The 72,089-nt window shown below is 29.2% G+C and overlaps 2 protein-coding genes and 1 long non-coding RNA gene across 4 annotated transcripts; 2 read left to right on the forward strand and 1 right to left on the reverse strand.

Annotated features, from left to right (window-relative positions):
* Window positions 1–22,292: 22,292 nt before the first annotated feature.
* On the reverse strand, window positions 22,293–33,850 carry LOC100210160 (tetraspanin-6). Its single transcript, XM_065788737.1, has 7 exons — window positions 33,675–33,850; window positions 28,236–28,427; window positions 24,154–24,228; window positions 23,610–23,678; window positions 23,154–23,531; window positions 22,984–23,067; window positions 22,293–22,851 (listed from the first exon to the last, which is right to left on the reverse strand). Exons 1-7 carry the CDS (start codon window positions 33,735–33,737, stop codon window positions 22,780–22,782), a joined length of 933 nt encoding a protein of 310 aa, XP_065644809.1. The 5' UTR covers window positions 33,738–33,850; the 3' UTR covers window positions 22,293–22,779.
* Window positions 33,851–39,973: 6,123 nt separating this feature from the next.
* Window positions 39,974–41,377, forward strand: LOC136074568 (uncharacterized). Its single transcript, XM_065786901.1, has 3 exons — window positions 39,974–40,177; window positions 40,284–40,696; window positions 40,759–41,377. The coding sequence occupies exons 1-3, from the start codon at window positions 39,974–39,976 to the stop codon at window positions 41,375–41,377; spliced, it is 1,236 nt and encodes a 411-aa protein (XP_065642973.1).
* A 131-nt stretch (window positions 41,378–41,508) lies between these two features.
* Window positions 41,509–44,782, forward strand: LOC136075460 (uncharacterized). Of its 2 annotated transcripts, none has more exons than XR_010635959.1 (6): window positions 41,509–42,649; window positions 42,753–42,985; window positions 43,073–43,274; window positions 43,408–43,554; window positions 43,709–43,833; window positions 44,383–44,782. It is a non-coding gene; the product is annotated as an uncharacterized LOC136075460 (long non-coding RNA). The 2 variants fall into 2 exon arrangements; XR_010635960.1 differs by having other exon boundaries at window positions 42,378–42,649; window positions 42,786–42,985.
* The last annotated feature ends 27,307 nt before the right edge of the window (window positions 44,783–72,089 follow it).

Here is a 72,089-nt window from a genome sequence, read left to right on the forward strand (position 1 = left end):
GTAGTTCTAAACGAAATCCTTGTCGCGTAACTTCATTATTTTCAAGATTAACATAACTTACACAATTTGAGCAACAAGCTATTTATTTTACTAAAGATTTTTTATTATATATATATATTTTATAGCTATTTCTTTTAATAAAGGTTTAATAAACCATAATTAATTATAATGTTATAATAATCTTTGTCTACAGAAATTAAAGAGTCGATTTTTATTTTTCCTGAACTTGTTTTACTAGTTGAAGGTAAAGAATCAGATGCTAACTTTTGTTAAAGTGTTGGGTTATCTACTTTTTGTGTGTACCGATTGCAAGCAAACATTTTATTTTTTGTCATCGAACGAGTTATTTGGCCAAGTGAATAAAATAAGCATCTGCTTTTACTCAGTAATTGGTCAGCTTCACGTAAATAAAATCTTTAGCAGTTTTCCTAAAATTTTTATTCACATAAAGTTGAGCAATTAACTCAGTAATTGTTCAGCTTTACGTGAATAAAAATTAAGGCAAAATTCGTTAAGCTTTTATTTACGTAAAGCTGACCAGTTACTGAGTAAAAGCAATTGCTCGTTTTTATTCACCTGGCCTATTGGCGTATTATTCAATAAAACTTCTAAATTGAAACTATGTTGCTACAAAAAGTGCTATAATCACGTATAAACATTAGGGTTATGACTTTTTGACTTTTTAAAAAAAAAAAAATTACTGTGTCATAAATCGATGAACTTTTGTTAGAAAACATTGAAAACATGCTCAATTCCTCTAGGTTGTCAAAAAAGGTCACCCCGCGATTAAAATTACGAATCGTCATTTATTTAATCTTGTTACTACTACTACTAATACGTGTGGCTTTGCTGAAAATCGTTTAAAACTTGTATAGATTAGAAGTGCTTAGAACTTTAGAACATTTTGGAAAATTCCAGAATATTTTAGACGACTTTAGTAAATTCTGAAACAATTTAGAACATTCTGGAACAAGTAAAAATATTCTGAAACAATTAAAAATATTCTAGAACAATTTAGAATACTCTAGAACAATTTAGAACATTCTGGAACAGTTTAGAACATTCTGGAACAATTAAGAATATTCTAGCACATTTTAGAATATTCTAGAACAATTTAGACTGTGTATATATAGCAGCTTATCTAATTTTATAGTTGTAACAGAAGCAACACATAGCGACGTACCAGCCTAGCGGTAGGAGCATCCAGAAAAACAAGGATGTCTGGATCAATAATCTGTTAAAATTTAAAGACTCTCATAAAAGAAGAAGAATGATACCTATGGAAGAATATTCAATTGAAGAAAAGTGCAGAATGCCTCTCCAAAAGCAAATTATTGGACGCTACCATTTTCTTTGACCAAAAATCAAAGAAAGAAAGGAGCAAATAGCTTAAATTTTCAAAGTCACCAAATTGTGAAAGAATAAAATAAATTTTCCTCATGTATCTGATCAAGTTATACGAGCAAATCTTGATAAAATACTGAAATGTTATGATGAATGTGTCAAGCGGGGAAGCTACAAACCCCTTAATGAAATTTTTGATATTACTAGTGGATGGAATGTGGTTATCTTACGAGGACAAACGATTATACCATCTCCAAGTGAAAAGTGAATGAACAGTGGGATACTCTACAAGTGGCCCGTAAAGAAACAATCCATTCCTCTAAAAGACAAATATTGGATTCAATGCAGATGATTGTTGCAGATACCACCAGCGTTAACGCTGGAAAAAAGAGCGGTGCTGTTGTAATATTGCAATGAATGTTCGCAGAGAAACGCATCAATAAACCTCAGTTTATCAGTTGTCAACACCATGTATTAGATAGAACCCTCCGTTTGGTGATGGATGAATAACTTGGAAGTAAAACACGATCGCCGAATATCGAATATTCATTTGTATCTTAACTGTTGAAGGAGTACAAACAACTAAAAACACAGTTTGATAACGAAATAGAAGTAATTTTCGAAACATCAGGCTGGAGAGATAAAATTTTTCACTATTTATGTTATAAATATTAAAAAGATAGTTTTAAAAATGTGTTTCCTCATAAAATTTTACATCAATAAGCATTAAATGTATTTGTACAATAAGATGATGTAAAAAAAGATTACAATGTAACATCTTCACTTTTACAGACCTGCAAAATATTTTTTAGGGATCGAAGATCGGAAAGGTCCTTTAATGAGACTTTTGTTGGTGCAAAAGAATTAGCCGATTAAATTGACATTTATTCTTATTTTGAATCAACAATTCCACGACACCACATTAAAAGAAAAAAGGACCAACTTCTCATTTGAAGCACGAGTTGAATCAAATATCAATTTCTTATAGGAAGCACGAGTTGAATCAAAGATCCTAAAGAAAATTATCCAAAATATTTTATGTTACAATTGATCAAGTACAAGTAAAGAAGTTTCTGCTAATTTTGCGCTTTTGGAAAAAAAAAAAGCGTAAACGAAGTGCTCAAATGAATAACAAGATAAAACTTGCTCTAAATCTTAGAGTTTTATTTCTATATAAGGATATACACTGCAAGCCAGATGTTTATTTTTAGCTATTGTAAACATCCTACTAGAGTTATATTTTTAATTTTATATTTCACTGGGCAGCAATTTGTTTTTTTTTTAATCCTGGGTAGCAAAAAAGCTAGAGCAAGCGCTGATTAATTATAGATATATTTGCTCTGGTAAAATAATTTGCTTTTCATAAAATTTCAAATTTAAATTTAAAATAAAAAAATAATTTTGCTTTCTGAGAAACGTTTTGTCATTTTTCGTGTAAAGTGCTCCTGAAAAGTGAGAAGTAAAAAATGTGGAATATTAGGAACTCATAAGTTTAGATTATCGGTATGGAAAATTTCAAAAATTTAAAAACTTCAACTTTATTTTTCAGCTTATTGATATATAGATACTACGTTTGATTTATAAATATATTACTACATTTGATATATAAATACTACATAGATATATATAGTACTATTTGAATGAAGTGCGCTCAAGAAATCTTTATCTAGAGAAGGCTAAAAATACTCTATTATGGCAAAAAAATGTCACTTCCTAATTAGCATCTTTTGACTGGGTGAGAAAATATGACTGTCTAAAACTAAAAATTTCCTTCATAAAGGGTACCAAGATAGAGTCCAGGATGGAAACAATTCCATCAAAATCTTGGATAAAATAGATAAAACAGTAGCATTATAGATTCCTTAACTTAAATCTATTGCTCAATAATATACAACACACAACAATAATGTTCAATTTATTTTTTAAATATTGAAAGACTTTAAAATATTATATTATTTGATTTTTCCATAATTTTAAAATATTTAGACTTTAAAATATTATACAGACTTTAAAATTTTATAAAATATTATTTAGACTTAAAATATTATACAGACTTTAAAATATTATAGTCATTGATTTTTCCATAGTTGTTGAGATCAAACAAATGAAATGATTGTTCATATTAAACTCTTAAGTTGCAGCATAAGTTTGCATTTGCTGAATTCAATACTCTAAGCTCTAGCTCTTTTATAGGTTCTGACGGAAAATCTCTTAATACTATATTTTACATTTTATTATTTTATATTCAGCCCTGTGTTGAACAGTAAATGACTTTAATTTAAATCTACATCGAGCATATATAAATGTGTAAAAAAGAATTCTCAACATGGAGTGCAACTGCTATCCTCTGCTAGTAATTTTAGTTGAAGAAGATTTTATTTCAGGCTTAACTTTTAGATGCTATAGAAACAAAAAGAAGTCAACTAGTCATTGACTATAAAATTGTCAAAATACCTAATTTTGTCAAAACTTTTTTAAAATACATCACAAATAGCTTATTACGCAAATTTTCAAGAAACTTTAAATGACAAAAATAAGTTTCGTTATAGGGATAAACTTTTTTATAATCTGCACAAGGTTATGGCAAAAGTAAAGAGAACCATCTATGTTAAAGAAGAAAAAAATACGCAGCACATTTTAGTTGCCCATCCGAATATTAATTATTTAACCATGAGTACACACACTTGGAATTATTGCTTGATAATAAAGTCTACCTTGGATCAAATTGTAAATTAAATTTACCTCAAAAATCAATCATGGTCTAAAATTATCTTTTTTTTTTAAAACTGTTATTGAAAACTAAAAAAAGTGACAACGGTTTAGTTTAATCAAAGTTCTAGGATTGCATATTTAAACGCCACATATTTTGCGCTATTGTTATACCAAATTACAATTTAAACATATGATAACGACAGTTTTATTAAATGTCTTCAATAGCCATAGATTTGCTCTAAAAATAGAAACAAGTAGTTTTTTTATAAGGTGCTCCTAGAAGTTTTCAAAATATTGTCACGCACTTGTTTAAGCCTCCTTTCTTACCAGTATGGTTAGAGCAAGCATTGAACATTTTAATTTTTTAAGCAAGCACTCTAACTACTGCGTTACTGCTGCTTTCTAACTTTATCCGACAAACTTTTAAACTTTACCACACATTTTAAGCTCAGAAAAACATATTCTTTTGCTTGCTTAAAAAGATTTTAATATCACTTTTAGCATTAAAAGACAATCTTCATTTTCTGGCCATCTCCATAAGATAATCTTCATTATCCATCTCCATAAGTTTTTAAATTAATCCAATGCAATTTATTCAAGCTCAATCAAAGCTTACATGAATATCTTGTACTCTCACTCATAATTTATTTTGAAAAATTCTTCTTTAAAAGAAAGCTACCGATTATTAAAAATTTTAATTCCTAAAATATCTTTAAAGAGTTTATTTCTTGCATTTCTAGAGTTATACTTGTATTAGTTTTTTCATTGCTTTCATGAAAAAGAGCTTGTTTTTTTAAAAGTTGCTACAGCAAATTTATTTACACGTGCTGTTTTATTTACAGAATTTCCAATGACTTTTGTCTCTCCAATGACTTTTATTTTTCCAATGACTTTGGTCCAAAAGCGCAGCTTCTTTATTTTCTATTGTAAAGTCAATCCAAAAAGTCGATCTTAAGGAATCGTTGACCGTAGGTAGGTTTAATGATCTTATGTTTTGAAAAGGAGCGTTCACAAGATTTAATAGTCACTGGAAGTGATACAATGAAAACAAATGCAGTTGCTACTTCTGACATTGAAGCAACTAGTTTCAATTTGATTAGATGTTGCAAAATATTTCAAACGGTCTCCATTTTGCACAAGTATTTCTGAAATTCTTACTGGTATGAGCGAATTTCATGTAAACACTCATCATTCACATCATTATGTGATGATTTTATAAATTTAGTTGCAGCAAGTTCCATTTTAGTAAGCAACAAACTCTTGAGATGAAGAGGATGCAAAAGTTTGAACAAATCATTAACATGTTTGTGGCACTGAAAGCGTGACTGAAGTTTATAAATTGAGGTGTCAGTAATAGGATAAAAAACATTCACTTTAAACAAAAGTTCGCTATCTTGAATCCTATGATCTTGTTGTAAGTTATCATTAAATAATCTGGCATTTCTCTTACAAATATTTGCGAAAGTGTTAGTGGGTTCCAGTTTCCTGCTAATGCTTTTGAAGTTAAAATTATGCTCTCCCATGAAATGTAGGTAAATTGAAGTTCTGTATGGACCATTGAGAGTAAAATAGTTGCACAAAAAGATCAATTTATTTGCTCTGGAGCTCGGCAAAAGCTTTATTATTTGCACAAAGTAATCTTTCCCAAACAACAATAAATAAACTTTCCAAGAGCATTCCGAAGACCGATGGCGTTTTCCTTTTCCGTCTTAGTTAGACTTTCATGGCAAATTCGTGTAAGTACTTTTAGAATGCCAACATACTTATTTTTTACAGCACGGGTTACATCTACTGAAGAAGACCACCTTGTTGTGCAAAGTCTTTTCAACTTAAATGCCATTATATGCTGTGATGAGAAAGCCAGCTCTGATCACCTTTTCAAACTGGATCTAAAAAAATTGAAAATCGGACTTGTTCCAAAAAAATTTATGGCAATTATATAAGCTTCAATCGCATCATTGGTAACCAAGCTTAGATTATGAGAAGAACAATCTATCTATGGCACAGGTGCCTTAGATACATAGGTACGGTTGTAATCAAATCTCCAAACATTTTTAAACTATACCTTTCTTTCCACTTATTACACTGTCGCCATCATTATCTTGTCCTTGTATCTTTTCTAAGTTGAAACTTTGCTTAGTTAGCCAATCACTTACCCGTTCTGTTAATCTTACTGCAGTTGCATCTGTGACATTAAGAAATCCGAGAAGAGATTTATTTATGTCGCATTTAAATTTACCCAACGTATGACCATGGAAATATGATCAAATCGGCTAATATCGCTTGTAGTATAAATTATGATTGATTTTTGTGATCAAATAACATTTTGCTGCTTTGACATATCGGAAATAATTTCATTTTGAATTTTAGGGCTGAGATACCCAGTGGATCAAGATGATACCCGTTTGATCTTATTGCGTAATATTGAGTCAAATTTACAAAATAATCCAAACCCAAAAAAGTTTCTCCTTCACATTTAAACGCTGATATTATTTTGCGGTGTCCTCGAAAAGGCCGGCAAAACTTTTCAAATGTCAAAATAATGTTAATGACTCGCTCAAGAACCATTCTCCAAAAATTCGACTTTTTTTTTATTACATTTTCATGATCCTTGTCTAAACGGTTTTCAGATTTCCATCCATGTTTAAGGAAAAGCAGAGCTAATTGCGGTCAACTTTCAAGTTTCCAGAAGGGTAAATGAGTAAAATGATTCGCTAAATACTGGTCGCTCATCTTTGCCCTTTTCAAATGGCGCTACTGGCTTACATAATCCATGCTGCAGAATTGTTTCTATCAAATTTGTACAATTTATTGTTTAAGGAAAGTTACCACGACCAGTTGGAAATTGAGCTGACGAAACAAATTAATTCATTTGTATATCGTTCTGATACACGTATTCACATAATGCTTCATATAATGAATTTCTATTTATAGAATCAATTTTTTATTTGCGCATGTATGATTGTATCAGCACAATAGTTGATTTAAAGTCAGGAAGAGAAACATTGTGTTTAGCAAATTGACTTTCTTAAATGGGTGATTCTGGAGATTGTGAAAGAAATTGGTCAAACCGTTTGCATTTTACAACAGCAACTTCGGCGGGTTTTTTTTGTTTTTTTTTTGTTTTTCAGTCCCTGATCAATTTGATGATCAACCCTTTTCATCTATTTTTAGATTGAAAATGGTTGATCGATTTGATGATTAACCCTTTTCATCTAAAATCCAAAAAGAAAAAGTTGTTAAAGCATTTGATCATCGCATATATACAACTACAACGTATGGGATTTAAATTTTAATATATTAAATTTACCACAAGGTATTATTCTGCATAAATTAAAAAAATTAAATTATTTACTTTATGCAAAATTCCCTAACAAAACATTTTTCCAATAAATTAAAAAGCAATACCAAAGAATCAAAGATCAATTTGTTTACTTCTAATTATATTTTAAACGTGATTTCATTACTTTGAAAATAAACTAAAACTTTTTTTTGTTTGTTTGTTATTTATTAGGGTAGATTAGGGCAATATTACTTTGTGCGGCTGTGGCGCGGTGGTTAAAGCGCTTGCTCTAACAAAATTAAAGAAATTAAAAATATGAGCACCTTGAGCGAAAATTGGAATATTTTTAAAAATAAATATGTTGGATCCAATATTTTGCGAATAAATAATTTTTAGGGATTCCTACTCATGATCCACATAGATATTTGGGCACCCGAAATTTTTTCTTAAAAACACAGAGGTTTTAAAAAAGTAACAAAAGTGCTCATATTACCACGACCACTTGGCAATATGAGCACTTTAAATTAGGTCAAAAAAAATAATATTAATTAAGTAAAAATATACCAATCTGATAATAAGAACTAATTTTTGGAATATGATGATTCGTTATTAATAAAACATATCATCAAAAGATCAAATTTTAAATCACTTTTTGTTTAAAAAAATACTATGTTTTCTTCACAAAACTTTTTTTTTTTAAAAAAGTTCGTAATTTTTTTTAATTTTATTAACTCAAGCCTTTGAACGATAAAAAAAACGATAAAAATCGAAATTTTTTGAATTTAAATCATATAAAAATATTTAGTATTGTTAAAATTTAAAATTTTTTTATTAAGTTTTGTTTTTATTCAAAAAGAAATTAAAACCACTGCTATTTTAGTTTTTTAAACTCGGTAATTTCAATGAAAAACACTGGGTAATTTGAACATGTTCTTTAAGCCACTGTCATGTATGAAATATCACTTGGCTCAGTGTGCAGTTTATGTATTGTATATAAATTAATTAACTGCCGTAAAAAAAAATTTTATTTAAATCTTGTCACTTTTTGGGAAAAACAAAAGAAAAACTTGGAATTTTCATAGTGGAGTTACTTAAGGTCTGTAAATAAAAACACTTTCAGATCGTTTAAAAGTTATTATATTGAAAAATTTAAAGTAAACATTTGCGCTTTATGGTTTATAAAAAATTATCTATCAAATTTGATAAACATTATAAAATAATTTTTTTAACTATCGTGTAGCTGTTATTAGGGTTTCTTATTTCCCGTAATTTTAGCATCCCTGGATTCCCAGTGTGTATATAATAACAAGCGGTTTGATTTGTCACTTAATCGAAAACAAATTTTTTCCCATAAATAGACCTGCGGCAGATAAAGCTCTTTCTGATTCAATTGATGTCGGCTTGATGGTCATTAATGTGGAGTACATTCTTTCTAAACTTTCGCTACGCTTTCCAGTTGCCTCAAAAAGTTTGATTTCTCTTGCGAGGATTTTAAATTGCTAATGTCTTCTAGAGTTGCTTTTTCTACTTGTTTGACATTACAAATAGTCGCATCCAATTTTTGTTCAAGTGTCAAAATATTTTTGTCTAATAAATTTGGAGCAACAGATTGAGGTGTTGGCGGGTCAGAAACCATGCTTATTTTATTACAACTTACTTCAACTATTTCAATATTTGATGAATTCGTCCTAGCATCCTCTATGTACAACCAGATATAAACTTTTTTTGCTGCTTTTAATGCATTTTTAACGGTAAGAGTAGTTTGGAGATGATATTTAGTTCCTGATTATAACTAATTGGGTTGTTTAAAAATTTTATTAGTCCAATTAAATTGGCATTTCTGCGTTCTTCAATTCTCTGCTGCACAGATTGAAGCAGTTTATTAGATATCAAATTTTTTTTTCTCCGCCAAATTGTCTATGATCAATATCATTACACCTTCTGCGTCAAGTAGAGTAGTATTACTTCTACCAAGTCTTTCTATTCCAACTTTTATCGGTTGCCGAGATATTGTTATGGCGTTCATAATTGCATATTCATCTTCGGAGATATTCAGAACTTCTTTTAAATCGATCATTGCTTTTAGTATACATGTTTTTAGTTTAAAGAATCTTTCTAGCATTGCAACAAGTCTATTCCACCTTATTTTGACATCTAATATCAGCTTCAGTACTTTATGAAACATAGATTTTACATAGATTTGTAAAACGTCATTTTTAAGAGGTGATTTGCCGAACATTCGTACCACTTTTCGAACCATCTGAACTGTTAAGGCTATATTGACGCTATTTTGTAAATCATCAATAAACGTAACACCTGTTGAGCTGTATGACTCATCATTACAGTCAAATACATCATCAAACTAATCGTAAACTGCGATTCAAATTCAATATATTTTGCTGAAGAGTCTGACTTTTTGTAAAGCATATCACATATTGCCAAATGAAGTTCGTGGGCATAACACAGCTGATGTTCAATACCACTTAGCCGTTCAAGTTTTTTTATTACGGATGCTCCGTCAGTGACACTAGCTATGATGTGCTTTTTAATTGATAAATTGAAATCTGACAGTTTATTTTCAACCAGATCAACAATACCTTCTGCAGGAATTGATCCAGCATCGGAGTCAATCCCAGGTTCCAAAACTTTGTTAATGTTTCAATAATTCAATAAAAAAGTTTAACTTTTCAATAATTTAGAAGTTTAAAAATCAAACTTACTGTTTTTGTTGCTAGAAATCTTTTTTTTTTTTTCCTCATTTTTTATAATAACGAGAAAAAAGATAACACTGCATTACAAATTGCAATGCATTCCTTGAATTAGATAGTTTAAGACAGTTTCAATAACATTTCTTGTTGTGCTAGGTTTTAATATAAGATATGAACACATAAAACACATCTAAATGCTATAATATTTTTCTTATTTTTGGTCAAATTAGTTCAAACAGTTATCATACGTAAAGTTAAAAAAAAATTATGTTCCGGGATGTAAGAGTGATATCCCGGGAAATCCCGCTGCCACTTTTATCCCCGGGATCCCAGGATCCCATTTAAGAAACCCTAGCTATTATGTACTAAACAACATTAATAGTTGTATCATGTTTTTCATTTGATAAATGAAGTTATTATTTGCTTATATCATGCTTTAGCATGGTAGCTAGTTAATAATTAGTCTACTAACTCAATAATACATTATGAGTTGTTTATATAATGTTTTTATGTGGAATTATAACATTATTATTTATTTATAACATGTTTAAACTTCCAAATACATTTTACTTAAATAAATATAAACTAAATGAAAGATTCTTACTTTATCTTTTAATAAAAATAAAAATTAAAGGGTAAACTCATATTGTGATATCAACATGAGATCAAAAAAGCTTAGAGGACCTTCAAAGGCTTTAGTTAAAAGAATATTTAGTAGAAAAGATTTAGTAGAAAACCCTATAGTTTATACGTGAGCGATTCGCCAATTTGCAAACAGCTCATTCAATATGGTTACAAGTTTGAGAAAGATTTGTTTTAAGGGCAGAAATTAACTTTGAACTTGAAAATTGACGTGGCAAAAGTCAGTTTTTTTAACCATTGATAAATGATAACCAATTGAAAAAGAAAATTTCCAGAACATTTCAAGCAGTGTCCATATACCCAGTATAAGTTGGTTAGAAAAGAATTAGAAATGTTATTTGATTTGTCTGCTTGTCAGTTTGATATTCCAATTATTAATAATTGTAAAGATAGGTGAATATAATTTAAAACAATTTTTTTGAATGTTAAGTGATAAAAATTTTATATGTGTATTAGAAATCCAGTACTCTATTCAAACCTTAAAAAAAAAACACAACAAATTTAACTTTACTGCTACATCAAAATAATCTTTAAGTATGCTAATTTACCAAGGTGCTCATATTACCCTAATCTACCCAACAATATTTATGACACAGATAATAATATCAAAAAAAAAAGTTGACAAGTTTTTAAAAACTATAAGAAATAAAGAATAAATATATATATAAAGAACGCGGGTACTCAAAGAAGACCATCTTGTCACAGAAAAACCGCTATTGAAAGAATTATGACGCTTTCTTTTTTTTTTTAAATGGTTTTTTCCTTTTGTTATGGTGTTTACGGCTTGCATCAATCAAATTACTGTGTCTTGCGAACAGCTGACTCATGCAAACAATAATGTCCATAATTTTCTAGATTCTAATTCTCTTGTGCACACTGAATCTGATTTGTCAAAAATAATCACTGAATCTTATTAATCACTATATATTATTCACTATATATCACTGAATATAATCAATATAATCTCATTTCCAGACTGAATTAATATATTTACAGATTGTTCAAAAGGTTGTGCAAAAAGACCGAGATAGCCGTACGATGGTTATCGCTGTGTGTTAAGCCAAACTACCTAATTACCGTTTACACTTCTGACGACAAAAATGTGAAGTTTAATGTTTTTATACACTAACTTGTTTAATAAATTGTTCAAATTTTAAATAAAAGTCTCATTCAAAATTTGAACAGTTTTGTTATAAAACCAGCAATGCAGTTGCAATACAATTAAATCAATTTTTCTTGGTTTTATTTTTTCTTGATAAGTGTTTTGTCAGTTCAAATAAAATTTTCCCGTTAAAATACTAGGGGCCCTTTCGTTGCTTGATGCCCCTGATTTCTCCACTCTTGACAGAGCAACAAGAAGATACTGACTGTCTATTAAAAATATAAAAAATATTTAAAGTCTATTGTATTAAAATTTAATTGAAATAAGATTCTTCTAGATTCGGGTTTACGTCAACAAAATAGGGGGGAAGGGTCTGAACTTTTTTGACATTTGTTGATAAGGGGAAGAGGTGACGTCAAGTAAAGTTGTCGTCAATAATTTTTTATTCTTTTAATTCTATTACTCCCAAAACAAATAATTAGGCTGCGTTTGTAGCGTAGTTTCTTCACGTGTGAAAGAAGATTTTGAAGATATTGTAAAAAATTCCAATAGTTACGATTTCTTTATCATAATAAGAATTTCTGAAAACATCGAACATAACGTTCGAAAAGTTTTGAAACTCACTTATTATTCTTTACGTTAACTACAATGTTTTTCTTTACATAAATCAGAGCTCCTCCGACTCGTTTATTAGCTAGTCTCTTGAACAATTTCTCTTAAAACCTGGAAGATGGAAAACATAATTATCTGAAAGGTCATTCAAAGGAATCCAAGTTTCAGTTTATGCAAATTATATACCAAAGGTTTAAAATTCTTCTTAAAAAGGTATTTTTTTTTTCGAAAAAACAAACAAACACAATTTCATTAACATTACCAGTAGACATGTTAGTTTTTCTCAACCGTATTTGGGACTTGTGAATAAGAAGACTTAAAACAAAGTAAAGTTTTGATAAAGTTTTTGATAAAAATTTGAGTAAAGAACAATTTAAACCAATAACATCATTAAAATCTAAGTCCCGATTACGGTTGAGAAAAACTAACATGTCGACTGTTAATGTTAATGAAAATTTGGGAAAAAATAAATTTTATATAAAAGTTGTATCTTAAAAAAAACAAAAAAAAACAACCCATTTAATTTATATGGTTTTTTTTCCAGGTACAACTTTTATATAAAGTTTATTTTTGGCCAATAACCGCCCGTTCGTTTGACGGGTACATGGGCAAGCATTTTTACGATTTTCGACAGTCTTATCTAGGACTTATTTAATATCTTATTAAACATTACATGTCTAGAATGTTCAGAACCATTAAATAATTGTTAAACAGGCCTAGGCCAATATGTTTTTTGTGTTAAATAACAAATTTATTACCAATTGATTTAGATATAAATTAAATCAATTTTTGAATTGTTATTTTTTTTTTTAGATTTACAATGGACAAACCAAACTTTCACAAGTCGTTATTTGAAGCATATATAAAGGTATTTCCCAACAAGCGTAAGCAAGACTGTCAACGAGAGGTTACTGAAATTTGGAATAAATTGAAAAAAGAGGACGATTTGCCAAAAAAATAGATTTGTTGTTGAATAGTTATTCCGCCTTAGCACAGAAAAATAAGGCAACATTGTTGACCTTTTGGGCAGGCCATTCAATGAAAACTGGAAGTGTTTTTCCAAAAAAAGTAACAGCAAATGTAAAAATGTTACAAGTTGTGAAACAACAAACACAAAGCATTCAACAAGACCACATAGAAATCGATTTTGAAGCTGGTCCATCTAGTACTACTTGTAATGAAAAATCTGTAAAATACAAAGCAAAAGCACAAGATGAATTACAGAGTCAAATAAGCATCTTCAAGAGCGATTTGACTGGCTTGTATAAATGAAAAGAATGTGGTGTTAAAAGTTCAGGAAAATGAACTAAAAGAAAAGAAATCTAAAGTTGGCGAGCTTGATAAAAAACTCAAAAGTAAAAAATATGAACAAGAAAAGCAAAAGATATTTCAAAAAAAGAAAAAAGAAGCTTTAGCGGAAATTTGTGCTAAAAATCTTGACATCAGCAGTAAATTAAAGATCTGACAGACAGCTGGGCGACCAACAATTGAAGAAGATCAGCCGCTACAATTGAAAATCATCGTTGACATTGCATTGTATGGGTCTGCTGCTCATGGAAAAAGACAAAGTGATGTGTATTGTGGTGTTAGAAATCTTGATGAATTGACAGAACAATTAAATATTAACTGCTTTCAAATAAGTAGAAATGCTGTTTATACTCAAAACGAAGTTTATCATCGGAAGGCAAACGCCATGTAACAACTGTACCAGTGAAATTAATTCGAGCACAAAATGATTTACACTCAAAACACATTGATGGTCAATTTTGTACAGCTACTTTGAATCACCTAGAGGTAGTGGCTTCTTTGTTTGGTCCTAAAGAAGTATCCTTCATCAGTCAAGATGATAAAGCCAGAGTCCCCATAGGATTGACAGCAGCTAACAAGCAAGCTCCACTTTTAAGGCACGTTGAATACCGCGTTACATTGCCTGATCACAACTGGGTTGTAGCATCTAGACACAAACTCATACCATCTGTTTATGCTGGCATTGAAATCCAAAAAGACGGTTTGGGTAAGCCAGAAACTGTATCATATTCAGGCACAAATTACATAGCCATCAGATCAGGCAAGAATTGCTCATCATCAGCTTATAGTCATGGACTAGATTATGAAAGGCTTCTTGAATTGAAGGAGTTTGATATTGTTAGGAAAGATCCAAGCAGCAAGTTGATCAAACCAATTCTTATTATGTCTGCGGATGGTGGACCTGATGAAAATTCTTGGTATCAAAAAGTTATTGGTGTTGCTGTCCATCATTTTGTAAAACAAAACATTGATGCAATGTTTGTAGCACCAAATGCGCCTGGTAGAAATGCGTTTAATCAAGTAGAAAGACGAATGGCTCCTCTTAGTCGAGAACTGTCCGGACTAATTTTGTCGCATGAACATTTTGGAAGCCACCTTGGCACACAAGGTAGAACAGTCGACGAAGAATTGGAAAAATTAAACTTCAAATATGCTGGGCAAACATTGTCAGAAGTATGGAAGCAAGTAAGTATATATAATTTTCCAACAGTGGCAGAGTATATTGTGTCTGAAAAGTCTGAGTTTGAAGTTGAAAATTTAATAATCAAAGATCAAGTCTCGTTCCAAAACCATGTAAGAACAAGTCACTATTTTCTACAAATTATCAAATGCTGTTATTTAACTTGTTTCCAACCAATTAGAAGCTCGTATTTTGAAATTATTGCTAATAGATTTATCCCCCCACCAATTCTAGTCTATCAAACTAAAGAGGGTCTTAAATCACAAGATATATCTGATGTAAACTTACATAAATTTCCATCTCTTTTCTGTAGTCAGTCTATCAAAGTTGAAAATATACTACCTTGATCAGCAAAAGCTTTCAAAATTCTTCCATATGATATATATTGTCCATCTATTCAATTGTCATTGTTTGAACGGATCTGTAAAATCTGTCACGTTTATATTGTTCGCAAGCCATATTAAAGAAGCACATTCAACAACACCAAAAGTGTATGTCTGGATCCATTCAAATACTACATGCACCCCAACAACAAAGAATTCGTCCAATGCGAGTGGCTGCCAAAAGACAGAAAGAACTCATGGCAGTTATGGCTTATGGAAAGATGCTAAGTGTAGAATGGCTAGATGAAGAAAATGTTGACTTGTCAAGTGTTTTGGTTCCCTAAGAAATTATTCAATCAGACCCTATGCCAATAATAACAATTGAGGAGTATTTGGCATCTCCAAGGGAAGATGTAGAGGCTACGATTTAAGATTTGGGTTTATTTGTAAAAATATGTTAGAAAATTAAAGAAATTTTTCTTGAAGTTGTAAACTACTAATGTAACTACTACTTAAAATAAATTTTTTTTTCTTAAGGAGGCGGTGGGGGGAGGGGGTTAATTAAATGTTGACGAAATTTTATAAAGGGGTCTTTGAAAGCTTGACAAGTTGTTGACAAGGGGAGCGGGGAGGTAAATATCGTCAAAATTTGTTGACGTAGTTAATGGACAGCTCCGATGTATATATATATATTTTATTTTTATTTTTTTTTTTTTATTTATTTAATATATTTGCCGTATATTAAAATTTACAATGAAATAAATCGTGTTAATTAATAAGAGAGCTGGAGCAAGCAGAAGACATGAACTGTCTTATCATCGAGCCCCATTTACATTGAAAAAAAAATCGTCAGCTTATATATAAAAAAAGAAAAGTAGCAAAGTACATAATGAGCATTTTACACGTTAGTTACAATATAAATATAAGTGTTGAAATATAATGCAATATATCAAAAATTAACAAAAGTTAAATATAAATAAAAATAAAACAGCAACAAAAGAGAAGTAGTGTCAATAACTATTTTTTAGATAATTTATATTATTTATTTTAAAAGAGATATTTTAAATCAAGGTCATTTTGCAATAAGAGACTCTTAGATTCTTTCCTGAATTGTTCCAAAGAGATGTTTTGAATATTATTTTTTTTGTAATAAATTTTAAAAAATGTTTCCACAGAAACGGTCCACGATATTGAATTTGGTAAGAACCTAGTTTTAAATTAGTTTTTGGTACAATGAAGTTGTTAATTGAAAATTTAGTAGGATACTTGTGCGAGATTTCACTAAAGTAAGACTGAAACACAATAGGAGAAAGCCCACGTTTTATTTTAAACATGAATTGTAGAACCTGGTGTATATTAAGTTTATAGATACTGAGGGCACCAAGCTTCCTTAAAAGAGGTTTACAATGAAAAGTTCTGTGTGCACCAAATACAATCCTGCATGCGTGTTTTTGCTTACTATAAAGTTTTTTTAATTTACTATAATTAGTGCTACCCATATATATATATATATATATATATATATATATATATATATATATATATATATATATATATATATATATATATATATATATATATATATATATATATATATATCGTACACCCAGATCTAGGGTGCCACAAGTCAAAAATTATAGATATTGAGTTATGAATGTCATTTGATAGCATGTTATGTGTTGTACATGGTGACAAAATACCACAAATCTAAAACGAATGTTTACAAAATGACAGATACAAATGGCACTCTTAGTTGAAAAAAATATTAAAAACTTAAAACTTCAACCTTGGTTTTCTTAGTTTGACACTTTTTGACTAGTGACACCCTTGATCTGGGTGTACGATATATATATATATATATATATATATATATATATATATATATATATATATATATATATATATATATATATATATATACATATATATACATACAGTCCCTGATCAAATTATTAGCCCACCTTATCAATTTCGTTAATTTTTGACGATTTAATGTTTTTGGTGCCATTTAAATCTGATTGCAATATTGTTACTCGTTGATTTATATTTTTTTTGTTTATATCTTAACACTTTCAAGCTTTTAGAAATCTAAAATTATATTTAGGGTGGAAACAATTTCAGGGGGATAAGTGGCATCTGTTTCATTCATAAAGTTCATTTTTGTCATCCATACTGATTATTTCAATATTTTATTATGTATTTTTTTATAAAAACCTATTTTTATTTCTTAAAATAGTTTCAGTTAAAATAAATTGTTTAAAAGCTCTAAATTACAAAATGGGAAAAAAAGAAGAAATTAGTTCTGAAAAAAAGCAGTTATTCAATATCTTTTGACCAACAAGCATTCCAATAAGTGAAATATCAAGAAAAAATGTGATATATCAAGATGTACTGTAAAACGAGTCCAAGACAAATTGAAAAATGGCCTCCCATTATGTGTTCGGAGACAAGGCAAATGCGGTCGGAAAAAAAAAACACCCTGGAATGGGAGAATGCTAGTAAAAATAGTTAAAAAAATAGATTTGCAACATGTTCTGCTATAACCAGCAAGTTAAATGAGGTGGAAATAAATGTAGCGACAATCACTGTTCGACGAAGTTTGCATTGATTGGGCAATAGAAGTAGAAGGCCAACATAAAAGCTAAAATTAACCAAAGCACAGAGAAAAAAACACCTGGATTGGACCTGTGATTGGGCGAATAAGCATCGTAGTTTCACCGTTGACTGTTAATGACTGGAAATTGGTAAGTCATTATAATTCAATAATTAGAAGTCTTAATATTCTGTGATAATTTTTATTCTGTTTTCTTCAAGTATGCTTCAGCGATGAGTCTACCATAGAAATTATAACTCTAAAGGCTCAATATGTCAAAAGGGCTGTTGATGAAAAATTCCATGAAGATTGTTTATTCCAACCAATTTAACATTCTTCTAGTATCGTGCTTTGGTTGGTTATTAGCAGGAAAGGCCTTGGTTGACTGTTCATTGTAGATGGAATATTTAAACAGGATCAATACAAAAAAGTTATTGAAACTTGTCTTTTACCTCAATTGAAGCAGTGGTTTCCAAATATATAAAAAAATATATATTATGCAAGATGGAGCCCCATGCCACACAACAAAATCCATTAAAAAATTATTAGCTTCTCAATAAATTTCACTTTGATTGGATTGGCCAGGGAACTCCCCGGATTTAAACCCTATAGAAAATGTATGGGAGTTATTAAATAGAGGAATTTCCACCGAAAAGGTCACAAATAGGATCCAATTGATAAAAAAATTATTTGGCATTGGAACCATAATGCACATTTGAAAGAAATGGCTTTAAATTGTCTCTATAGTATACCAAATTGCCTTCGTGCAGTGATTAAAAATATGGGAGGATCTACAAAATATTGAGAATTTCTCTTAATAAACATATTCTTATCAAAATTTTGTGTTAGAAAATAATTATATTTTATACAAATAAAAAATTTGTTTTTGTATTTTTGAAGAAAAATCAAATTTTACTATTAGAATGAGAAAAATTACAAAAATAACAACGTGGGCTAATAATTTGATCAGGGACTGATCAAATTATTAGCCCACAAATCATTAGCCATATATATATATATATATATATATATATATATATATATATATATATATATATATATATATATATATATATATATATATATATATATATATATATATAACCAACCAATATATATATATATAACCAACCAATATATATATATATAACCAACAATATATATATATATAACCAACCAATATATATATATATATATATATATATATATATATATACAACCAACATCGAACAATGCTAAAAAGTGTTCCTAATTTTACATGTCTTAAAAACGAAACGAACTATACTACCACAGCAAACAGTTCAGGAGTCTGGAGTCATAGCATGCCATGACATGAGCAATCAGCTGACAGGTAACAGCACACAGGCAGAATTTCGTTGAAAAGTGCCATTTTGCAGCGGACAAAACAAGTGCAACTTTTTTGGTTTGTTTCATTTTCTTAAGTCTGGTCCGTGTCAACGTCACGGAAGTTTTTTAATAATTAAAGGAAGTATCCAGAAGTTTACAGAAGTTTCCAGAAGCATGCAGAACCTTCCAGAAGTTTCCAGAAGAAGCATCTGGAAGCATCCAGTAGCATTCAGAAATATCCAGAAATATTCGGAAGCATCCAGACGCATCCAGAAGCTTCCAGAAGCATCGAAAAGAAGCATCTAGAATCTTTCAGAACAAGTTCACACAGGTTCATTTTACTATATAAGAGACATGTAAATCGACATGTAATTCAGTCAGTATGGAAGTCAATATGGAAGTCAATCAGTCAGTATTATCAAGACAGTTTATCGAAGTGAGTTTTATCAAAGTGTTTTATCGAAGAACATCAATACAAGAAGTGAAATACAACAAGTGTTTCAATACATCAATACAGTTCACATCCAACCAAGACGTTGTGTTCCACAGAGCATTATTATATCATCACAAGGTAAATGTAACACAGTAAGCCTTGAGAAGCGTGATTATTTGTTTTTACTATTTTTATGACTTCAAGTGCAAAAATGGCTCCCGACAGTCTTGGATTTGAACTAAGAAAGAAAATTATTGGCAATTACGTAGGTGGAATGTCACAAAAAAGTATTTGTGAGAAATATCGCGTGAAAAAATGGACCGTATCAAGACTATGTTCCAAATATCGTTCTACGGGGAAGTTAGTAGCAGATAACAAAGGTGGAAGACCGCGTTCCACCACTTCTAGAGAGGATTCTATAATCGTCAGATCCGTCAAGAAGGATCCCTGGATATCATCAGTCGAGATACAAAAGCAATTAGAGCTGCCTGTATCGAACCGAACAATCAGACGACGTGCTGTTGAAGCCGGATTGTTTTCTCGACGCCCTGCAAAGAAACCGCTGATTTCACTAAAAAACCAGAAGAAAAGACTCCTGTTTGCTACATCTCATATTGACTGGAATGTGCAGAAATGGCGAACTGTTCTGTTCAGTGATGAATCAAAGTTCAACATCATTGGGAGCGATGGCATTTCCCGTGTACGTCGACCGGCCGGAAAACGCCTCAATTTACGTTACTGCCATAAGACCGTGAAGCATGGTGGAGGCAATGTAATGGTCTGGGGGTGTTTTTCTGCTAACGGTCTAGGTCCAATACATCGAAAGGATGGAATAATGGACCGTTTCATGTATAAAAATATCCTGAAAGATGTTATGTTACCTCGTGCTGAATGGAATATGCCAATAAAATGGGTTTTTCAGCAAGACAACGATCCGAAACACACTGCAAAAGTAGTCATGCAGTGGTTTCGAGACAACCACCTATCGGTGATGGATTAGCCGCCTCAATCTCCGGAACTCAACCCTATCGAGAACCTGTGAGAGATCGTCAACCGCAGAATTAATCGTGAAGGTGTTCGTAATAAGGATCAACAGTTTGAACAAATCCAAAAGGCCTGGGCAGCGATTCTACAAAGTTTCATTGATCACCTGATCGAATCTATGCTTCGAAGATGCAAGGCTGTGATCGACAACAAAAGATTCGCCACGAAATATTGATAGCGAAATACAGCTTGGTCAACATTTTGTCGAGTTGCACTTTTTTTGTCCAGAAGGAAATCAACTTTTTTTAATACTTTTGATTAATTTATTAATTTTCGTGTACAAATAATGAACTTTGTGATGAATAAAACTTAAAGAACTTTGTCTCTAAACAGTTAAATAGCTATTTCTCTAAATTGAAAAAATGCAGCACTTTTATAGAAAGATACTAAATTAGCATTATTTGGTTGCACTCGTTTTGTTCGATATTGTATATAAACTATTAACTAATCCAGTTAAGCAAACTTTATATGAAATATAGAGTTTATTAAGCTAACTTTTCAAGTAAATAAACTCTGAATATATAGTACTAAGCATTTATTCCCAAAGACATCCATTTAGTTACAGTAGATGAATTTTTTTTTTCCTTCAATAAACCTTCATATTTTAGTATTATTTTCATTAAATTAAATTTGTAAAACTGATTTTAGAATTGATTTAAGTTATTTTACTAAAAAAAACATTTCTTGAGAACCTTAAGTGATTAGAAAACATTACCAGACAAGGTGAATACGTTTAAACTTTCATTCTCCATTCTAATGCTTTTTAACTTATGTTTATATGATTTGTACGTGAAAAATTACGAAATATATCTCGAACTCGTATTAAAATAAGTTTCTTATTAAAAACTTAATAATACTAAAGTAGGTTTCGTAAGATTTTTGGGCTTTTAATACTAGTTTCTTATTGATATATATATATATATATATATATATATATATATATATATATATATATATATATATATAAATTCCTAACTTCTAGGAATTAAACTTACAAATAAAATAGAATAAAAAATAAATCAACAATGAGCAAAGCAAAAAAGCAAGCATTAAAATTGACCATTTACATATTTGAAAAAAAAAATTCTAGTTTATCTATTTTATTATCTAGTTTATCTATATTTATTTATAAAAAAGAAAGTTGATTACTTGTATAGTGAAAAAGTTTTGACGAAAAGCCAGTATCGGCCTGTACCAAGCGGCATCGGCCAAAAGTAGGCATATATATATATATATATATATATATATATATATATATATATATATATATATATATATATATATATATATATATATATATATATATATATATATATATATATATATATATATATATAAATTAACGAGTATTTTTTATATACATTTTCTACTTTCGAATTTATTCGTGTCCGCATTTTAGTTGCACACTTAAAAGAAAAATGTTTAAAATTTGTTCCTTTTATTTGGATGTAAATTTTTTAGTATAAAAAAAATATTTATATAGTGCTATTTTTCTAAGACATTTGAGATTTGCAAAGAACAAATGTTTCAAAATGTTTTTTTAGTTTGCTATAACAAAATGTTAACAAAAAAAAAAATAATTTTGGATCATAGTTGCGCTATAAGATATTACGCAAGAATCTAAAACCTGTATTGTGTATATGTATAAAAAATGCTAAACATTATAACATAAAGATCTCGAATTATTATACATATATATTATATTTTCAACAAAAAAACCATTAACAAAAACTATAAGAAAAAACTATTGTTCATAAATACAAGTTCTATCCACATAATATAAGGAAAACAGATAAACATGTCTGCTATCCAACATAAATGCTAACAAGTGCCAATTTTTGATATGCAAAAAGATATGATTTGATGTCGCATAAAATAAGATCATCCAATCAAAGCAAAATTTATAACTTAAAAATAAAATTAGGTTTCGCTGTTAATTATTATAATTGTTTCTACATTTATGATTTTTTGTAAGTTATATAGAGTTCAATAGATTTCGATAAGAACCATTTGATTGGCTCTTACTTGGTATTTCTGTTGGACGGCAGATGTTATAAAGACTGATTATAAAATCAACAAGACTAATATTGGCCAATCAAAACCAAACGGCGATTTAGCCATCGAAAACCGAGTGGTGTTGTAAATGAATCACATTTGTTCATACTTGTTTGTTTTCATAAAAAGTTGAGTCAAAAAGTAAGCACATACAATGCCTAGCAACTAAAAGGTGATATTCTATACATTTAAAAAAGATTTTATTGTCAATTAAAAAAATTTCAAGCAAAATTGATAATTAATTACTTGCAATCGCAAAAACATTTTAAATGTTAATTGTTTTAACTCTCAAATTACCTGAAAAACGGCTATGCCTATTGCCACTCCGCCAACAATGCCAAAATTTTTTTTAGCAATATTAAACAATCCGTCATAGCAACCCTGAAAAAAAAACAACTTAATATTTAATAATCAAAATTGAAAAAAATTATGGTGATACTTATACAAATTAAGTCAATTTTTTTTACCTGAGTATAAATTCCCATTTCTTCAGGTTTTAAACCTTTTAAATCTTTAAAGCGACAACCAGATCCATCTGAGTTCTTACAACATGACTGAGGGACTGACTCTTCTGATACTGTATCAGCTTCACGACGCTTTCGACCCACCGTGCTATTAGTTTCAGCTGTTGTAGTTGTATTAGGTAAAGCAACAGTAGTATTGATATAAAGTGTTCCAGTAGTGATGACAGTTGTAGTTGCTTCAGTTGTTGTTGAAGCATTAGTTGCAAGAGATGTTGTGGTAACAGCTGGTGCCGTAGTTGATGAAGAGACATTGAAGTAGTCTTGATAACTATTTACCCCACAACATTTAACATACTTTGCTTGTATCTCATCCATAGCATCCTTAAAACAAAGCCAAAAGTATTTCAAAAATTTTTATAAAAAATATGAAAAAATGAGCAACATTAAAACAATCCATACATGTAAATCTTTATTTGAGTAATAATTCTTTACAGCTTTCATCATTCCTTCTTTTAAACCTGAAGCAAGCTGAAATATTTTTCAAATACATTAAATTAATTATTAAATTTATAATAATAAAATTAAAATATTATTAAAAACAAATTAAAAAATAGTTTAAATCAGGGATGCATAATCCCTTTATATCTCTACATTTTTTACAAGTCTGTAGTGTCCAGAAGCTTTAAACATGATTGTTGACTTATGATCTGCTATAAGAAAAAAATTCATGAGATTTAATGAATTGAAACTTATTATTTTTAAGCCCAGAGTCCTTGCCGCCATTACACTTAAGGACTCCGGGTTCAAAAAATGATTGTTCCTCTAACCTAAAAGTCTTAATTTTTTTTCTATAAGTAGTCCATAACCTTATTTATATTTTTAGAGCTCCTGGATACCAAAAACTAGGATAAAGTAATCTTTTTGTGACTTTCAAATACGGAGTCCTTTTTGGGACTCCACATCCCTGATTTAATTGTAGCCTATTAAAAAGAAATCTATTGACCTTTCCTTTGAGAATGTATCCAGCGATAGCCCCGCCAACTTCAGACAAAACCAATAGTACCATTATAAACATATACTTAAATAAAAAATAGGAAAAAAACAATTAAATGAAAAAACATCAGTAAATAGTACCTAAAATATATCATCTATTTACATAAAATCATGATAACATTTTTATAACTTTTTTTGCAAATAATATTATTTTTTGCTATTTTAAAATATACAAATAATTTCTCAAGCTAAAACAATCCAAAATAAAATCCATTTCAATGAGTGATTAAAATGCTATTATTGTGATAATGTTGTGATTAAAATGCTACTTAGGTCATTAGAGAAGTTCATAGAACTTCATCTATAAAGATACAATAAAACAGGAAATAATTAAATATTTATACATCATTTTAAACTGTGTTTAATTATGAACATTTTAAGTACTTGTTGAAATATTTTGAATGTTTATGAAAAAAATTATTTAAATTTTATTATATATGTTTAAAAGAAAAAATTTAAAAATGGAAAAATTTGAATATCAGGTATATATTAAAACCTATGTTCTATATGAACTTTCAGCATAAGCCATAACCGATGAATTGGTTTTAGTTTATGGTGACCAGGCTCCAAAATATAGTACAGTTGCCAAGTGGGTTACTTTATTTAAAGATAATAGAGAGAGTCTCAAAGATGATCCTTGCTTAGGGCACCCAAAAACCACATATACAGCTGAGAACATTGAATGTGTGCGAGCCATTATTGAAGAAAATCGACATGCAACACATGATATAATTGAGACCCTGACATCGATTAATCGTTTTACAATCAACAAAATCATTCACAAGGCACTTAAAAAAAGAAAATTAACATATTGATCGGTTAACTCGTGGATACCCCACGAGTTAACCAATCAGAATCACAAGAATCGCAAGCTGAGGCATGTAAAGAAAATTTAGCCCTTTTCAGACACAGCCCATGGAGACTATGTGATATTATTCAGGAGTCGTGATTTTATTTGAGACAAGTTGGACACAAGTCGGCTAACGATAGTTGGGTGGGTGAAGGTGAAAGTCCAAGAACTATAGTAAGATGCGACAGGTTTCAGCTGGAAAAAACGTTTTACATCTTCTTCAAAACAACAGGTGTTGTTCATTCGAGTTATGTTGAAAAAGGAGACACCATTACTAGCAAATATTATATAAAAAATTGTTTGAAACCTCTTATTTGCAAAATAAATAAGCAAAGACCAAACACAGACAGTCAAAATTTCAAATTTCTCCATGATAACGCTCGACCCCATGTGGCTCAAACTGTCACATTGTCTAAACCAAACAGGAATTACAAACATTTGCCACCCACCATACTCACCAGACTTAGCTCCATCCGATTACACTGGTCAACAAAAAAATAATTTTTGAATGCACCATGAATCTAAATAGCTTTTACTAAACCAGTTTTTTGCGCTGATTTCAAATCTGCTTTCAGTTTTCTTTCAGCACGTCTAGTTCTTGAGATATTCGGAATTTTAATTTTCGGACATTCTGTACTTTATTCCTATACATAAACATTGATAAACATTCAATATTTCAAGCACCACTTATATTTCTATACAAATAAGTCAAAGTCTCTGTGACTAGGTTTATTCGTAAACAATTATACACATTTAATAGTTTAAAGACTGTTGACTAAAGCATATAAATCACTTAAAATCTCTGTGAATATGACTTCCTTTTGTAGACTTTTTCTGGTTCATCACGATAAAGCATCCAACAGTAGTCAGCTAACATGTTTTCATTCCAGAATCCTTGGGAACGCTTTTCCATCACTTGAATATCTTGGTGGAATCGTTCACCTTGTTCATCTCAGAGCGCCCAAATTTTCAGGAAAAAAAGCCAAATGCGAATGCAGAAAATGCATTTTTAATGACATACGACAGCCCACTTTTTGGAACGAATCAAGTAGGTTTTGAATACAATTTTCATATTCACACGATTTGTGATTCCCCAAGAAGTTCTTACAAACCCATACAAATGCTTTCCACGCTTCTTATTCATCGGAAGTAAGCGACTCTTTAAATCCATGGTCTTTCAAAACCTCTCGAATTTGGGGTCCAACAAAAGCGCCTTCTTTGAGTTTCGCTGCACTAATTTTGGGATATTTTTCAACCAAGTATTGAAAACCCGCTGATTCAGTTTTACCTAATGCTTTTACAAAGTTTTTCATCAAACCAAGCATGAAATGAAGCGGTGGCAAAAATAATTTGTCTGGATCAACCAGCGGAATATGGTGAACGCTGCTTACTCCGGGTTCGTATTTAGTTCTTAACATCCAATCACATTTTACGTAATGTTCATTCACAGCACGACTATCCCATAAACAAAGAAAGCAGCAGAACTTGGTAAACCCTGTTTGCATACCCTATAACATACCAATCACTTTCAAATCACCACAAATGTTCCACTGATGAGTTTTGTAATAAATAGCGTCTAGTAATATTTTCATATTTTCATGAGTTTCATTCAAAAGTACGGAATGAGCGATTGGAATACATGGCTTCTGATTGCCAATATGCAACAACACGGCCTTCAAACTCCTCTTGGATGAATCAATGAAGAGACGCCAATCATGAGGCGAATGCACTTGGGATAAATTTTCGAAAAGACCATTGACATTATTGCAGTAGTACAAGGGTCCATCAATGGTGAAAAACCTAGATAAATCGTTGTTGCACTTTCGAAAGTGGGATACTTTGACACCAACTGCTAACAAATTCTTTTCTTTCAGTCTAAAAGACGCTAAAATTTAGACGCTAAAATTAGACGCTAAAAATTCAGCTTTTTCCTTGGAAAGGGACAAGTCTCTAACCAAATCATTCAGTTCACTATCCTTGTGTGAAAACTTTGGGCTCTTTGCCGTCAATATCTGGATCAAAGTCAAGATCAGACGCATCTTGACATTCAACATCAGCAACACATTCATCTTCAACAGTCTAATCCATCATCTGGTGGTACTGGAATGAGCAGGGTGCTGTTATGAGGATCAGGCCTCATGGCCAAATCAAAATTCGGATACACAATTTGGTGCTTATTTTTTGACAAAAATCCAACAGTATTAACAGCGCTAAAATAGCAGTCATTGTAAAAATCTTTTGGTTCCCTCTAAATCATCGGTATAGCAAATCAAGAGAAGACCTTTATTTGTTGATCCAATCTCGTAATAAGCTGCAACAACTATAACAAGCCACATGTTGTGCCCAAATTTTATCTTGATCTCCCAAAGGACAACCAAAATACAGCTTGTAAATTTTTGAGATTTCTGGAGTGATTTCTTTCGCTGCCCTGACAATGTAAATTGTCCAAAAATGTAGCAAAAGACGTCTGGTGAATTTTTGCAATTTCTAGGCATTATATAAGTTAATTTCATTGAAATAATTACCCTGAAAATAAAAAAACATTAGTATACTTCACACTGAAACTATATATTAATGCAAAAAACACACATACATCATCTCAAAATTCAGCAAATTCATTGTTGACCAGTGTTATTGGCTATTCGACTTGATAAAAAAATCTTGATGACGATACTGACGCCAAAAGTCAAAAAACTCGCATAATGAAGCTACTTCAAAGTATACCCAAAAAAGAGTATAAAAACGTTTGACATATTTGAAAGGATGCAACTTTGTATAAATAATGATGGACATTATTTTGAACATTTAATAAAACAAAATTAAAAAAAAATTTCTTTTTTTTTATTATAGGGAAGTTCTACAAACTTTCCTAACGACCTAAGTATTATTATGATAATGTAGTGATTAAAATGCTATTAATGTGATTATAATAATTTTACTGTTTAAGAAAGAATTAAAAAATCAAACTAGATTTAATGACTGAACCAAATTAATATAACATAAATGTTAATAAGAGATACACACCGTAAGTGTCCACATATCAACTGATTCAATTTGCAATCAAATGAAAGATAGTAATCAGTCAATTATTATAAATTAGTTTGGTTGACAATTCAGATCAAAAAACTCATAAACATTTTTAAATACTATGCAGTTTTTTTCAAAAATATATTTTTGTATACCAGTTTAAGAACCCAACTGTGCTGCTTGATAGCCGCCCAACACCCACAAAAGCCAATAAGCACAATAAAGATACCACAGCCAATCATTACATAAGGTGCAAGATTATAATCAATATCTGATGAAAGCTTCATAAAATATTTGAATGCAAACTTAGCCATGATTCCAATGACCAGCAATGCTAACCCAGAAATCTAAAAAAATTTAACACACTAAAAAAACAAATTATAAAAATTATTTATAAATAAATATAAAATATTAGGATTTAAACACTCTGACAAGTACTAATACTAATAATCAATTCATAAAACTAATTAATGTTAAATATTTATAAATAGTAATAAATAATGAAAATAGTTAAAGTTGAATAAATTTAAGCAATACAAAATCATTTGTCCTTAAAAAAAGAAGTAAAAAGTGATAAATCATGTGGTAACTATGAAAACTTATTTTTCAACAAACATTCCAGTCATGTGGTATATGGCAGCTTGAATTTAACAAACATTCTAGTTATGTGGTATACGACAACACATTTTAAACAAAAATTCTAATCATGTGGCATATAGCAACTTTATTTTAACTAAGTTCCAGTCATGTGGTATATATCAACTTTTTAAAAAAAAAATATTCTAATTATGCATTAAATTATCAAATGTTTCAATTGTAAACGATCCATTTTATATATGATAAATAACTTACATTTAAAATTATACATATAAAAATTATACAAAAAAAACTAACAAGCATACCTTTTGATACATATATAGTGATGGTAAATAAGTACAAAATATCGTCGTGGTGACTGCAAAAGTTTGTATATCATTTATTTAGAATTTTATAGTATAGACAAAAAACTATTTATTTCATGAAATAATAATAGCATTTCTAATATGCTAGCTAAATATTTATTATAATTTCAAAATATAAAAATGGCTAAATGAAATAGGGTGAATGGCAAATTTTAGTAAAGGGTATTTTTGTTATGGTAAGACAAAAAAAACTAAAGTTAACTTTTTGTGACAATGCACTTATTGCAGTCATCGCAACAATTATGTAGTTAATTATGTATTAACTTGCTGATTATGTATTATTTATAATGTTATTATATTTAAAATATTTAAAATTTTATTAATATTATTTAAAATGTTTTGTTATTATTGTTTTTTATTGTTTTATTATTGTTTCTCATAAATTTTTAATAGAACATGAAAAAAAAAACACTAAAAACAAATAGGATAACAAATAAAAAAAAAGAAAAAAAAAAAGACAAAGTTAAAGAAAATAAGCCAAAGAAAAGATCAACAAAACTGTACCTTTCATTTGTGTAAAAAAGATTTTTGAATTGGAAAACTTAAGTTACCTAGATATATTAATGATAGAACGAAGATTGTTGGGTCTTACTCATATTCATCATCAAAATTATACAGCAGACAAATAAGATTGTTATTAAAAATTTTAACAAGAATATTAATTTCTTAACTCATTTGCAAACTTGTCAACGAGCATTTTGTAAACATTGTTTTAAGCCATATTTACAAAGTAATAACAACAATAAAAACAAAAAACAGAATGATTTAAAATAACAATTATTTATGTATAATTTGCATTACTTTACAACAATATAGGATCTACACTATTTCTACAAACCACTATTTCTTAGTGTTGCTCAGTTTGATAGTGATTTATCAATTTTAGCTCATTTCCAAACAATGTTCATAATTTTTTTTTTACGTGACTATTTATAATATTTAGGAATCTGTCGAAAGTTCTGGAGTTAAGTGGCACTAAAAATATATATTTAAAAAAAAATTCTTAAACATTCTTGTTGTTTTGTTATATATAACACATATATAACAACATAATCTCCCTGTTATATATAGCAAGGGAGACTAGATAATATTTTTTAAGAGTGTAGCTTTTGTTGCTTTTTAAAATTCTATACAATTCCTAAAGACCTAGGGTCACTGCTTGTTTTTACATAATTTCAACTGCTTTAAATCTCTTGATGTTTTAATATTTTAAGGCCCAGAACCAACATAATTAAGAAAACAAGATTCATATTTTAAAAACTGTTATGCAATTTTAAATAAATATACAAACCTAAATTGACATTAGGGAATAACTAAAAAACTGTTTGTGCTATTTTTTTCTTAAGTATTATTTTTGCTGTCGCGATGTTAAAAGTGTTCATTAAAAGTTTCTCTGGTTATATTGAAAAAATATCAGATGTCTGGAAACAATATGAAAAAGATCAATCTGAAAGTGTGTGTCCAAGATATGCAGACTCAAATCTCAATTTACAGGATCTAACAGGAATATTGTATTACCTTAAATGCATTAACAAAAGCCAAATTTATTCGGTCAGCAATAACAGAAAAAGGTTATGATTTTCCAAAAAAAACAAAAAAGTTAGTAAAAAACTAATTTGGAAGTGTTAAAAACTCAAAGATCAACTAAGTTCATTGCTGTTGAATAGAAAACACTTTATATTATATCAGATAGACACATTTTCTTAAAAAACAAAAGATTCCTAAACAACACTCACCAGAAAAAAAACTGGAATCTTGGAAAGCAAAATGGTTTTAAAAAGAGTGTCAGAAATTGGATTAAATTTGGGAATTGTATATTTTATAATTGTATAACTTTAAGGATGATTAAGTTTAGAAAATTTGTTCTTATTAAACATTAAGCTACTCCCATATAGTTAATATAGCTGCTCCTGAGGTTTTGTATAGAAAAATGTCACAAAATCTGATAACTAAAGTTACAATTCTGATGAAGAAAATGTATCTGAAGTGACAAATGACTATGACTGAAAAAAGCAACGACTAATTTGTCAATGAAGAAAATCCCAGGCTCATTGATGATGAAAGCAATAAAAACATTTCATTCCTAAAGGTCAAAATTTATATCCAGTCTGTTACCAACAAAATTTATAAAAATGACAAGTTGTTCCAGAAACCTTCAGTCAAAACTGATGTGCTCAAAGTTAAAAAAGATTGCTCTTACTTGAGACTGTCAAAGAAGATGGAACAGTTTATTGTTCCATCTTCTTTGTTTTTATAATAGTTTATTGGCAATTATATAACTGTTTCTCAAAATCAAAGAACAAATTGGAATTATTCTAATTAAGATTTATCCAAGCTTTATTTACACTGAAAAAGAGTTTTAACTGACATAGTTCATGTCTTTTATTTATTATTCTTAATGCAGGGGAATCAAATAATAATTTCATTAAAAAATAATATTAATTCATCTTTATTGTTACCGTTTACCCGTAAATTTATTACTTTCTACCAATTTACCAGTAGATATAAAAAAAATTTTATTGGGATGATACAAACATTACCAGAGTGAAAACATTTTTGGTGATTTAAAAAAATTAATGCCATTAAACACATTTTAATTGTAATTAATTGCTGCCTACTAAACTGAACCTACTTTGCAATTGCTTGTATTATGTTTTTCATTTTGCAACTTGAATACATCAACATAAGAATTGAGTGATACACACAATAACCTGGCCAGAAGAATATTAGTTTTGGTTAATTGTCCAACAGGTTGGGTGAAGCAAATTTTAAAACCAACATGCATACTTTTTAGATTACACGTATCACCAAGAAATGCTTGTTTGTTTATTTATATATGCTTTGAAGTTAAATAAAGGAGTAATTCTTTAGGAGTAAGAAGAATAATTCTGTTGACCATCCGCAAATCCCTTTTTCATCTGTTAGGCTGGCATAGATGTAAACTTATGTTACATTGTTTCCTACCTAGGATTATTAATGCTGGATCTTCTTGGCTTAAAAGTGGTTATGCAACTCTTCCTGATATCTCTGAACGTATTAAAGCAGAATGTGCAACTAGGGTGGGTTTATTTTAAAAAGTAAAATGACCTATGAATAGAGATGCTACAAATACTCGGTGACTATTTGGTATTCTGCCTATTCAGCTACTTTTTTTAATAAGAAAACTTTACCAAGTTATGTTTTGCGTTTGCTGATCACCATTTATAAGGGATTGCTGCCCAATTTAAGAAATTGGGCAGCAATCCCTTAAAAAATTAAAAAAGAACATTTAAAAGCCAATATCATTTGCAAATGGACTTTTCTTTTCCGAATCTTCACGTGTGCGCATTTCCTGTAGAGATTTATTGTTTCAATTACATTTCTCTTTCTTACGAACCTGAGATAAATCACCTCTATTACCGGTACTACTAAACACCGATGTTTCATCAGTGTCAAGCAGCCTTTCACTAAGATTAGCTTTTCATTGAGAGGGATTAACCTTTTATTGAAAAAGATTTTGATATTTGTCACTTATCTCAATCTTTCCTTGAGCATTTAAATTTTTGCTTTGTTTTGCTCACTGTGTTTTATCCCAAGGAAAATAGTTTTGGAATGCACATCAATAAAAAAACAGTAGCTGTAATTGTTATTCACTCCCCCAGACCAAGAAGACCACTACAGACAAGGAAGCTACTTTATTGTAGTCTCTCAACTCTTTAACTTCATATCATGAACCTTAAACATTATGGCCGCTGCGTGAAAAAATAAGTTGAGTGCAGTACTAACAGGGACATGGTGAAGATGAACTCAGAACTTCTCGCTTATGAAGTGACCATTCCACCACTACACCATTATCGCATTACAAAAACCACATTGTTTAATTACAAAAACCACATTAGTAAAAAGTTATTGCACCACAAGTAATTGCATTTTTCACAAGTACCCGATTTTAATCGCTTTTCAGCACCTTTTACTGTACATTATAATTTTAATTTAAAATTATAAATTTTTTACTGAAAACATTGATTAGGTGAAGAATTCAAAAAATTTTTTTTAATATGCTTTATAATAATATATTAATATACTAGTTACTTTATAATAGTGTAGTATTATATAACAATAATTTGTTTTTATACTTTTATATATGTCAAGTAAGACTAATAAGTGAAAAAAACTGCTTTTAATCGCTTTTCAGCATCTTTTACTGTACACCACTGAAAACATTGATTAGGTGAAGAATTCAAAAAGTTTTTTTTTTAATATGCCTAATAATAATATATTAATATACTACATACTTTATAATAATGTAGTATTATATAATAGCAGTTTGTTTTTATATTTTTATATACGTCAAGTAAACTAATAAGTAAAAAATAAAAATATGTTTATTTAGATAATGTAAATAATAAGACTAATTTAAAATCAGTTTTTCCAGCACAAAAAATGCAATTACTTTGGATCCACTTAACTTCTATAGTTAAAAGACCCGTCATTTTTTAAGCCTTTTTAAAGTCTATACAACTATGCTATTCATATATAAACATATCTATAAAAAAAATCCTGAGAATGGCTATATATATATTACTTATCATATTTAACATATAAGACAAAATGATATAAAAATTATTTAAATAAAACGAGAATAAATCTTACCCAAAATACAAAATTGAAGACTAAAAAAAGCCCTTTAACAAATGTTACCAAAGGCTGACTCATTTTTTATTTTGAAAAGAAATTCAATTAATCAGTCCTTGTTTAGGGGATTGGTCTACATGCGATATCTCTGAATTCAAAAGTGATAACTACAACGGAACCGAAACGATAAAGTTATGCGTTTCAATTTCCGTTTAATTAAACAGATATGTTGTCAAGAGCAACTGATATTTGTTTAAGAAAAAATAGCTTTTTAAACTCTATTTTAAACTAAATTTTTCAATAATTAACAAATAATTATTGTTTTAAATAAAAACTATAAACTTGTTTATTTACAAAAAAACAAAAACTGGTACGGCTTTTTTTTATGTTTTTAGTAAAAATATTAATTTTTATTTTTAATAAATTTTAATAAATATTAATTTTTATTTTTATAAATTTTATATATTAATTTTGAAATTTCAATTAAATTCTGGGTTTTTTAAGACCCAAGGTAATACGCCTTAGAAGGAAAAGAGTTTCACTGATATTTGGGATCTAGCGTTTAACGAAAAGTAAATTGGGACCTAGCGTGTAATGAAATATAAATGAGCAGCTGTGGCATTGTGGTTAGAGCGCTTGTATCAGAACCATGAGGTCTGAAGTTCGATACCAGCTCTGGACGCATTTGCAACATTGGTAACCCAATGAAATAAACACATAAACGTCTATTGAACGTAATAAAAAGTTTATACAAAACGTTCAGTTTTGGTCGGCTATCTTTTTGGATTGAAATCCAGAATAACGCTTAGAAAAAACCTCTTTCAGAGTCGATATTTAAACGTATTTTTGACGTTAATTATTATTATTTCTTTTTTGTTTTGTTTTTGTGATTATTAAGGTGCTCCTAGAAGTCTACATGGTCTTATCACAGAGCACCGTGGATGAGCATTTAATATGGAAGTAAGAGGAAGTTATAAGAAATACAAGAATCTTCGGTATTGTGGCTTATCCTCCTCCGTCTATTTGCCATATAGAGACCTCATACCAAGGTTCACAAATGAGATTTAGTTCATTAAAAAAGGATCATAACATGCTTTGGCGGACCAAGAGTAAGCTTGGCGGACCAAGAGTAAGCGAGTGAAAAATATTGGAGTTTCAAACTTTGCATAATATGTAAAGAATTAAAACGTGCGCCAAACTTCATATAAAATTATATATTAAATAATTTTATGTCTTAATTTTAAGTTTGATCTTAATGCATAAGTCCTTTTAACGTAACATTCAAACGTATGCATTAAAAGGCTTGCAATCCAAATCCAAATCAACCGTCTGTTTTTGATCAATAATTAATCTCTAAATGTTTTATCCATTTCTATCAAATTCTGCACAACTTTGTGCCGCTGAGAATAAAAGAGAGTGAACTTCCTTGCTAAACGCTCTCTGTGATAGTAGTGTAAAGGCTTACAGTATTATCATAGAGCACCTTAGAAACCACACACAAAAATATAGTATAGTATAAAAAATATAAAATATCCACAAACTCTGGCCGAAAAAGAATTCGTGTTTAAACTGAATCCAGAAACAACTTTGATCAGCTGAATGAAAGAACAATACATCAATTTCCGGATGTCTTTCTTTTATTGCATACTCATTTTAAAACAAAATTTTTTTTTTAGTTTTTTCTTTATTAGAATATTTTAATTTTATAAATCAATACTCTGAAAAATTGTCTAATTTAACAGATTATCAAAAAACTTACGAAATTTATTGATGTATTTTGTGTTATTTTTTTTCAATAATAAAAAGCCCAAAGATTTTTTTCAAAACAAAGTTTTTTATGGCCATTTATTTTCTGTTAAATTTTTTTATGTTTTTTATTTGTTTTAATTGAATGAAAAACACACAAATTAATAACTTAATTATTGGATAATTAGAAATTATCAATACTACAATATACAAATAAATAAAACAACTTTTCCATATTGGCCTCCGTAGACAAATTAAGTAACAAAAGTTTATGTTACGTCAAGTTACTGACGGTCAATTAAAAAACGCATTGAGGCTGATGACAGGTATCCGACCGTTTGTTACTGGTCGAGTAGCATTTTCCAATGACTCGTAACCGTCATTTAATAAGTTTAAAATTCATTTTAATAATTTTTTAAGTTTGAAATCATATATTGTAATATAACAATTTAACAAAATTAACTTGGTATGTAAAAGAAGATCATGAAAGTTTTGTTGCTAAAAATATTTTTAGCTACGATTACTTTATCATCATCAATATTTTTAGCTACGATTACTTTATCATCATCAGAATTTATGAAAACATTGAACGCAGCGTTTAGAAATTATTTGAACTTTTGAAACCCACTTATTATTCCTCACGTTGCTTACATAGTACCGCAAAAAAAAAAAAAATGCGTTTTGTGTTCCAATATAAAAACTTATACGCAAACTCATACGTATTTGACGGAACTTTTTTCGTTTACTTACGTTTACTTTACTTACATAAACGTAATGCAATTTTGCAAATAAACACATTTAATACGCAACTTACGCATTTAATACGCAGCTTACGCATATAAACGCGTTTACGAACGTAACTCATCAATCAATTTAATAAAAACGTAAGTTATTTAACTTTTTATGAGGGCACTTAAACTATAATTAAGTAGTTACTAATATTTATTTATTTTTAATTCTAAGATTTATTTAGTAAAAACTTAGTATTGATACTCTTGTCTTGATAAGAAGCCAGAACTTCTTTGATACAGCATGGGGCTCACAGTCGCTGGTGAACTTTAACTCAGATAAAACTCATTTTCTTCAGCAAATCGTTATCGCAATAATCTAGATCTTCCAATATTTATGTCTACTCTTCACCTTCTAGGATTAACTCTTACTTCCGATCTTTCTTGGAAACCATATATCAAATCGATTGCAAAATTAGCATCTGCTTAAGTTGCATCACTTTATTGTGCTCGCCACTTTCTTTCTCCGGATTCTATTCTTTATTTCTATAAATCTCAAATCCGTTCTTGTATGGAACACTGTTGCCATATCTTGGGCGGATCTTCCAATGATGCCCATTCTCTTTTAGGTAAAGTTCAAAAATGCATTTTAAACATAGCTGGACCTGCTCGTAATGTTGCTTCTCTCTTTTCTGCTCTAAAGAGCTAGCGTCTCTTGTGCCATTTACTAAAATTCATTCTAGTGTTACTTGTCATTCTAATAAGTCTCATCCTTTTACTGTGACTGTTCTTAAGTGCTCCAAAAATTCTTATTTGTCCAGTTTTTTTCCTCGAGCATCAGTTTTTTGGAATTCGCTTCCGGCCGCAATTATAATATTTCAGACCGGATTGCCGGAATTTATTTTTTACTTCATTTATTTAAGACATGTGACGCAGATTGTGTAAATTAAATCAAAAAACAATTGTCATACAGGGCAATGAAGAACTATGGGTAAACCTTAGTAAAAATTTACAAAACTCTCAACAAATGCAATGTAATTTTAGGTAAAAGTACAGTTTAGCGCTTTAAAATAACTATTTTTTTGCTAATATAAATAATTATTTATTTTTTTGCTTGTTGCGCTCTCGTTAATGTAGAGTTTTTAAACAGAAATTTTAATTGAAATAATAAAAGAAAAAAGATTGCTGCTCTATGCCTAATCATCATTCAATGTAACAACACTTCCTTGTAGCAGCAAGGCTATAAGATAATGGATGTAGTAGCACTCCTTTGTAGCAGCACTCCCTTGTAGAAGCAGGTACTTTTCAGTCTGTTTTTTTTTTACCCCATTAGTTCCATGTAAAATTGTATAAATTAACATCGCTATCCTAAACATGATCCCAATTTTAAAATCTCAATTCCGATTTACACTTTCAAAAATATTATTTTATAAAAAATTTTTTCTCCGATCTATCAATGTTAGCGTGTTAGTTAGATTAGTTTTTAACACAAATGTTTTTTTTTTGTTGCTGTACACTCATATGCACCAACTAAATAAAGTTCTGCACTTGGACCACATAAAGTCAAAGCGTAGAACGTGCACTGCACATAGACTGTTATAGCCGTAGGCGAAGCGCATTGCGCTTACAGCTGTAACAGTCCATTAACAGGGTGTAACGGAGTGTACACACTGACTAAGTAAGATTTAGGCGCAGTTGGTTTTAAAATCAACTGAGCGTTTTAGTTTAGTCATAATCTTTTTTAATTAAAAGGAAGTTTTCTCTAGATCCAAAGTTAAAAAAAAAAATGTTGCGTCACAAAATCAGTGACCCCACCCCACACCCTATTAAAAAGTTGTCATAAAATTGCTCCCCTCCCTAATGCGTAACGTAATTTATGGACGACGATTATGCGTTCCGTACCGTTCATGCTCTATGATATCACTGCCCCTAAGTATTTTTTAAATGTTAGCTAAAAGACCTATTTCTGGCCACTTGAACTTAATTCTGACCACTTCTTACCTAATTCTTTTAGGTAAGAAGTTAAATATTATAAGAAGATAATCAAGTTTGTATATAAGTTATGAGCTTTAATAAAGTATTCAAATCATAAAAGATATAACTGAACAACTTAGATGTTATCTTATAAATGTATAAAATAACAATATATACAAACAAATAATAATTTAAAAAGAATTTTTAAAATCTTTCGCTTTTAGTTTTAAAATTGTTTAGCAATATTTTATTTATTAACTTAATGTTTTCTTTTTTCTTTTCTTCTCGGAGTAATTTTTTTTAACTTGTTCATGTTTGTCATCAATTGCTTCTTTAGATGTACTTTTGTTTCAATGTAGTTTTCCTTTTTTTATTGATTTACATTGGATAACTTAAAACGTCAGAATCTGAATCTTCTTGAAAAAGAATAGTTTTCAAATGGAAAACTTTGATAGCTACTTGAACCACATATCTCTTTTTTGCTCATGGGACCATCTGGAGTATTTATATTACTTGAAACAAATTTAGTTAATGATGATGAATATTGAATCAAACCCCACCTCTTGCCAAGAGGTGGGGTTTGATTCACGGATCCTTTATTTTTGAGGCAAGTGTGACATATATCATTATGGTAATTATATAGTGGTGGTAGGCGACCTAAGTTGTTCAACAGGCTCTCACTATTTTGATAGTTTTCTACTATGTATAATAAATTAGTTATGTAAGCCTTTTTAATCAATCCACAAAAAGTTACTCTGGAAACTAGTGTTCCAGGAAAATTAATGATCAAGTTTTCACATGGTTAACTGTAAACCTTCTTAAGTGGACCAAATACTGTTCTATCGCAAGGCTGAAGCCAATTGGAAGTGTGTGCAGACAACTCAAAAATATATGTTTTCTTTGCTACAACCACATCTAATAGTTTTTCCTTTATCTATGAAAGGCAGTGGAAGAGTGTTACTCATTGTATTGGCACAAGCTATCACAGCGATAATTGTTTTAAAATTGCAAAAAATAAAATGGCTTAGTTTAAAATGTTTTAAAAGGGAAAGCAGACGAATCCTGTGACGGATAGGTTATGTTACACACTCGCGGAAATTGTGGACTTGAATTTCCACACTAAATGTAGAGGCCGTAATTTGCACAGTTCTGTGGATTTGTGATTCTGAAAAAATATGAATTCCTACTAAATCTTTGCACAATTTGCACAATTTGCACAGTTTTGTGGGGAAAAAAAGCGCAACACGTGCATGCGTAATTAAAATAATCGCTCCGTGTAGAGAAGATTTTATCAAGCATTCGAAGCATATTATTAAAACGCACATTAGAATCTATATTTATATTCTATCTATAGTAGTGAATTCATAAATATAAATTTTGATTGTATTGACTAGGCATTTTTCAGAATGTATGCATGCTATCTTTGTAATACAAGTTTTAGTACTATAGCTCAGTTAAGGGTTCATTTGCAGCGACATAAAGACAACGGACAATTGTGTATACCAATACATTGTCGCCAAGAAAATTGTAAAAGTTCTTTTACTGTTTTGTTTAATTTTCTTCGAGTGTTTTTTTGGTGATAGGAAATCAGATGATTTCTTATCACCCAAAAAACACTGACGTCAATCGTGAAGTAGTTTTATTTGAAGGTGAAACCCAAGTAGATATTTTGTGTAACTCTACAGTCAGCTCTGCACTTTGCGCAAACCACGTAATAGATGGTTCTACTAGTAGTCTGAATTCAGTGACATCTGTGAACTCTTTAGATTTTTTAATTGATGTTAAAACCGAAGGAGCATCACTTAACTTCGTGCTAATAGCAATATACCTTATGGTATCATTCCTACAATTATCCAATCATATAACAATATGACAAGGTCATTTTCAGGTTATTTTAAAGGAGAACTTAATAGCAGTTTGTTATTAGCTGGTGTTGATTGTGCAATTATTGACCAAGTTTCAAGGAACATGGAATGCAAATTAGAATTATGCAAAAGTTCACTTGATTTTCTGTCAACATGTTATCATATTGATTCATATTTTGCAGGACATCCTTTGATGATTCAACCTGAGGTTATTTACTATATGTTACGATTAGAATCTCATTGTGGGAGAACTGATTTTGTGTATGATCAATTTAATATGTTTCTGTGGAAAAACATTATTTACTTTATTTTAGAACAACAGTTATGTAGAAGCTTTCTTGCTTAATAAATGCAGACCTGGGGTGTTAAGTGACTTTTATGATGGAAGTCGTTTTAGGGAGCATTACCTTTTTAGTGATGTCTCTAAAACTTCAATTATGCTCCAATTGTTTTATGATGGCTTAGGTGTAACAAATCCACTTAGAAGTCAAGGTTCTCTACATAACATTGGTGCTTTTTATTACACTATCAAAAACCTTTCACCAGTATTCAACTCATGTTTTGGTAATGTTCATTTGTTAGCAATGGGCTATACTCATGATATTGCAATTTATGGATATAGACCAATTTTAGAAAAATTTGTATCTGAAATAAAGGAGTTAAGCACTCTTGGATTAAATGGAATATTTCCAGTTTTAGGAAATCATACAATTTATGCAAGTCTTTGGCAAGTTAATTGTGATAATTTGGCTCTCAATAGTTTATTTGGGTTTATTGAATCTTTTTCAGCCAGTTTGAGAAGCGTACTGTTGATAGCTACAAAACAGATCTTGCTAACTTGAAAGCAAGTAGATTGAGCAATGAAAGCAATACAGCTAAATTAAAAATCCATTTTAGAGGTGTTAAGACTGAATGTCCACTTAATAAAATAAAAGGCTTTCATGTTACTGATAACTGGTGTCTGGATATTATGCATACTTTATTGGAGGGTGTTGTACTTGTTGAGTTAGGTTGTATTTTTCATGGTTTATGTGTGCTTGACAAGTGTCTAACCTTATCTGAAATAAATAAAGCTATGTGTTTATTTTGGGGTAAAATAACTGTTGAAAAGAATCATAAGCCTGTACAAATTTTAAAAATATATGAACCAGGTCATGTACTTGCACCATCAATGAAAGCAGTACAGTGCTGGGCTCTGCTTAAGTATTTGCCACTAGCAGTAGGAAAAACTGTTCCTCCCAAAAATAAACCCTGGAAATTTCTGCTTCACTTGTCCCATTTAGTCAATTTGATATTTGCACCAAACTTTACCCATGAAATGTCTGTTTATATGAAACATGTTATTTCTGATCATCTATCTATGTTTAGTAAGTTATATTGTAGCGAAGAAGTTAGGTTGCGTCCTTAGCATCATTTTCTTGTACATCTGCCAACTATCATTATGAAATCTGGTCCACTTGTTGGCATGAGTTGTATGCGGTATGAACTCAAAAATTCATTTTTTAAGAGATGTGCACACATTGAATGTAATTTTACAAACATTTGTTACACTCTAGCGAACAGACATCAGAAGCAGGCTTTGGAAACTCAACTATCTAATAAACATATCCGCAACGTTGTAACCGTGGTTAAGCACATGATTGTACCTACTTATTCACTTCCTTATCTTAATGCCATACAGAATTCACTGTGTTTTAACTCATGCGAAGAAGTTGCTGTTTCAAAGACATTATATGTTGCAAGTGTTGTATACAAACAAGGTCATTTTATTGTTGTCAGTGTATATATGGATACTGGGTTACCGATATTCGGAAGAATTTTTTGTTTTATTTCATGTGCAAATCACAATCAAAGTGCGATGTGTGATGGGAAGAATATTGACGAGTGGCATTTAATTCTAGAAATAGTAAAAACAGAAAATTTTACTTATCACCTTCATTCTTATGAAGTTATATATCCTTCTCAGCTTGTTTATGAGATTTTGAAACTTAATAATTTACTTGATTATCACCCACTTCACTGTCATTCTTTGTTAAGTAGTTCTTCATTAGAATGCCTTATCACATTTTTTAATGTTTTCTTATGTAATACATAATATATTATGAAAATAGAATACACCCTGCAGTTGTTTAATATGACTCTTAAAATCTACATTTTAAATTTTTTTAATGTAATTCTGTGTTTATTTATTTACTATTAGATTTTTTAGTTGATAAGTTTTACTCAAACTATCAGGTAATTTTTTTGGAGACACTTTGTCAGCTGAGAATAAAGAGGCTGTATGTTCATTTTTTTGTTTTTCCCAGTAAATTGAGTTTCAAGTTTTAATTTGTAAAAACCTTCTTCCAGAAAGATTCACTAATTATTTGAATATTTCATAAAATTTTATTATTCTTGTGACTAAATTTAGTTGACACACATGCAGTAGTTGACAAAGCCCATGGATTGTTGACATTTAGTGATAAAAAACTGGAAAAACACAAAATGTGGATACAGCCTCTTGGTTCTTGGTTGACGACTTTACAAGTTCTAACCTTTTTCAGCATGCCTATGTTAATGTGACAAGATCATATTTTAGATTTTAGTTAATATTTTGTTCAAATAATGAGTCTTATCAGCACATTGGAATCTATACTGGATTTGTTGATTCTTCCTAGTGAAGTACAACAAAGTTTAATCGGTATGCTTAATTTTCAGTTCTATTTTAATTATTTTTTTTGAAAGTTTGTCTTAATCAATAAAAATAATTTAAAGGTATTTTGATGATATAATATTTTATTTAGAATCTGAATTTACTTTAAGTTCATTCTTATTAGCCACAGAAGATGATCTTGTTCAACTAGGATTTAGAATAGCAGAGAGAAGGTTACTTCAGGCATGGATTCGAAGTTAAATAAATTTATCACTTCTTTGATAGAAAATTATTTACTAGAAAGCTAGAACACTTTGTTCGAAGCAGACGGTCAAATTGTAAAGACATAGCAACACTATGGAAACATTCATCACCAAGCATAAAGTAAATATTTTACTTTAATAATAAGCTTATTTTACTTTAAACAGTTAATAAATTTTTTTTTCTTTCTTTTTTTATTCCTTCAACTAGAATAAGTCTTGTCAACAATGATGATGTTAAAAGTTCTATTCGGTTACTCCGTGAACAAAGACCAAATGTTCAAAACAAGTTAGAACTTAATCAACTTATGGAGGTGACGAGAGACCATCAGCGTGCATGGATTAATACAACATCTCCATCAATCACAGAAATTGTTTGTCAGTATCCACGATTCCTTGACATGCCTGAAACAGTATGGTTTGTTTTTTGTGCCTATTATGTTATATAATTTATTTTATTTACAAAGGCTATGACTTTTAGATAAACTAATAAAAAAATTTAATAAAACAAAACATTTTAAGTTTTACTATATTAAATATTTTCAGATTCTTAAAGAATTCCAAAGTATAAATTCTGTTGAGATGCGACTGCATGTTCAGTGGCAGGGATATAAACTAGGAATACTAGAACATGCCCGATCAAAATCATTACTGATTCCCCTAATGTCTGTTTAACAAATGAGTTGGATGAAGGTATATTTTAAGTATTTGTTAAGATTCAGCTGTATTTGCTTTTTGATTTTTTTTTTTTTTTTTTTCAATATTTTATTAGCTCTTTGCTTTTTTATTTTAAGAATATTTTTTTTATTTGTTATTTTTTTGTAAATTATAACAAATTATTATTTAGACAAAAAAAGTATAGTTGTTGTAGAGTGTCTTGTTTGGCTGCTCCCAACACCGCCACAAAAAGCAGTAAAAAAAGCTCGTTTGCATCCAAGCGTTGTCATGGAAAATCTGTTTTTTGACTTTAAGGTATATTTATATATATTTTATATATACATATATTTTTATTATAAATATATATATATTTTATATGTATATATATACATATATATATATATATATATATATATATATATATATATATATATATATATATAATATATATATATATATATATATATATATATATATATATATATATATATATATATATATATATATATATATATATATATATAGATATATATATATATATATATATAGATAGATATATAGATATATAGATATATAGATATATAGATATATAGATATATATATAGATATATATATATATATATATATATATATATATATATATATATATATATATATATATATATATATATATATATATATATATATATATATTGTAGACTGCCGGTTATTCAAACCTCCACAGGAAACAAGAATAACCGAAACTTCTAATAACGGAGTGCATGAGTCTGTTGAAAGAAAGCTCACAGAGAATAAAAATTGCTTTGAATAAGATTTAGATTTGTGTCTTAGCATAAAATTTCAGTTAAAATTGTCTCTTTGCAGGATGATACAATTGGCAGTGCGTTAAAAACATTAGAAGACAGAGGAGTAAAACAACCAATGCTACTCTATGTATCTGGTCAATATTTTATCAAAGCTGACAACACTGTTATTACTTTGCCTTGTTGCAACTGTTTTATAGAGGCTTTGGAGAATTTGTTTATGGCTTTTTATGTATTTGCAGTTGAATATCCGAACGAATTGAGATTTTTTTATGGATGTTTAGAAAGGGTTTTAAATATGAAATCAACTGTTCAAAGTTCGACCATTGCTGACTTGTTGAGACAATTAACTTTTGTTCAAAAATGTTAAAATTTATATAATTTTAATATAAATATTTTTATTTGTATAGTTTCATTTTTTGTATTATTGTATTTGGTAAGTTGGTTTAAACAAACTTTAATTCTAATTTTTTTATTTAAAGAATCAAAATTTATTTTCAAACGATTAACTGATGATTACTAAAATGGAGTAAATAGTAATGAAAAAATGTCACAATAAAAATTAATTCAAAATAAAAAAAAGTGAACAATGAAGTTGTATAATTTGTTTTATATTTACTTCTTTTTCTTTAAAACGAGCGTATAACCCTGAAAATTTTAAATAAAATAATAATAAATAATAATTTTTTTTGAATATTGAATGAAAAAAAAATGCAAATAATTAAAGAAACCTTCTGTTTTCATGACGTTATTTTAAAAGAATAAAAATTATTCTCAAAATTAGCGCTCGGATTAAAAAAAAGAAAAAAGCGCGAATTAAAAAAAGTTATTTTATTTTTTTGAAAACGAACCCACAAGCAATCCAGTAGCCAATTTTGAATAAATAAATCCACGTTTAAGAAAAGTTTAATAATTGCCCAAAAGTGTGCTAAATATGTCCACATAAATGTCCACATGTTCCGTATAAATAATAAATAATTCGCGAACAAATTTTAATTGCACCTTCTAACACCGCGTGCAATCCTGTCCGCTGTCTTTATGCTATCTTTCTAAATTGACTACTTCTATCTTTCACTCTAACATATCTTCGTTCTTCCTAAAATCACTTTACTCTTGGTCCGTAGAGCGGGTTATGACGCTCCTTTTGGAGCCGAAATTGTCTTTGCGGTCCTTGGTAATGTGGCCTCTATATGGCAATTAGCCGGAGGAGGATAAACCACAGTACCAAATATGTCCACATTTGTTCCGTATTAATTAAAAATTAATTCGCGAACAAATTTTAATTACACCTTCTAACATCGCGTGCAATCCTGTCCGCTGTTTTTAAGCTATCTTTCTAAATAGACTATTTGAATCGATGTATACAAAAACGTTCTAAGTCATAAAAACTATTTTTTCGGGGAAAGAGAAAAAACTTATTAAACCCAAAATTATTACTTTAATAAGTTCAAAAAAAATTCTGGGTGCTTTTTGACATCTTTAAATATTAGATTTGTTAAAATATATATCAAAATTTGTGATATATATATGTGTTATACATAGTTAAAGTTGTCTGACTTAGAACCTTTTTGTTTACATTTGTTAAGGATAATAACAAAAAGCTTGTCTTTAATATATTTATTCATTTTTTGTACAAAAAACTATTAAAAATCAAAGTTCAAACTATTACACATGTTAAAACACACAATGTATAAAAGGACCGATTTCAAAGCCTTTGTCAGACACCTCACTGGATATCGTGTTCCTCTTCCCCGCCATTCGTCTCGTCGGTTGTTGGCCAGCTCATGAGTTCATCATAAAAACCACTGAACTCATCCGGAACATATTGCATTAGCTTCCTTATATCCTGCAGTTTCACTCTTTTTATTGGAACATTACCCAATGGGTAGCACACATTTTGCGGAAACTCGACGATGCAATCGATGACTTGAGACATCTTGTAAGTTTGGACCATCAGCCCATCAATGAGTGGCCTACAGAAAATTAAATGGAACGATATGGAACGTGTTGGATTAGTTTTGTCTAAGACATTTTTATGAAAACATGTTGCATGGTATGCTATGATTGGCCTAAACAAATTATAAAAAGGCAAATTGGGTATCGAAATTGCAATACAAATCTCACATGCAATCAGTTCCAACAGTAGTAGCAGGTACAGTTCTTCCTTTGTAGTCAATGTACTCTTTACCTTTTACTCTAGCTTCTTTAACAACATTCTTTTTCCACATAGCCTCATTTTTAACCTTTCTTCCACTGCTAGTACTAGTTTCTTCATCCATTATAAGTTCTTTTCATTAAAACAACGAGATGAATTGTAATAATTACAATTCATAACGCAATTTAATTATTAAATTGCGTGGGAGAAACCCTGTACGGCGGATTTGACTGACATAGTTTCCTTGTGGAAATATAAGTATAGTCTAAACGTTTTTTTTATGAGCATATTTGAGGTGTTTTTTAAAGTATAAGTTGAACGAGGAATTTTTGTAGAGGCAGTTTTTTTAATGAATAAAAAAGATCTGAAATCGAAACATTGTGTTCACTGCGAGAAAACTACATGAATAATAAAATAAGCCCAAATAACCTCAAACTCGTAACCAAAACAAAAATTGAATTAAAAACATCTGAAAACTACCAGCAGAACACAGCTGGTTTTCTCAGTGCTGCAAACAAAAACCTTCTAAGTCACTGACCTAGAACCTTTTAGTTTACAGACAATATTTCAGTTCTCTATTTAACTTGTACGGAGAGGTCTGATTTAGAATGTTTTACTATACAATGGTGAAACTGTCTTCAAAGAACAAATTTTCATCAAAAAGTCAAATATTAAAAAAAATGACTTAGAACGTTTTTGTATACATTGATTCATTTCTACCTTTCACTTTAACATAACTTCGTTCTTCCTAAAATCACGCTTGGTCCATAGAGCGGGTTATGACGCTCCTTTTGTAGCCGAACTTGTCTTTGTGGTCCTTGGTAATGTGGCCTCTATATGGCAATTAGCCGGAGGAGGATAAACCACAATACCTAAATATGTCCACATTTGTGTCTAAGAGTGATAGCTAGACACTAGTGTGGAGCAAAGTGTGTAGTTATATTCCATCCTTTCCGCGAGTGTGTAAAGGAGTTTGGTGCTTTGTAGTAATTTTTTGTTAAAAATGACTTATAAAAATTTTTTGACAAAAACCATTAAAAAAATTTTATTTTATAATTTTTTGTTAAACAATAATAATTTTTATGTAATAAAATTTAAAATATTAATTCTTGTGTAAAATTTTTATTATTTTTGAAATTTATATAAAATTTCGCTTCTTTTGAGATCCAACATGACATACATTTGAAAAACTTTTTTTTCTTCTGTTTAGGGTATCGTTGCAAGTTTCAGACTTGAGGTGGCCCCTCTAAATCTCATTCAATTTTGAAAAAGTTTAACAGAGTGTTTTGTGAGAACCAATTTAAAGTTTTAAGAATAGGGACAGATCGATTTTTGAAAGTACGGGGCATTTGATGCACCCTAATATATATATATATATATATGTATATATATATATATATATATATATATATATATATATATATATATACATATACATATACACATATACATATATATAAATTTTTTTGATCTAAATCAGAAATAATTTCAAAAAATTTTTTGAAATAATTACTTATATAGATCAAGAAAATTTACTGAATAGAAAATCTGAATTAATTTCTAAATGCAGACATGAAAAAAAGTTTCTTTTAAAAAATTATTAAAACAAATGACCTGCCCAAAATTATCCTAAATCTAAAGAAATCTTTCCATGATTTTTTAATTATCTAATGTAGTTGATGCAACTTCCTGGTTGCAAAAAATTATAGTTATTACATAATTAATTATAACAATTCTCAACTTTCTGTGAAATAATTTTCTCTCTCTCTCTCTCTCTCTCTCTTTATATATATATATATATATATATATATATATATATATATATATATATATATATATATATATATATATATATATATATATATATATATATATATATATATATATATATATATATATATATATATATATATATATATATATATATATATATATATATATATATATATATATATATAGAGAGAGAGAGAGAGAGAGAGAGAGAGAGAGAGAGAGAGGCCATTTTCTCAAACTAATTTTGGAAGATTTTTATTAAATTTTGCGGACCATTTTTATGGAATAATATAGTTTTAAATACTAAAAAGGACATTTCACAGGAACCTAAGTTTGATTCTTTTTTAAAAAATCTTAAAAAACTCAATTTTTCCACCGAAAATATACTTATATACTTTTAAAACTTAGACGAATCTCAATTTTTGTGTGTATATGTATATTTTTATTTTTTATTTTTTACGGAAAGCTGATGGTAATATGTTACATAAACTTTATGTAATTACGTATTAATATAAATACGTATTTAAATAAATATGTTGCAATATGAATTTTACTGTTTTTTCATCATATTTATAAGTTGACTTTTCTTTACTTGCATTTACTGTGACGTAATGTATTTGTTTTTGTACTGTAACGTAATGTAATTTCTTTCTTTCAGCGGTTCTCGGTGACAAGACCTAATCTTGTCACCGAGTCTTCTTTGAGTCTTCGCGTTCTTTGTTTTGTTTATTAAATATTGTTAAAGTTTTACTCTTTTTAACAAATTTTTTACTTGTAATTTTATTTTTTGTATATATTTGAGTAGATATTGTAATAAAGAACAAAAAAAAAATTAAGTTTTCTGATGAGTCTTAATTGATGAAACCACAGTGTAAAATGAAAAAAGTTGGATAAGTGATTTTCTGCTAATTTATTATTGCTCTACTCTTCTAAGAACATCGAGCATTTTATTTTAAATAATACATTTAAAATTTTTAGTTTATATAAACTAATAATTTTAAATGTATTCTATAAAAAAATATTTATATGTATATACATATATGTATATATATATATATATATATATATATATATATATATATATATATATATATATATATATATATATATATATATATATATATATATATATATATATATATATGTATATATATATATATATATATATATATATATATATATATATATATATATATATATATATATATATATATATAAATATATACAATATAAAGAAATAAAAAATTTTTATATGATAGTTTTATTTAATTTGTTTAATTAGTAACTAAAGGATTGTTTTAGATTTATTATATGAATCACAAGCATGTGCTTGTTTATTACAAGTATTTTAAAACGTTGAAATTAATATCGGTTATAAAGTTAAGGGTTATATTTTTCAACCTTCCATGCACAGTTGGGTACAGTGAAATTTATATGTTTTTGAAAAAAATAAAATTCAAGCTTAAGAAAAGGTGTATTCCTATGTAAAATTTAATTTCAAGGTAGGTTTGTTATGGACCACTTTTTGATCAGAAAACGTCTTGATACCCAAATTTTCATATTTACACATTATTAAATGAAAAAAACTTAAATTATTATAAAAAAAATAAAATCCGTTTTTATGTAATGAACTCTCCTAATAAGCGCAGCGCCGAATTAATTTTAAAAGATATTTTCACTTGGCTCTCCGCTGTATAAAACTTTATACAAGATCGTAGTCTGTTACTATTTTATTCGTTATTAGTTATTTAATCGAGATATTTATAAATGTCGAAAGTTAAGACTAGATCATCCACCACTGCAATTTCAGATTTTATTGGACCTGGAAAAGATTTTATTCCTAGTGAGCTGCCTACAAACAGAGCAGTTATTCAAAAAGGAATTTTACTAAAAGAACAAAAAAGCATAACATGCAATCTACACCATAATACATATTCTAACAAAGATCTTGCTAGCGATCTGATTCCGTTTGTTCTTGCTCAATGGAGAAAAGAAAATGTTAAGTTTCAACAGCCAGTTATTATTGGTGAGAAATCGCTTTATTATAGAATTAAAACCCTTTGGGAGAAAGTAGAAAACGTTGTATGGGGAAGAACTAAGGCAAAAGTAAAAGAAGAACTTCTATTGAAGTTAGATAAGCTAATGGACCTCATAATATGTCCTCATAAGATACTTCTGTGTGAACATGATCTGTCTGGGTGTTCTTCTCCCCAAAATTGTAAAAGTAAAGCACATATAATTTGCACCTGTATTTTTTCTAAAAAATTCCAACTATGGAGCTCAGGTGGTTATACAGTCAAAGAAATAAGACAGGCGAAAAGTCTGACATGCAGATGGGACATGCTGATAAGATTGAAACAACAAAATTTAGAAAAAAATATAAGAGAAAAATCAGTGACGAAAAAGCTTATGAGAAAAGAATGAAAAAACTACAAGATGATCAACCATCCTTTGAGGTAAATATAATTTCATAATAATAAATATTTTCTTTGTTTATATAGCAAATTATATATATATATAAATATATATATATATATATATATATATATATATATATATATATATATATATATATATATATATATATATAATATATATATATATATATATATATATATATATATATATATATATATATACACATATACATATAAAATAAAAATAAAATTTGTAAAAGTTTGGTTTTAGGTCACAGAAAAACAAGATATAGAATTACATGAAGAATATCAAAAAAATATTTCTCCTGATATTTCTCTCAATGACAACTATAATCCAGTTAATGTTAACTTTACTTTAAAACAAGACAATGAAATTAAATTGTTGGTTGAAAGGCTTCTAAAGGATAAATTAGGTGTCTATGCTTTCCTTGTAACACGATTTTTAGAAAAGAAGTCACGAAAAAACACTATGTCAATAATAAACACAGCAATGGCTAGTATAAGGTAATCATATAGATTATTATTTTGTTGAGCAGCAAAAGTTAGGATGATGAATTAATAAAAATAAATATAAACTAGTTTTATTTTATAGGTTTGGGATTTCACCTGCTGCAACTGCAGCAATTGCTACAAGTTATCTGCAAGATTTAATTGAAGCAGGATTTCTCACCCCTGAATACTCTTACCTTGCTTGTGATCATTCTAAGTTAATGAGAGCGAGAAAAAAAGTCATGGTAGTAGCAAAGAATAATGACCATTTCAATCTTCCAAAAGCAGATAATATTGGCATTTACTTTGATGGAAGAAAAGATTCAACAAGAGCGATGATAAATGATTCAAATGGACAGCTACATCCTATTATTATCAAAGAGCAACACATTACTGTGACTATAGAACCTGGTGGTCGATATCTTGGTCATTTTACTCCAAATGCACATACTCATTCAGATAAGCCAGCTAAAAAGATTGCTGAAGGTGTTTATAATTTGCTGCAACAATATAATCTTACTGAATCATGTTTAGTACTTGGAGCTGACAGTACTTCAATTAACACCGGCTGGAAAGGTGGTGCTATAACACATCTTGAAAAGCTGTTTGGTAACAAATGCCACTGGGCCATATGCATGCTTCATTCAAATGAGTTATTTTTGCGTCACCTAATAGAAGGAATTGATGGACTAACATCATGTAGTACTGGCTTTGTAGGTCCTGTGGGAAAATGTCTTGCTGATGTTAATAAAATGAAGTACAATCCTCAATTTAAAGCTCTTCCAGAGGGAGAGAGCTTTGTTGATATTCCAGAAACAATACTAAAAAATATGTCAACAGATCAAAAGCAAACCTACAAGTTATGCAAAGCAGTTAAGATCGGCGTATTACCACCTAATCTTAGAGAAATTCAATGTGGCCCTCTAAGTCATGCCAGATGGCTCACTACTGGCATGAGAATAGTATATATGTGGACAAGGAAACATGACTTAACTGATCAGAATTTGAAAAATCTTGAGTTACTTGTCTTATTTTGTTTACAATTTTACTTTAAACTTTTTTTTGACATAAAAGTTAAAGACAGACTTGAAGATGCTTCCAATCACATTCTGTCTCAATTGAGAATTCTTAGAAATCAACCTGTTATAGTAAGAGAAATTGTGACTCCCTACATCCAGCTAGGCGCTTGGTATGCGAACCATGAAAGTTTATTAATCTCTTTATTATCTAGTAATAATGCAGAAGACCGCAACTTTGCAGTTGACCGAATTTTGGAACAAAGGGGTAATGATATCCTTGGAGACATGCGAATCAGACCAAGAAAAACACCTAAACTGAACTTTGCAGCAACTACTCTCAAAGAGCTAGTCAAATGGAAAAATGGTGTAGTACAAGAACCTGTTTTTACTTGTTCGCTCACTAAAGATAAATTAATAATGCTAAGATTGACACCTCTAATAACTCCTTCTGTTAAAATTCATACTCAAAGTACCGAGCGTGCTGTAAAACAAGTGACAGTAGCATCCATGTCAGTAGTTGGACCAGATGCAAGAGATGGATATATTAGAGCTAGAGCTCAACATAGAGAGTTGCTACCTGTTTTTAAAACAAAGAAAGAAATTTTAATAAATTTTCAATGTCAATAGATTTGAAAGATATCTTATTTTATTTATTGTTTTTTTAATAGTGTTATAGTAGTGTTATCAAAATATTATTTGAGTAAGGTGGGATAAACCTCCTGTTTATTGGGGAACCGCATCACTGGCACCAGCTTTATTTCTAATGAAACAAAAAAAAAAAACTGTTATAAGCAAATTTGTTAATCATTAAAACCTAATTGAAAATTGAAGACCCCCTTCCCTAAAATGTCCAGAATCTGCATTGCTGGTAGGATTCATGCAAGATAATGACTTTGAAACAAGTATAAAAAAAAATTGCAACTGGTCTAAAAACATTATTTGCATTTAATATTTCATCGCAATGAGAAAGAAGAACATGTAAAACATAATAAAGGACAAGTGTGACAAATAAGATTTTACTAAATTTTGCAATTTCTAAAAGTGCAAATTTGGGTATCAAAACTTTTTCCAATCAAAAATATTTTTAAGTAAACCCTATTTAAAATTTGATTTTACATAAGAATACACCTTTTCTTAGGCTTTTAGAAGAAAAAAAAATTCTCGCTGTACCCTAATGCACAGTGGTCCAGAAATGCCACTTTTGAGGCAAAAATCATATCTTCACCAATTTTGAAGATAATAAGCTAAATTTTTGAGTGAATGTTCATTATACTCTGGCGAACAGTACCTGTTATTGTAGTATTGTTTTATATACCTCTGAAGGACACGCCAATAACACAAAACCAAGGACATATCGCAAAACAAATAATAAACATGTGACACGTATTTCATATTAATTTTCATCTTTCTATTGACTATAAACAGTCACCAGAACGTTTGATACATTTTTTTTCGATTGAATAAGTATCATACATGTGCAGAACACCAAGAACACATAGCATAATAAAACTTGCATTTAATATATTTTAACAGAGTTATGAATACATTTTAACTAAATATTTTCTAGAGGACTAACTTCACATTTATGACATCTTAGTTGACTACAAAAACATGCAGAGTAGCACACCAAGGACAGGTGCCAAGGACGAAAAGTAAGCACAATATTTAAAGAATTAAACTAATTTCCAAGATTTATGGTACATTTACGAAAATTAGTGTATAAAATAAATAAACTCTAAAATACATACAAATCAAGGACACATGAAATAACATGCAACATGCTTTTTGCATTTGTACTTATATCTAGATGTTAAAATTTATTTCCATAACACTAACAAAATGTAGTATAATAATAGTTTGACTTCCTGGTCAATTAATGAAAAAAATCATCAAGTACACATATTTTGTAAATACCTAGACATTGATAATCTGTGCATATGGTAGTACAGAAAGAACAAACAACAACTTAAAAAGAACGTGTAATATTGGTTTTACACCAAGATTATAAATAAAAATAATTTTTCTTAAATATTTCTGTATTAAACTTTTTTTAATTAACTGAGCAATTTAAAAATATATAATTATAAAGGCTTTGAGTTTTTAAAAAACATCAATGAAACATGTGTAAACATGTGTAGATACTACTAGAAAAAAGGTGCTATTCTAAAAATGCAGCTTTATAGATTTCTTAAAATAAAGTAAATATATTTAGGACACATACTATCAATAATTCAATTAGTTTGATATAAAGAATTTAATATTATTTAGAAAGTTACAAAAAAAGGTCTAAACATTCTGCTGGAAGTTCAAGTTCCTTTTTTGATTCAGAACTTCGCCTCATAGAAGTGATAAAGTGATGAGTAGAGCAATCTTCTCATTACATCTTCATTTTTAAGTTTTCTAGAAAATTTTCTTGTAAAATGTTCTCGAAAATTTTTGACATCTTTATTTCTACTTTCCTGTGCTTCTTCAGATAAAAGGCCAATTGGAACTGGCTTGTCTCTTACAACCTGGTGTGAATGTACAATCATCTTGTGAACTCCAACAGGCATAGGATACCATTTAAAATGTGCTACATGTTTTAAATGTTTCTTTCCAATATAATTCTAGTTTATCTGGATCAATTGGATGTTTACAGGACAACACACAAAGGATAATGAAAAATCTTTTAAAAAGACCCTTATCAATTCCAAGTATTTCAGCAAAAGTTTCATGGCTTCTAAATGCCCTTCTTGCTGTGTTTCCATCATTGGATGTACCAGAGCCACCACATCTTGGTACATCAACAACAAGTCAAAGTGTATCTTTAATTTTTTCCTGAATTTCCTTTTTTCTACTTGCAACTATATTTTTTTTTCAGGAGTGTTTGCATAAAAAAATCCACAATCATTGTACCCTGGTCTTCTTCTCTGTCCAGTATGTAACAGACATTCAAAACAACGAATCCAGAGATGGAGAGTGTAGATTACCAGGTCCAAAGACATCTGATTAGGTTGTTTATTATAAGCAATTACAAAGTCATTCATTTTTTTAGGATTTAATCCACATATATTGCAAACTTGATAAGAATCAGTTAATGGAGAAAGAAGAGTGGAAACTTTTCCATCAATCTTAGTACATTCCAACTTGTGCTTGACTTGAAATAAGTCTATGATTGTTGTTTTGAGTTCAGTTGACATAAAAAAATCATATTCTGCTTTAACAATTTGCTGATTTTCCTTAACGTATCGCATTCGAACAGGGCGACAATATTGGTTTGAGGATGTTTTGGGGTTAGTCCAAAGAATAATATTAGTTTCCTGTACTTTAAGTTGCACAGGTACTGTACATGAAAGAACCAAAGATTCTTCAACTGAGACTGACAATCTATCCTCTTCATCTTCAGTTCTCTGTTTATAAACAGACTGTGCAGTTGAACCATTGAATCCGACTTTGCTTATAAGAATAAGAGTATTGCAAGGCTTAGGTAGTTTTGACTTATCAATAACTTTCCAAATCCTGTTTGTAGTGTGTTCCGTTATTCCTTGAAGATTTACAGAAGCACTGTAGTTTGTTGTAACAATTCCAGAATCTGGAATACAATCATTTTTAGATTTCACAATAAAGTTATAGGCAGGGTATAACATGCAACCATTATCTAAGGCCCCTTGACGGATAGTTTGATAGTCTGCCCTACTCATTCTACAGTCTAACATTAGAGCTAAAGCTTCTTCAGCTGAGTAGACTTTAGAGCATGATACATTGCAGGATCCATCAACTTTACTTTCCATCATATGTTTTAAAACTTTGGCGTTTTTATTTCATTCTTCTTTATTTCGATTAAGAATAAGGGCATGAAACAGGCTTTTAGTAGTAACTCCTAATTTTTCAGTAATCTCTGAAGACCTTCTTTTCTTAGACCTTGTTGAGAGATCTTCAAATGATTTTGATGGTGCACCTCGTTGTAAATGGTCAATTCTAATTTGCTGTTGAAGTTCATTTACAATAAATTCCATATTTAACCATTTCTCGTAACGATTTATAAATCTCCCTTTTGTCTACCTGTCTCATTCCATTTCTTTTTAAAGTTTTTCATAAATTATTCAGTTAGACCCATTTGATTGTAGTTCGGATAACATTGAGACATCAATATACAAATTTCAGTTTTCGCTTCCTTACTAATTAAACTTTCATATTTATTATCAGATTTTCCTTTAATTAAGTAATCAAAAATGTCGTTGTTCTTCATATTTAAATTTGATTTCACCACTAAAGTAGTGAAAGATATTTAGCGCACTAAACAATTACTGTAAATATTTGTGAATATTTTTATTTTGATTGTTTTGTTTAATCGTCTGTTCCGCTTTTATTCTAGAATATTCCGCTACTCATATTCGCGGTTGAAACTTGTTAAAAAACGTCGGGATTGTGAGGGGGAGCCGTATTTTATTTTTAGTATGTCATGTTTGAACTGACCCTATAGACACAAAAGCAAACAAAAGCAGCCAAAACTTTTTCAGAAATTTTCTATATACATCATTTTTTTAAACGCATTTTAAAGCTGGGCAAAATTTAAACGCATTTTAAAGCTGGGCATTTCAAGCTGGGCAAACCTGGGCCAAAATTAAATTTCATTTAAACGCATTTCAAGCTGGGCAAACCTGGGCGAAAATTTTCATGATTGTTCAAAGTTTTATTTACAAACAATTTAATAGAAAAAAGGGTTAAACATGCATTAAATTGCGTCTTTTTTATGAAATTTTATATTTTAAATTACTTTATGTTGATCCTCCATATTTTATAAGAATATTTAAAAAAATTGGTATATCTAGGACATTGGTAGGAGTTAGAATGTATAAAAGTTTGCAGACTGATTTTTGCCCGATAAAATGTAATTTTGTGTCAATTTTTGAACTTCAAACCCTCCTTAGGCAAATTTTTTTTTAAATAACGGACCTGAAAAATTTAAATCTGGTTTTCACATACTATATATAATTCAATTTTTAAATTGTTTTTATCAAAAAACAAACTATGTTTTTGTATTTATGACATGGTACTGGACCACTGTGCCATGGTGAAAATTACATTTTTCATCTGAAGATTGTTGAAGAGAAATCATAATAGTTTTATAACATGTTAAAATTAATGCACTCTCAAGTCCTTAATAAAAGGGGGAGGGGGACGTTTATTAATTTTTGGAAAATTTTCCCACCCACACCAAGCTTATTAAACCTTCCCTTCCCCCCCCCCCCCTCCCTTCCTCCGTTTATTAGTTTTTACTTGTTATCAACAAAAACTTTTTACCTTAAAACCAAAAAAAAAAAAAAATGCATTGAAATTCGGTCTTAAAAATTAGAAAATAATTCTTTTAGTCACTGATAAAAACAAAACCTTTTAGTGTAAACAGGTTTTGAAAATCGTCGACCAAGTAAATCTCGACTTATCGAAAATAAGCTTTTGACTCAGTTCTCAGGGCTTTTTTCTCTGCAGGGATTATTTCTCACCAAAGTATAAAACTTATATCAGCCTATTAAATCCTATTTAATTATTATTAACAGCAACAGCATTTATTATTAACAGCAACAGCTGTTAGAAAATGCACATTTGAAGGCAAGCCATGCTAGAACTAAATAAATTTATGCGTGTTTTGTAAAAAATATTAGTTTGGATTTATAAATTGAAATTTTTTCCAAAAAATACTTCTATTGTAACATAAAAAAATCCCCCCCCCCTCAATTTATTAACTCCTCCCCCCACCTCCCCTCGTAATTAGATCTGGACTAAAATTCCCATCCAACCTTTTATTCCCGCCCCACCCTTGTATTAAGGACTCGAGCGTATGTGTTACCTATAAAAATTACTAACAACAGTTAAATTTATTTTTTTACAGCTCATATTGAAACGAGATATTGTGTAAAGAAAGATGTTTTCAAAGAAGTCGTTTTAACAACAATGGAAAAGCTTCCATTCTTGTTAAAACGAGATAACTGTGAAAGCATTCGATACGCGATTAAAAAAGCGTTTAAGCTTAATTTTGACAGTGTAATTTTAATTATTTCGTTTAAAATAAATTTGTTTGTACGAACATGAATGACTACACTGGTCAACAGCTGTTTTGGTGCCATGGTAGTTGCAGGATTTGATGCCTTAAATTTAAATATAATTAATCTTATAGAAAATAAAATTTCGAAAAGTCTTGTAATTATGTATAAAACTAGATATAATTTCTATGAACAAATGAAAATTTACTTTTTATTTATTCATATCTATATTAGTTATTGTAACATTACCTGGACAAGCACTTAACCGTCAAGACTAACGTGTATCTTAAAAAAACAAAAACAAGCAAGCCGCCTTATATTAAATGCTAATAAATACACCAGTGCCAATTGACTCTTCAGCAAGCTTGGAGTGCTGAATGATTAATAATTAAATATTCACAATATTCTTTTATTTATGTTTAGGTTAAAATATAATATGCACCTAATATTTTTGAAGACCTTTTCTTTATTATAGATCATAAATATCAAACAAAGCATTCGTTTCCTAGTTATCAGGTTCCAAAAACTTTGTTAAAACAATCCGAATTCTCAATAATATACCAAGGGCTACATTTGCGGAACTTATTTCTTCTAAATAATAGTAAAACTACAATTTCAGTTCAAACTTTTGAAAGTATCTTAAAAAAACAGTTTCTTGATTATGCCGTATCTCAAATTTTATTTGATTTATAATTTTTATTTTATTCTCTTTTATTTTTCAACTTTTTTTTTTTGTTAAAAAGCGATATCACTCTTTACTTCATTACTTATCTTGAAATTTTATTTACTTTTTTTTTGTTTTAAGTTGTTAAAATGTGACGCTTTATATTTAAAAGTATTTAATATTATTTTGCCTAGATTGTAATTTTTTTTCTTTTATATGATAGCTTATTATTAGATTAATATGTAAATTATACAATGGGGCTAGATGATAAGACTTTTGTTGTCTGCCTGCTCCGGTCACATCTTAACTAAAAAAATATTGCAAATAACTTACTACCATTACAAACTGTACCATTAAAAAAGTGTCAATACCCAAATGATAATTTTCAATCAAATTATCAACATTCTATGATTTTTTCTGTTGCACAAGAAAAAACACTGAGCAGTTATTTGAAGACCTGTTCCGATATGTTATATGGCCTTACAATAGTTCAAGTTTTTTTGTCAGTTCTAGCTTTTGAAATGGCTCAAGCAAACAAAATAAAGTGTCCCCTGCGTTGGATAGAGAAAAAAAAAGGCTGGTCAATAGGATTTTTAAAAAGACACCCAAAACCTGTTAGAAAAACAGAAGTAACTTTACTTGCCAGAGCATCTGCATTTAATCGCTTTACTGTTAATATTTTCTTTAACAAATTACAAGAATCTTAACAAATAATAACAAATCAAGAATCTCAGAGTCTAAAGCAACGTCATTTAAAATTCTTAATCTTGAACTCAATAAAAAGTCGGGCAAATAACATCTAGAGCAAGAGGTAAACTAGTTACAGCGTGTTGTCTATGTATGCATGGTGTAGCAATACCCCTGTTATTGATTTTCCAACAAAATTATTTAGAAACCCACTAATGAGAGGAGCACCAGAAGGTTCTATTGGATTAGCCAATCAATTTGGATGGATGATTAATGAAATATTTATAGATGTCTTAAAGCATTTTGTTAAGTTTGCTTGCCCAACAGCCCATCACTTGAATATGCAAAAGAGAACCATTTTTGTATGATGACTTTGTCACCACATACTTTACACAAGACACAACATTTAGATAGGGCTGTTTTTGGTCAATGAATATTTTTATAATAGATAATATTTTAATGCAGCTGCCAGTAGCTGGATGCTTAGCAATACGGGACAAGCCATTTTACGAGATGGCCAGTCTCATTCAAGAAGCATGGGAAGTTAAAGCAGTTGTTACAGATAGAGATGAAGCAATTGTTACAGACAACATGAAACAGTTGCTACAGATAGAGATACGCCTCAAGAACTATTCAATGAAGGTTATGCAAGAAATCAAATACAATTGTTATTCTTTCAGATATCTCAGGTTTGGGTGTGCAACATGAAGCAGTGAAAGAAAACTTCACTGTATTTTCTACTGAGGTTGTACGAGATTATCTAAAGGTAAACTAAATATTCTTAGTTCAAGCTTTTTTTTAAACTCTATAATTAACACATAAACTTGATAAACAATGCAATTGATGAAAATAAGTTTCTTGTGTTACAGTTAAACAAGTTTAATACATTTTGCAGCCACCTTCTCGTAGTTGTAAGACATGGACATAAAAAGAGTAAGTGTATGATAGCCACATCAACACTAGAGATTTTAAGAATAAGAGATGAAGTATTAAACAAACAAAAAAAAAAGCTAAAAAATTTGTCCTTTAGATAAGTGCTCGGTGCTTTTTCTTGTGCAACAGAAAAAATCATAGAATGTTGATAATTTGGTTAAAAATGTTGATAATTTGGTTAAAAATTAGCATCTGGGTATTGACACTTATTTCTATACATCTATGAGGTGAGGACTTAGAAATGCCAGCTGAGTATACTGCTTTTCTAAGGCTTATTCCACTTTTCACTTTAGCTATAGAAACTTCCAAAATGTTTTCTGAAGCTTTTTTGAAGCAAATTTAACTAACTTTTAAAACAAACAAAAAAAAGGATCAAAATCAAAGAAATTGAAAAAAAAAATTACAATTGCGCAAATCAAGCAGTGACCTTGATGTATGTGTCAACAAAATAACAAACGATTTTTCTGCATCTGTTGTTCTGCTAACTGTTACTCATAAGAGTTTGAGGAAGAATCGGAAACCGTTTCTTTTAACGTTATTCAAAATGTTAGTGTCAGTGATTATGACCATTGTGAGGCTTGTGGTAAAAACACCATTTCTTATTATAAAAGCAAAGTGAATATAGAAATAGACAAAGATTTTGTTGTAGAGATCAGCTTCCTAAAATGCCAGAATAAAGAAACTTCTAAATTTATCAAACCTTGAATTAATTACATTCGTAGTATGAATATTAATGATATAAAAGCAGTTCTTCCATAAACACTTGTTGAAATAACATCAAGAACAAAAACTCAAATCATTTTCTAAATGAATTTTGGTATATTAAGAGTGAAATAACTTTTTTTTTAACAAAGAAATTTCAATTCTTAATATGTAATCTAAATTTAATGGAAAAATGCATTGATACATAGATTATTATTATTTTTTAAAATTAAACTTAACTTTAAAATAAAAATTTGCTCGAATTAATATTTAACTTGTTTTGGAGTAGTTTTTATAGAGTCCCACTTCTCCCTCAAATGTCTTGCTTCTCCCGCTCACTTGTCCCACATCACCTACAATTGTTGCATTTTACCCTAATAGCAGGGTTACTCTAAAAGCAAAAAAATAAATACTTTATTAAAACATACTATTAATCTTAGTGAGTGAGATCGGTGCCCTTAATACTGCTTTATTTGTTGAGACTCGTTTGATTCAGTTCATACATCAAATAAAAAAAATATTGCAATCACCCTAACAAAAGTTTTCGAGTCCCACTACTCCCCAAACTCTCCTACATCAAAAGGTTATTCAATGCTTGGAACGTTGAAAAAAATATTTCCTTACATCACAAAAAAATGTTTAAGATACTATATGCAATACTTTTTAGACCCCAGCAAAGAAATTGTTAAAACTGTAAACTTCTTTATCAATACTTATCCAATAGTCTTTTCAATGTAGAAAACTACCGGATTTTATCATCAAAAGCGAAAGCTTGAACTTATTCAAAACTCACATTTATAAATATCCAGAGCTATATGGTTTGTATATTATAATTTAATTTATTTACTTAGAAATTAGAAAAACTAAACAATGTATAATCTATCAGAGTAAAATTAATTACTAATATTGTAATTCTCAAACACCTCAGCTTTTTATTTTTATCAATATATATATAAATGTAAATATATATATATATATATATATATATATATATATATATATATATATATATATATATATATATATATATATATATATATATATATATATATATATATATATATATATATGTATATATATTTATATATATAGCAGGTGTATATATATTATATACACTAAATATACTATATATGCTATATATACCTGCTATATATGCTATATATATATATATATATATATATATATATATATATATATATATATATATATATATATATATATATATATATATATATATATATATATATAATATATATATTTATATATATATATATATATATATATATATCTGCTATATATATAACTCTAACCAAACTCTAACATTATCCCAAGCAAAATTACAGGCGTCTTTAAAGGGTTTCTTTGTAGAGCAAAACGAATCTGCTTGCAAAAACACCTCTCACAAGAAATTGATTTCCTCATAGATACATTTTTAGAAAACGGCTATTGCAAAAGCAATCTTATTAAAATAACCAAAAACTATTTAGACCGCGTTTCAAAAAATACTACATCTAAACAATTAAATAAGCAGTTTGTTAAACTACCTTGGATACCAATTATTGGCCCTAAACTCCGAAAAGAATTTAGAAAACAAAACATCAGTGTTTTATTTACCTTACCTCCCAATTTAAATAACATACTATGCAACAACAAAACTACCAGCGAACTCGAACCCGGGTGTTTACGAGCTTAAATGCTCATGCGGAAGTATAAATATTGGCGAGACCAAAAAGAAAACCATTTCAAGAAGTGTGGAACACCAAAGAGCCTGTAAAAATTAAAAATGGTCGAGTTCAGGAAATACGAGATAGGTATTGGGTAAATTGTTCTAAATAGAAATGACAGGGATAATGTGGAGACAAAAACTGTGGAGACCAATTTTGACAAAAATTTAACAGATGTCACTATTATATTATTTGATTGGTTTTTATATTTTACGCTTTTTAATCTCTTCTTTTTTAAACGGTATTTTAAAAAGTTGGTTTTATGTTGTTTTGTAACGTTTTTTCATTACCTGATGAAGCTGACCACAATAGGTCAACAAATCGTTATCGTTATCGTTAATATATAATTTTATCTAAAATATATTTTAAAAAATAGTTATACACTACCTTTTTATTAAAATCAATTTATATATATACATATATATATATATATATATATATATATATATATATATATATTTGCATATCCTCTTTTTACCTTCTATTTATCAAAAAACTTTTTAAAATGTTTATATATACTAAGATTTTTATGCAATTTTTTTGTTTTGGATAAAATCGCCTAAGTTCGGTCACTATGTAACTTAGGTCATTTATAAAAAAATATGAAAAAAGCATTCAAAACTCAAATTTTATATCTTTTATATCTTTTTTTTCTGGAACAATATTTGTTATTACTTCGAAAATATGAATATGTTTATCTGTACCCTGCTCAAATAATTCTTCAGCAAAACAACAATTCGAAAAAAGACAATCTATTGAAATCTGAAATAAGCAAAGTATTAAAATAAATGATCAAATATAACTTGAGTATTATTAAGAATCACCAAATTAATTATATATTTACAAAAAAAAAATTTATTTTTTGAATGATAACTACTTTTTTTACTGTTAAATTTTGAAATACTCAAACTTTGGTCATTCATGGAAAAACAGCGGAGACAATTAGTAGGAATGTTGTAAAATATTAGTATGTTAAAAATGTGACTTTGTGAATATGAACTTGTGTTGCAATTGCGTAAATTTACAGGTAACTTTGCCTGTAAATGTAACAGTAAGTTTTGACATTTTTATAATGGATGCTCACCATGGTATTCTATGTGAATAAAGAATTTGTTTATGATTTTAAAATTACGCTGTTTTAAAATAAAATTCAATTTTAAGGTGAGTTTTGTTTTCAAAATATACTGGTATTTAAATTTATATATTTAAATCACTGAATTTAAATCAACTGAATTTAAATCAACTGAATTTAAATCAACTGAATATTAAATTTATATATTTAAATCACTAAATATGAAGCAATTACAAAACAATAATATATATTGCAACGCATTGAAATAGTTTTTTTAAGTTAATACATCTATGTCATCTATGGATTTACGTGAGAAAGCTCGGATGGCTCGTGGTTTGGAGGATGGCTCGTGGTTTGGAGGATGGCTCGTGGTTTGGAGGATGGCTCGTGGTTTGGAGGATGGCTCGTGGTTTGGAGGATAAAAGTATGATTAAAATGAAAGCAGCTTTAACATTTGGCTTTAAAAGATCAACTTTCATCGGCAGATGATAATTATAACAATATTTATGAGTGATATTGGTTTGAGTTTGACTAGACTTGAAATACTGTGTGTTGTTGACAACTATTTGGTTAATTCAAATCAAATGTGCTTTAATGGCGGCGAAGCTAGACTTGCCTGGTATTACTCATTTATTAGACGTCATTGTGAAGAACTATTGCTCAGAACTTCAAATAATATGCCGTCAAACTGTGCAATGTCGACTCAGCTAGGCACTATTGATCGATGGTATTTATTAAAGTTATATGTTTATATGTAAATATATTTTATACTTTATTGTTATTAAATTAAAAAAAAAAGCGCAATTTTTAAGGTGGAAAACCCCTCAGAAATATGAAATTTTTGAAAAAAAATTTTATTTTCTTGTTTTGTGCAAAATTTATTAGAGTTTCACAATCTGAAAACCATTTTTGAAAATTCGCTATAGATCTTCATTAAAATAGATTTTATTGAACCCTAGTATTTTAAGCTTCCTTAACAACCGCCATAGCAACGGCACTATATTTTACCTTAACTAAAAAATAGTCCAAAATCCAATTTTTTCATATGAAGAATATATCTTATCAAGTGAATTGTATTTTCCATTGTTCAAAACAACTTTAGTATAAAAACAGTTACTGGAAAGCTCATAAATATATCATAAATCTTCTACAATGACGAAGGCATGCAGAGTTAAACAAAGAACTAAAAATAATAAAAGGAAAAAAAATTTCAATGTAAAAAAAAAGTTAGTTGTAAATAATGTTGATATGGATGTAAATATGGAATCAAATAATGTAGATATGAACATAAATGTTACTACAAGTGTTGCTGATGTAAATATAAATATAGAGAAACCAGTTGATTTTAACTTTATTAATTCTAATGAACTATGTGCTTCTGCTAAAAAAATAAAAAAAATTTCGTCATCAAGACCAAAGTTATCTAGTAATATAGTTACTGGATACCGTTTTATAGATTTAGAAATACTAAATTCTGTAATTTCTACCCTTATATGTCCAGTATGTATGTCATCTAAGTTGTTTCTCTCTGAAAATGAAAACAAGAGAAAAGGTCTAGCGTCTTGTCTTTATGTTAACTGCTGTGTATGTGATTATTCAAGAGAATTTTACACCTCAACATTGAATATACAAAAAAGTTTTGATATTAATACCAGGGCTGTATATGTTGAAGCTATGAACAAGTTAAGTATACAATTTATTTGTTTTTTTAGGTTTGCATATATGCATATATATTATATGCTTATATGCATATATATGTTTGTCTTTGTGTATATAAACGCCCACCTGATTTGATATATATGTATACACAATACATATATATATATATATATATATATATATATATATATATATATATATATATATATATATATATATATATACACACACACACACACATATATATATATATATATATATATATATATATATATATATATATATTATTACATACTATATTATATATATATTACATATTATAAAAGATTGGTATTTTTTAAAATATTAAAATCTATTTGATGTTACATACTTCAGATTTTAATATGTTTTTCTCAAAATATAGGTATGTAAAGCATGTTTTCATAAAGAACATCTAAAGAAAGAAAACCCATTAGCTTATGAAAAATGGCATGATAAACATAAATGTGCTTTTAATTACCAAGGACTACCTGGTGGAATGGAGCCAGAGGGAGCCCGCAGAATATGGAGTAGATCTATTGAAAAACATAATCTAAGATATACTGATTTCTATGGTGATGGAGATAGCAAAGGTTATGATGCTGTAAAAAATGTTTATCAAGGTGTTCTTATAAATAAACTTGAATGTGTTGGCCATGTGCAAAAAAGAGTTGGAACACGTTTACGTAATTTAAAAAAAAAAGAAAAAGGTCTTGGTGGTCGTGGAAAATTGACCGATACAACTATCGATCGTCTCCAAAATTATTATGGCATTGCAATTCGCCAAAACAAAAATAATTTAAATGCTATGAAATCTGCTGTAAGAGCTACACTTTATCATGTTGCTTCATCAAAAAATGAAAATTTACATTTTCCTCACTGTCCAGAAGGTTCAGATAGTTGGTGTCGGTATAATCGTGACAAAGCAAACCATATCTCAACATATAGACCTGGTCCTGGCTTACCAATATCTATTGTTTGGAAACTTAAGCCAATTTATGATGAATTAAGTAGTGATATTCTTTTAAAAAAATGTCTGCATGGCCTTACCCAAAATAACAATGAGTCTTTTAACATGACAATATGGGAGCGTATACCAAAAGGCCATTATGTCTCACTTACACATCTTCAATTTGGCACTTTTGATGCAGTTGCCCATTTTAACATTGGTAGACAAGCTAGTGTTTTAGTTTTAGAAAAAATGAATTTAAGACCTGGAAAGTATTTGTTAGAAGGATGTAGAAAAATTAATCAAAAGCGATTATACTTAGCCATATATAAAAACACAGAACGAGCAAAGAAACGCAGACAAGTAATTCGTGGTAAAAAGAAGAGTCGATATGAGAAATTTATTGAAAAAGAGCAAAACCCATATCAAACTGGTGCATTTTAAGATTTAACTTTTTTTATTATATATAGATTTGCATATTTATTTACACTATTTTGAAATTTTTTATGTTAGCATTTTTAAAAGCTGTTTTTCTCAGATGAAGAGTTTTTAAGACGCCGGCCAGCATATCTAAATAACTAAAAGTGGTGTTAAGTTAAAATTTTAAGTATGAGTTTGTTTGATTGTCTTCTGTGATTTAAACGTAACAGATTTTTTTAAAAATTGAATCCAGTCTTTAAATAGGTCAACAAATTCATAAAATTTGGTCAAATTTTTTACTTGTACTTCGGTCCAATATATAAGCCTAATAAAAATTATTATGAAAAATCTGCTTCGCTCATATCACAAAACTACCTTGTTAGAACAAGTATGGAAAAAAGATTTTGTTAAAATTGTGTACATCTTTAGATACGTTGGCCGGGGTCTTTCAATATTTTGGTGTTTTTGGCACCTGCTACAGCTACCATTTTACCCAAAAAAAAAATTTTTTGTTTTTTTCAGTTAATTTTGTTATTTACTTTATGTATATGAAGTTAAATTTATAAAATGTCGATATTTACTCAAAAAAAATTTTTCAGGGGTTTTCCACCTTAAGAGGTAAATTTTAATTTGATTGTTATGTTTACAAATTGTCCCTTTTTTATAAACTGCTAAATATATAGCATTTTAATAACCTACTTTATAATTTTTTACTTTTTTAAATCAAGGTTTGCACAAGTTTCTAAAATGTACAGTATACATGGATAAGCAACTAAGCCGTTCCACATTTTAATTGCAATGAATCTAGTCTTCAATGTGATCGAGGCAAATTTAAGGTTGTTTGTCGGAAAGGTTCAAAAGGACCTAAGAAACTTTGCAGAAGCAACGAAAAGACTTCAGTCACAATACTTGTTTGTTGTGATGCTTTTGGGACATTCTTTCCTGTTCATGTTTTATTCCAAGGTCAAAGGTATTTATGATGAATTTGGGTATGTATTTTAAGAAGCATTTTAAACAGATGTGCGAATAATCCGTAAAACTCTACATTTTAAAAACTACTATTTAATTATTTGAATTTTTAGATTGATGTCCAAATGGCTTCTAACTCGGAACGGGCCTAACGATGCTACCTATAGTGTCACGCAATTTATTGGATGGAAGGACCTGTTTTTGCTGGATGGTTTGAAATGACATTTGTCCCACATTGTCGCAAGCTTGAAGGATCCAAAACCCTTTTTCTAGATTGTCATGCCTGACATGTAACACTGGAACTAATTCAATTAGCAAAAGAGGAGAACATTATTATTTTTAAGCTACCGGATCATAAATCTCATGTGCTACAGCCACTTGAAGTAGGCGTATTTAGGAAGGTGAAAATAAAATGGCGCGGAAACCTAAACAAGCACTTCATTTAAAACAGTTTCAAAGATCTCACAAAACCTTGCTACCCTAGGTTGCTCAAACAGCTTATTGACCAAAGCTTCTTTATAACGTTTACTATTAGCGACAATGTGCGTTCCGGCTTCAAAGCAATAGGTATTTTTCCTTTGTGTCGGGAAAAAATGACTAATGAAAAACTTGCTATTGGATAAATTTTTGCGCAAAGTACTCAAGCCTTACCAACCTAACTATACCAGTCACCATAGTTCCAGAAATTTCTTCAAGTACACAAAAGCATAGAACTTCAAGCACACAAACTTCTTCGAGCTCATTTTAACAAACACCTCCTTTAACTGCACAAATACTTGTGAGCAATTAAAAACATCGATTTTAAATGCTTTACATTTTGGTCCAAAACTTCCAAGTCAAAGCTAAATGTTTCTAATAATAACATGCGTCTCATGAAAAGTTACGTTATGACTTCTGAAGAAGCTTTAATGGAACTTACAAATAAGCAAATAATGGCACAAAATATGAAGAACAAAATACAAGCTAGAAAAGTTTTTCATGAAAAAACTAAACAGGAGGCTAATTCTCTGAAGACTCAAAAACGTTTGGCAAAGGAAGCTGATTTGTTTAACAAACCTACTATTAAAAAATGGAAATGACAACTAGTGGAGGTAATTGAAATTCCGATTATGCCAGAATCCGAAGCGACTTCCATATATCAACACTGTAAATCTGTTGGTTCTTTGAATTCAAAAAAATGTCGAGCTTGCGAAATTTTTTTGGATATGAAACTGCAGCTTAACAACAATTAAGGATGCGTTGCAAATCCTGTGACAATTGGTTGAGTGGATCTTGCTGTTCTAATTTGGTAAACAATATATGCAAGAACTGCCAATAAACTAGAAAGAACTTTAAAAAAATTCTTTTTAACTTAATTAAAAATATATTTTTACTTTTATTTACCAGCAGCGTAGCGAACGTAGCACGTAGATGTCCCCAAGAATGGGCTTTTCTGTGATAAGACCATAAGGACTTCTTAAGGTACCTGAACAAAAAAAAAAAAAGGGATAAAGCCCAAAGTAATAAAATAGTTGATTAATTATAATAAAAATAAAAAATAATACCATTTATACTTAAAAACGTCTTTTTTTATGTGCTTCATGTTGTTTTCTTTGGCAACCCAAAAGACTTTTTTTAAAGTCCGGAACGACGCTCTCTTTGGTTACTGGTATTACCTGATATTATATCATCATTAAACAATAAAACAGCATTTAAAAATTATTTTTTGTTATTCGTGACGTAATGCGTTATTAGGATTTATATAGCGACAGAACTTATGTGATGGTATTAAAAGTTCGATCATAGTAGATGTTCTCATTTAAAATGAAATATTGAGTACTAATTTTTATTTTTCTTTATTTTATTTTTACAATTTCAATTATCAATATAATTGCCTGTATGTTTCAGGAAAAAAATTGAAAACTTTTTATTTATGTGTGATAAATAAATGTTCAAAGCTTAAGTGGACCGAACTTAAGACGACAAGAACTAACGGTCTTCTACGAGTCCCCGCGTTCTTTTATTTTTTTTATTGATCTTGTTTTGTAAATTTTTTATTGTCATTTACTTATTATTCCTATCTTGTAACCTTGTAAACTTTAATTCTATAACGACATGTTGTTTAAAATGTAATAAAAACAAAAAAAAACAAGAACAAAAAAAATATATATATATACCTATATATATATATGGTATATTTATACATGTATATATGTATGCTATATATACGCTGTATATATTATGTTATATATATATACCTGTATATATATATATATATATATATATATATATATATATATATATATATATATATATATATATATATATATATATATATGTATATATATGTATATATATGCTATATTTTTAACCGCTATACATATATGCTTTATATATACCCGTATATATATATATATATATATATATATATATATATGCTATATATATACCTATATAAATATATATATGATATATATATTATATACCTGCTATATATACCTATATATACTATATATACTAAATATACCTGTTATATATGCTATATATATACATATATATATATACCTGCTATATTTGCTATATTTATACCTGCTTTACATATATGCTATATATATATATACATGTATATATATATATATATATATATATATATATATATATATATATGTGTGTTATATATATACCTATATATATGCCATATATATTTATGCTATATATACCTGCTATATATATATGCTATATATGCCTATATATCCCTGCTACTGGTAACATGTAACACAGTGCAACCTGCTTCATGTCCTGCTGCATTGTACGATACGCTTTTTTAGGCAAAGGCTAGAAGAAGCCAACTCCGACCAAAAACACCTCTGCCCTGGGGCTCTTGGTTGAATAAAACCTAGAGATGATATCTTGATAAAATACTCATCTTGGGCAGATGTTAAAGACATCCGGCTACTGTCCTGTAGAAGGCCTCCTAGGCAAAGACTTAAAGGGTAAATAGATTCTATTTGTTGACCAGCCTTGCACCCCTTCTTTATCTATTAGGCTGGCGTAGATGCATTTAAAATACATTGTTTTAGTTTAAATGTTAAATGCTGTATCTTCTTGACTCAATGCATAGGTTTTGTTAGTGTCTCTGTTTATATGACTAAGCAACTCATTTTATTGTCTCCTAATGAGGGTAAAGCTCAAAAACTAAGTTTTATGGTTCTTAGGCCGGCTTGAAGTCAGGTTTCTCGAATTCTGTGGTAGTTTTCAAAGAGGATGATTCCATCAACGGCTGTAAAATATCAGAGTACTAACAGTGCCATGTTGCGCATAGATGGTGTCCCTGTTCGTACTTTTAGTGGGCATTGTCAAGATCACATTTGGAGCCCTTTGTTACGACTTAGGGTTTATTAATATTAATAAGGCAATTGCTAGGACCATTATATAGTGTGCTGAGGAATATCAGTGCTTTGAGTCAGGCTCTTTAACAAATTCAAAAATGATAAAAATATCAAAAACTATAAAACACAAAAAACATTCGTCACAACCAATCCTCTAAACCTATCATTCACAAATATTCGTGGTATTAGAAGAAACTTTTCTTTTGTTGAGTCTTATCTCTTGTCAAGTTCACCAGACCTACTTGCTCTAAGTGAGACTAATTTGAGTTCAGTTGTCTCATCTTGTGATCTTAGTGTTGATGGCTATCTTACTTTAATTCGTAAAGGCTCCAATAGTTACATGCTTAGCCTGGACATTTGTCAGAATTTACCCATTTTTCGGGAAAGTAGATTTTAATTCACTGACTATACTTTTATGTGCTTTTATATAGCACCACTTCACTTTATTGTCTTTCTCTTTGTTTTACATCACTCTCCTTCATCTCAAGACTGCACTCATTTTGATGTTATTTCTGATCAAATTGACCAAGTCCTTTCTCTTTATTCTTCAGTCATTAACTTTGTTGTTGGTGACTTTAATGCTGATCATACTGAATGGCTTGGCTCTAGTGTCAATGACTCTACAGGCATTAAGACAAACAACTTTTGCCTTTCTCAATCACAAATAGTCAACTTTCCCACTCGCTTTCCAGACAATCCAAATCATTTA

Source organism: Hydra vulgaris, chromosome 01 (assembly GCF_038396675.1).
Source record: "Hydra vulgaris chromosome 01, alternate assembly HydraT2T_AEP".
NCBI classification, from domain to species: domain Eukaryota; kingdom Metazoa; phylum Cnidaria; class Hydrozoa; order Anthoathecata; family Hydridae; genus Hydra; species Hydra vulgaris.

Coding starts and splice junctions, on each gene's coding strand:
- LOC100210160 (XM_065788737.1), bottom strand. CDS start 33,737: ATGAGTCAGCCTTTGGTAACATTTGTTAAAGGGCTTTTTTTAGTCTTC. Junction 28,428..33,674: donor TCTTCAATTTTGTATTTTGG/GTAAGATTTATT, acceptor AAATTTTTTTAG/ATTTCTGGGTTAGCATTGCT. Junction 23,679..24,153: donor GATACATTCTCAAAGGAAAG/GTCAATAGATTT, acceptor AAAATATTTCAG/CTTGCTTCAGGTTTAAAAGA.
- LOC136074568 (XM_065786901.1), top strand. CDS start 39,974: ATGACAAGGTCATTTTCAGGTTATTTTAAAGGAGAACTTAATAGCAGT. Junction 40,178..40,283: donor CTTTGATGATTCAACCTGAG/GTTATTTACTAT, acceptor ACTTTATTTTAG/AACAACAGTTATGTAGAAGC. Junction 40,697..40,758: donor ACAATTTATGCAAGTCTTTG/GCAAGTTAATTG, acceptor AATCTTTTTCAG/CCAGTTTGAGAAGCGTACTG.